Source organism: Mytilus edulis, chromosome 3, assembly GCF_963676685.1.
Source record: "Mytilus edulis chromosome 3, xbMytEdul2.2, whole genome shotgun sequence".
NCBI classification, from domain to species: domain Eukaryota; kingdom Metazoa; phylum Mollusca; class Bivalvia; order Mytilida; family Mytilidae; genus Mytilus; species Mytilus edulis.
The window spans coordinates 55,803,667-55,875,755 of record NC_092346.1 but is presented as its reverse complement, the minus strand read 5'-3'; the positions used below and the strand labels follow the sequence as shown (position 1 = coordinate 55,875,755).

At 31.7% G+C, this 72,089-nt stretch overlaps 1 protein-coding gene across 1 annotated transcript; it reads right to left on the bottom strand.

Annotated features, from left to right (window-relative positions):
• Nucleotides 1-16,635: 16,635 nt before the first annotated feature.
• On the bottom strand, nt 16,636-62,892 carry LOC139516898 (muscarinic acetylcholine receptor M1-like). Its single transcript, XM_071307320.1, has 4 exons — nt 62,832-62,892; nt 62,052-62,265; nt 32,796-34,884; nt 16,636-17,190 (listed from the first exon to the last, which is right to left on the bottom strand). The coding sequence occupies exons 3-4, from the start codon at nt 34,597-34,599 to the stop codon at nt 17,024-17,026; spliced, it is 1,971 nt and encodes a 656-aa protein (XP_071163421.1). The 5' UTR covers nt 34,600-34,884; nt 62,052-62,265; nt 62,832-62,892; the 3' UTR covers nt 16,636-17,023.
• Nucleotides 62,893-72,089: the final 9,197 nt, after the last annotated feature.

The window sequence follows — 72,089 nt, the reverse complement described above, 5'->3', positions numbered from 1 at the left end:
TTTTAACGAATAAAGTTACTCATTTGTCTTTAAGATTAGTATGACGAACGCGTGTTAAGGTTATGGAATTTTGTTATAATGTTACCCGTGGAAAACCGGTAAGGGGAATGGAAACATTTTTGTTCCTCTTTGGTTGCAATTCGAAAGAAATAAAACAATGGTATTATAAAAAAATTCCTAACTCCGAGGTCAATTAATACAAGGGGAGTCTATAAATATGACTTAAATCGAACGTTAGACTTTAACAACAAACGGATCAAAGCAAATCTACGGTCATATAAAACACCTTTGATTCTGCAGAATTTCTACTTTGAGTTGTCATTGGAATATAAATAAGGTTTTAAAGCCGATTGTCAGTATACAATTCCTTTATCAAGTAGTTCATGATAGTTTATATACTAGTAACGTGATTTACAAGCGATTAAGATATTGCATAGGGTTTTGTCTGGGAACAATAACATATGTGTTAGGGAGGCATATATTTTAAGCACTGATCGATATTTGGGTCTTTGAAGATAAATATAAAATAAAATTAAGAATGGAAATGGGGAATGTGCCAAAGAGACAACAACCCGACAATAGACTGAATGTTCAAAGACCCATTATGTTTTTTATTCTGATTTGCATCGTTCAAAATGTGTCTATAGCCTATGGTAATAGTTATCAAAGGTATCAGGCTTATAATGTAATACGTCTACACAAGACTCATCAGTGACGCTCAGATAAAAAGTTGAAGAGCATTGAGGACCAAAAGTTCCTTTACCGAAAGAGTAATTATGTCTTTTTGTATATTTTGTTTGATTGCAAGTCATTTCCAAATTTGCAAGGTTCTTTTTTCATCCCTTAAAGTTGTTGAATTGTGTTTTAACGTCAGAAATTTAAATGAAAATTGGTAAAATTACCTTATCACAGTTTGTTTAAGTTATAAATGTCAACTCGTAATTGTCTGGTAACCCAAGTTGTTCATGGGGTTCGTGTTTCTTAGCCTTTAGTTTTTTGTAAACATTGTCATTTTGTGTTAGCCATGGCATTTTCAGTTTCTCTCGACTTGTGAATATTGAATGTTCCCAGTGTATTCCCCGCATATATTTGTAATACAAAATTACTCATGTCTGAACTTCTTAATAACTTGTTTATTATTTGGTCATGAAAATCATTAAACTTTATTTGGCAAAAACATCCTGATTTACTTGATGTCAATATTTTTGTTGCACTTCAGTGTTTCTGTTGTTTTGTTGTTTCCTTCTTATAGTTAATGTGTTTCCATCGGTTTTAGATTGTTATCCGGATTTGTTTCCTCTCTATCGATTTGTGACTTTTGAAAAGTGGTATACTACTGTGTCCTTTATTTAACATATTTTATTAAATACTTATGCATATATCATTGTTATAAAGACCTATAGCAAATTTTAGGAAATGAAACCGATTCTTCTTAGATATTGACCCTTTTGCATAAATCACACAGCAATCATAACTTGAAACTAAGTCTATTGATAAAATATATTCTTTTTATTTATGTCTCTTTCACTGAAATGAACGGCCGCTTGAAACACCAAAAAACCTTTTAAATATTACAAAAGCACAGACAAAAATGAAAAATAAAGGCACCACAAGAACGAAAGTAAATTTTATCCGGAAGGAATTGAAACCACATTCTGTGAAAAAACGAGCATTAAACAATTATCAAAATGTACTACTTTTTCTAATAAGAGTAATATCTTTAACAGTTTTTCAGCAGCGATATTAATCTAAACAGGATCTTGCAGTTTTAGCAAATAAAAGTCACATAAAGCTCTAATCGCATTGTATTTACCAACTTCACACTTCTAATGTGCATCAAATGAGAACCGTTTAACACGTAGAAACTATAATTAAACATTATTATTAAGTTGAAATCTTTCAAAAAATAATAGACATTGTCAATTCTATCGCATCTAGTCTATTAAACTACATTAACACGAAGTTGTGTCAGACATAGCACTTTCTACATTTAGTTAAACGTTTTAATTGATGTTTGAATATAGTTAATTGAATTATCCAAATATTGATATTTCAGTTTTCAGTTTAGGAACTTATAATTGAATTTTAGTTTGACGTTTAACTGAAATACGAAAGAAAAAAATTAAAGTGGTAGGTCAGAGAGAAACTGATAAACATGTCAAACACGACGAAAAGACTAGCACCAGTCTACAAAACACCAAATATATATAAAAAACCCACCTGAGACTGAGCTACACGAACTCGACCAAAAAGCAGGGGGTTAGTCAGATGTTAATGAAATGTAGGCATATTTCCGAAGATCTAAAATGTTGTTAGAAATAACACATTAATCATTTATGCTCCTCTCATTTTGACTTTTAAAAGAAAAAAAAAACCATTTAACTAAACTGCGACCTGCATGGTATCATTGAAAAATTGACAAATATGCTATCTGCTTCGTAAAAACATACAAGAAAGAGTTGGTAATTTTATAACGGTTACACCATTTTTATTTGTGTTAAGTGTCTTAATAGGAGCAACATTTGTAATTATTCATTGAAGTGTCTGGTACCAACGTTTTTATTAGCTTATATATCTGCCATCAATTCCATAACACTATCAGAATCAATCAAACTTCTATTTATTATACCATTTCTCACATCAGATTGGCTATTGACGTATTTTTGTTATATATTAAGCATATATTTATCCGATACACAAGTTTAATTGGAAACTAACCACATAAACGAACAACATAGATTTTTGTCCCATAATTGGTAACATTCAATCATCATAACAAAAAGGGACATCAATTTATTAATGATTGTACGTTAATCAAATCAGAATACAGAATACCGATAAATTTCTTCAAATATGGGAATAAACATATTTTATCGTATGTTTTTCTTTGTTGTGATGTTATGCTATTATTTCAGAAAAAGGGAGAAGGTTTGGATCCATTAAAACGTTTAACCCCGCTGCAAATGTTTGCACCTGTCCTAAGTCAGGAATCTGATGTACAGTAGTTGTCGTTTGTTTATGTAATATATACGTGTTTCTCGTTTCTCGTTTTGTTTATATAGATTAGACCGTTGGTTTTCCCGTTTGAATGGTTTTACACTAGTAATTTTGGGGCCCTTTATAGCTTGTTGTTCGGTGTGAGCCAAGGCTCCGTGTTGAAGGCCGTACTTTAACCTATAATGGTTTACTTTTTAAATTGTTATTTGTATGGAGAGTTGTCTCATTGGCACTCACACCACATCTTCCTATATCTATTGAAAAAAAATTGACAATTGTCATTGAAAAGTATTATATAGATAGTTATTTATAAAATATTTATAAGATACCAGCAAACGATATAGGTTAGTGTTACCATATTTATATATGATAGATTTCTATTTAGGACATACTATTCCAATCCCATACTGCTTGTTGACATTAACAATAGTATTTGTTGAAATGCTTAAAGCCTTTCGTGTAAAATTACTTATCGCGCAAATGATTTTTTTAATGATAATCATCAAATGTCGTTTTTCTAGTTTTTCTAGTTTCATGTGCATAACATGTCATTACAAAGGGATGAGTAAACAAAATTAATACGTTAAAGACATAAAAATAATAATTGGAAAAAAGAGATAAAACATGGCAATTATAAAGATTTTTTTAAAAATCACGACGGAGTAAAACAACTTGCGTAATCATAAATTTTCATTTTAGTATTGCGGTTAAACCGGCATTTTCCGATGTGTTTTATTGTGATTGCAGTATATATATATGTATAGGAAACATAACCAACTATATTTTATAACATTCAAATGGTGCTCAAATGAATTGTTACGTGTTACACCCAAAAGATGTTCAAATAAAGTTGTTTGCAATCTAGGATTATTATTCATATACAGTGATTACATTTTCACTTTGAAAGCACAAACAAGAGCGTTAACAAAAAACAATCTCATGTCTTAATGCCATCGCGAACATAAGGCGAAATAGACGAGAACTAAACATCATTCTACTTTACACTACTTTGAAAAAATAAAAACTGAGCAACACATAAAACATAAACAAACAGAGGGTGATCTGTGGTTGCCCGGAAGAGTAAGCAGATCCTCTTCCAAATGTGATTCATATTCTATAAGAAGTGACCCTTTAAATGAAAACGAACATTTTGAACTATAATTGAGTGAGTTAAAAGCATGTTTTAGAACGGAAAAGGGAAAACGATACCACAAGGATAGTATAAAAGTTGAAGACAATATCATGAAAAATAAAATAAAACGACGAAACAACAGTGTACATTTATATGAAACACGTCATAGACAACCTAAAATAAAACAACAAGAACACAACCAAATACCCAGAAGCGCGGCTCTAGAAGTGCAATCAACTCCTGCTCCATTAGTGTCATCAAGGTGGTAAGCTGCATTCAATGCTTTCTCAATCAAGGAGAAGATAACGGGATTGTAGCTACAACAAATCGAAGATACAAATTGTCATGCATCACACAGATATTTAATAATATGAAGGATTATGTTACCCTTTGTAAAAGACTTTCTTGTGAACAAAATTAAAAAATGAAGCGTGTCTGACAACTTATTAATAAAATACTTTACACCGGAGGAACACATTCAACTGAGATTTATTGATAGAAGTAAGTTAATTCGAAACATCAGACGTCAACAGTTTCACATGAAAATGATAACTGGTATTACCAAGATTATTAAACATTACAACAGACCACCAACCACCAATACCCGATTTTTTTGACAAAATAGACGTGTAAAAAAATGCATCAAAGCCAAGAAAGAGAAGCAAAAGAATTGAAAACGTCATCCATAAATAGAGATGTACTTGAAAAAACAAAAGTTCTAATGGGCATCCACATATTGTTTTTCACTGCATCATTTACAACGCTGAACACAACTGGTACACTAAATTACGTATAAATATTCTAGTAATAAAAAGTCTATTAAAACAAGACGAAAATTGCCAAAAGACAATTAGGTTCATAAGTCAAAAAGAAACCATTAACAAAATGGAAATGTAAAAAAAAACCCAAACAAACAAGCAACAATCTACAATACACTAGAAAACGGAAGACTGAACAACACTAGGTTGGTCCCCTCCGTAAAACATTCAGTATGCCTTCGGAATATACAATATATTGTCAAGAATTTCAATAACGGCCGGGAAACAGACTAGAACAACACAGACCCCTCCAAAAACCGACAGTGATCTCATGTACCCTAGAAGGGAAGATAGATTCAACTTTATATAAACAACCCGACGTGTAGACCACGGTACTAAGTAAGTACAATTCGGTTATAAATCTTGTTCGGGTATGTCACAAGAAGGTGAAAAGAAGTCTGGATTGTGATTTCGACAGTAAGAACATATCAGTGGTATAATGTGACACATATATGTTGTAGCGGTTGACCGAATCTTGTTGGCGCTTGTAAGACATTTAAATAGATAGTTTTATTTTTATTACCAAGAATAAGTGGTTCATTAGTTTCCATGTAAGCAGCAACTCTTTGTAGAGTAAATCATGATAGGAAAAAAAATATTGAAAAATCGTAACAACCGGAGATATTTTCTCTGCTGGTAAGCAGCTAGACAGAAGCAAAAACCCACAGGGAAGCTGAAACCATCTCCTTTGTGATAAAGTTTTTATCTTAATTAACATACACTGTCAATTTCTATGTGATTCTATTATCTGTTATTTTGGTTTGAGCGGTCCTATTGGAAGAAAATCCAGAAGAGCGTTTGGGACGCCCGAAACCAATAAAGATAACCTTCAATCCTAGTTGGATAACTGAACTCTTCGCCTCTTGATTTACAAACAAACAGTAACATTAGTACTGGTCTATTGATACACAATATGTTTTTATAGTAATTTACGAGACGTTTATTTCATTTATTTTTAAATGAAGACATACTTAGGTGAATGGTACTATTTTCAGCCACAAATGAACTAAAAAAGTTATAAGATTCAAATCTATTCAGATGATCATTGCGCTATTTTTATGATAATTAACCTGTATTTTTGAGAGTAAGTACTAAAAAAACGAAGTTTAAGTTTAAGTTAACATTTCGAAAGCAGTTAACATAAGTCAATAAGACATGTGGCCTTTTTCATCAAACATTTATTTAACTGAGTGAAATCTGTATTATGATTTATTTTTGTATTCACTCACCTAACACTCTGTAATCTATAAAGATAAAGATAAAAGGTAGAATTGAAAGATTGCTAATTGTTCAAGGTGTCAGCACAATTTTTGACTTTTCACCAACTTAATTGTTTACAAAAAAAACGTGCAAAACGCAAAGAATATTGAGCAACAATTTCTTATAAAAAGTACTTGATATTTCAAAAAGATCCACTTCTGTGTGTAACGAATAACAAAAATTAAATAAATTACTAATAGTACAACTGAAAAATACGTGTATCTGTTCTCGCGTGTTCGTCCTTAATGTGATAGGCCAGATGCACTACGTCAGTTTAAATGTTGCAAATACCAGAAGAAGAGAAATCACCAGAGTTTTCATATCTTTGGTGATATTTTACCCTTAATTCATGATTTTTAACGTAACAAAAAAGAGAAGAAGTTAAAAACAAAATTGAATTAATAATTCAAACTTGCCAGTAATATGGTTGAACACACTTGTATCAAACTATACATTATAAATCAAATTTTTCGACAGCTATAAAGCTAATGAAAACCGATAATGTAGTTACCTCTATGTATATTTTTTGATCCTCTGAAAAAATGTCGGATCTTATGAAATTGTTGTGTGAGTCATCAATTAAACTATGAATCAAAATATTTTCATTATGTCATTATTGTTACTGGCATATTGGTTTTTATTTTTCATGAATTGAGATATAACAAAATTGATATTCGATACATTTAGATTTTGGCATCGCTTTAGATGATGCTTTTTTTTACTGTTTATAAAGTCTTTAGACTTAATCCGTTGGGTGTGTACTGATCGAATTTTCCGTCTATGTAAACATGGTTATTCAATAGTTGAAATCGGTTTTGAACCAGATTTCAGAAACTGAATTTACTTTAAGATCGGTAGTTTGTGTCTCTTGTTTTTTTGTTGGTTTTTTTGTGTGTGTCGACCTGATAATTAGTTAAACCCTTTTCAGCTAATTCAACAGGGAATTCTTGTATTGTGCTGTTACGTCACTGTTAAAGTTTTTGAAAAAATTATCGTTTATGAAAAAATGTGTATGCCAGTCACCTTCTCTATGTACTTGGCTAATGTATTTTGTTGATTCAAGATTTGTTATTATTTGTTTCGTTTCTATGCATTGATATATTTAATTCCCTACCTGAATCAATAAGAGTCACATTAAAGAAACAATAGAAGAGGATGTACTCACATTTAAATTACCACTGAAAGTCATTTCCTGAATTGACTGTAAAATTTTGTTGTTATGCCTTTTAAGTGGGATATTTAATTTTTTAGTACATGTTCGATACAATATTTGAGCCACAGTGATAAGTAATGATGGTCTGGTAATTAGAATATGGTATTTGGCTTGTATAACAATTTGATATTTAAACTTCGATAAAACTCGGATATAAAGTTGGAAATAATTTTTAAATTCAGTAAATGATGTGTACTTGCAATAAGTGCTGAACTATCGCCGCATAACACCAAACAAGCACTCATTCATACGAAAGAAAAGAAAATCACATAAGATTATAATTAAATTCAAATCAGAATTCAATCAACACGATAAAAACTACTGCATACACATTACATCTTTGCATTGTGATAAAAGAAGAAATATGTATAATGCGTACTAATTGCAAAACGTTAATTGAAAATACTTCTACAGACATAATGCTGAATTATTTGACCACAAAGTTTTCGACAAGATGAAAGAAAGGAAAAATACAAAAAAGCAACACACTTCCCAGGCTCTTGTATGTGCAACTGTTTCGAAGGTGCAATTAACTTTGTTTCAATAAAGAAATTATAGTTAAATAACATGTCTAATGTATGCTGCAAGTCCATTATATATTATAACGTATATTCGGGGTCAAAAAAATCAAATTAACAAATGCGTATTTAGCGATTAAAACATAGTATGACCATTGACGTCACTGACACGTTTATGTTAGGCTCTTAAAGGAATGGAGGAATCAAAGGAAGTCTTGTTCTTTAAGTACAAAATTATGAATCAGAATTGAAGCAGACGTATCTTAGATACCTTTTATGTCTTCCAAATGCACTCCTTAATACTCTTCAAAACTAAAATTTAAAATTAGTAATTGTACAATAGTTTCACTTCAAATGTAACATATCATCAAACAATTTGTTGTCCACCAAAATTCATTTATTCTGATGCGAGTGAGTTTAATTGAATATAAATGGTTGTTAAAAGTCCCGAAACAGTTTAAGAAGTCAGACACATAAACTACTTACTACGTTAAACGCTATCACATCCCAGAGGATACAACAAGGACACTTAAGTCGATATCATATCTTGGAAACAAGACAAAGAAATGATTTTTTATATCCCAGTTATGAACTTTTCAATTATAATAATAATCTTTATTTTGTCATATAAGTAACATTATACTTGTGACATAAACAAAAGTAACAACAACAATAAAATAACTGAGTTAAACACACACATATCTATATATATACAAGTAAAAGTAACTAAGAGTCCCCTGTCCTCAGCTCTAAAGACTGTTTTATAAAGGAACCTGTTTTTTTCACTTGGTTTATATTAGAAGGATTTAGTAGGACTACTAGTTTTTCAGTATCGGATAGATTTGGAAACATAGGATTATCTATTGCCATGTCATTAAAAAGTTTTATACGTAAAACATTATTAATTTGACAGTGGAGAAGAAAGTGATTTTCATCTTCTAATGTTTTACAAGTTGGACATGTTCTATTGTCTCGAGGTATTTTTTAGATATCTGCCCTTCTCAATGAGCAAATTATGGTCACTAATTCTAATTTTTGTAAATAAACGTCTAGTTTCAAAATTGTGAAATTTAAGATAAAATTCTTGGTCTTGTTTGACTTTAATATTTTTGTAAAGAAAAAGTTTGTTATTTTCGTTCAAACTATTAATTTTATTTTCCAGTAGTTCTGAATAAAATTTACTTGTAATATTCTTAATCCAAGTCTTTAGTTTGTTAACTTGTTTCATATTTTGACAGGACATTACTTTTTGTATATCAATATTCATTTCTTGTGTTGAATCTTTTATAAAAATGGACCAAGTATAAACTCCTTGTGAATCAAGGTGTTTACTTAATGTATAACTTTCTTTTAGCAATGGGTTTATGTTTTCAGTATTTAATCTAGCCCAATAAAGAATTGCTTGTGTTTTTATATATTTTTCTATTGGTTGTCTACCAAGTTCAGCTTTAACACCTAAATTAGCAGATGTTTTTTAGTACCTAAAATATATTTACAGAAATTAACATGAACCTTTTCGAAGGGAGTCTTATCCAAATATTGGAAATTATCTATATCTTTGTTTGGGGATTTTAATCTGCCTTTTGCTCTATAATAAGATTGATATGTATCCATGTATGATATTTCAGCATTATATGTTAAAATTGGTTTTATAAGAGAATCAAAAAGATTACAGGATACATTAACAGGAAAATTTCCCAAAAAGGCTGCATGTGTTTTTAATGAAAACAGAGCTTTCCTAGCTTTTTTGGCTAAATCTATTAAACTTGCATTTAGATTTCCATTATTTTTTATCAGAGTGCCTAGAAATTTATAATCTGTAACGTAATCATTTTTTTCATTATTGAACCTTACAATGTATGGTTCCAGTTTTGTAGTTCTTTGTTCAATGATCATTGTTTTTGTTTTTTTAGTATTTAGACATAATTATCAGCAGCACCATTAAAGTTGTCAGTTTATTTTCAATATATGAGTTTGACTGTCCCTCAGGTATATTTCGCCCCTCTTTTACAGCAGTAAGGATAATATATCTCCCAGTTGATACGATATTTCAGGGCTTGTATTTCCTATCATGTTATTCCCTGATAGAAGATTTTTGTTCACAAGCAGGGTATTAAACCAGTAGTTGTTAGTGGCGAGGTCGAAATCGTATTTTTTACGAACGATATCATGATGATTGACCGTTATGAAATATCTGTTTCACAGGTAACGACGGAAATGTTTCAATTGTCGTAACTGAAATACCGCCCTCTTCCACCGGTCGTATTTCTACCGAATAAGACTCAAAACAGCTAGTATCGTTACATGAGTAAAACGACGGGTGCCAAATGTGAAATAATACCTTCTTATCCTTCCGAAGCGTCTGAGATCACACTCAGTTTTTGATGGGGTTCATTTAGCTTAGATATTTACTCTTGTTAATGTTGTGTTTTGTGTGCTTTTGTTTATCTTTTAATCGATATCGTTTGCCATACCGTTGTCAGTTTATTCTTAGTTTATGAGTTTTACTGTCCCTTTGATATTTTTCGCCGTTCTTTCACTAGAAACGCCGAAAATACTTTATCTATTACATGACTTATACCAAAATGGTGAGCCATAGTTGATAAATTCGCTTCAATTGTGATTATTTTGAACAGTAGTCTCACTGCTTATCATATAACATATCTTCTCTTCATATATATTTAGTTGTAAATTATTAAAATGTAAGGGTTAATATCCGGCTGTCACTCGTACAGCTGATTTACAAGATTTAAGGAAAAAACCATAGGCAAAGGTAATTGAAGAACCATATAATTTCAAACAATACAAAAGCAGGTAATTGATTCTGCAGAAATGCTGTGGTTATGTGAAACGGGATCTTAGATACACGCTATGAAATTGAAAAGATTTAGAACTAATTAAAAAAAAACAGAATTCTAAATCTATTGGACAGTGACCAAGTGAGGAAAATCAATTAATTATAGGAATTTCAAAAACTTTTTGACTACATGAACAATTTAATACGAAACAACAATTAAAATGCAAATATTATGTAGGCAAAATTGAGGTCACATGCGTAAATATGGTGGCATACAGCTGCAATCGAAATGACCAGTTGCCCAGATAATTATTTCGGCAAATTGATATATTATCACGATAAGTCGACATATTATCTCGATATGTCGTCTTTATTATCTCAACAAGTCGACATTATGGAAGAATTAAATCGACTTGTCTAGATAGTTAACACAACATATCGACATACTTATCGCGACAAGTCGACGAAAGATTTCTCGACAACTCGTCTTGAGGTCGAGATGAATGCCCGTAACTGCCCTTATCTGGTTGAGTTGTCAAATTAATTATCACTAGTCAGCTTTATTTTCTTGAAAAGTCGACATGCAACAAGGGGTCGGTCCATCGAGACGAAAGAGGTTAAAAATTTCAATCGAAAATGGATGAATAATTCAAATTCTACGTACCATGTAAAGGTGTGAATTTTGGACCCCTTGACCCCTTTTATCCCGTAGAAGCATACGTAAGGAACAAACTTCCATCTTTTTAAAATGACGATACGCCATATTTGTTGTTTATTAAGAGTAAAATTCTCAGAAATAAATTATAACATCTTATTAAAATTATGAGAACACCTTTAAATCCTTTGCACATATCATATAAAAAAAATAATAAATCTTTTCTTTGTATGATATCAAATTATTGTGTCATACCAATATCTTTTGTAATTCATTAAAACATGACATATTACATGAAAAATTATTTTCGATAGAAATGAATTGATTTAAAATTCATAAGGACAGCAGAAAAGTGATCAGGGAATCGTACAAAAAAATTGGAGAGAAAATATTTGATTAGCGGTTCAAAGCCGTTTTTTGGAGGGAACTTTTTTCGTTAATAAGATAAATTCTAATCTATGAAAGATATCTTCTAAAGTTTATAAAATATCTTATGAAATATTAGAGCTATCTGAATTTGAGATCGTATATGTACATACTTTATTATTTTTCATTATACAGCGCCAATGATAATAATAAACTCGCCACAAGCTCATTTATTGTTAGCTCGCATTTGAGTTAGTCGGTGTTTACCAAAATTATGTACGTAAAATACGTGACGTTTTGCGCAGTGCATATGCTTTATCTGCAGGTGAATATGATAATTTTTTTAAAACCCCATGCATAAAGAAAAACCTACTAATCTTTTATCAATATGGAATAACAACTGATATTGAAATCTCACTCGTTATTTATTCTGTATAACATAACCTCCAAATCATACAAATTGACGTGTACAATGATAAAACAATAACCATATTAAAGACTGGTTACAACTTTTTCAATAGTATCCAATGCAAAAAAAGAGAGACGAAAGATACCAGAGGGACAGATAAACTGATTAATCTAAAATAAACTGACAACGCCATGTCTAAAAATAAAAACGACAACAGACAAATAATTGTACACAAGACACAACATATAAAACTAAATAATAAGCAACACGAACCCCACCAAAAACTTGGAGTGATCTCAGGTGCTCCGGAAGGGTAAGCAGATCCTGCTCCACACGTGGAACCCTACAAAGAGTTCATACAGGCAAAAATGGCCTTAGATGTATTTGGCTTTTATATATTTGGTAATTTTGGTCACATAGCTCTTCAATTATTTCGGTTCTTATAAAACCTTGGTTTTCAAATATTTGACTTCGAGCGATCCTGATGAAGGTAAATTCATAAAAGCGCGTCGGACGCCTGAAATTTTTATAACGTGTTGTTTTAATTTTTTTAAACACTTATTTGAACATATTTTTGCTAATAAACAGATTTATAGAGTCGGGATTTAAAACTCAAACGTCAAAACGTGCCAAAAGTATCGAAGTTGCAGATGTTATCACATAGTCTTTTTCTATGTATGCTGGCGTTTTTTGTAGCAGTTCAGTGTTTGTGCTTTTACGTTTTGTTTCTTCTCATAGTTAATGAGTGTTTCCTTCAGTTTTGGTTCGTGACCGGGATTTGCTGCAGATAAATCGATTTATGACTTTTGAATAGCGGTATACTATTGTTGCATTTATCAAGCTAGTTCAAACCCAACTACAACTCATAGATCGACCAAATAAATGTGAACCCTTTATCACATATTTGATTCTAAAGTATTTTGACCACACATTCATACAAGCTCACATGACAAGACACCACTTGAAAGTTGTCAAATGTTTGTTTTAATTTTTTTAATCAGTTGTGTTGCATGTCTGTGGTGTAGGTTTACAGTTTTGATAGCTCGATCGCTATAAAAGTTTAATTTACCAGTTATGTCTATGTTGGTTGTTCACCATATTTGTCAACATAACGGAACTATACACAACTGTCATACCATACCATTAAGATGACATAAAACCAGATTTTACCTTACAGTTACATCGGACATTGCCTGTAACATACAGTTATGATTATTATTTTCTGTTCGTTCAGTTTGTTGATATAGTACATCGTTTGATTTATTCAGTTATTCATGGATTTCTCTCTTTTTGTATTTACCTTGGATTTTGGTGTTTTTGTTAATCTTTTTAAACAATAAGTGCGGATATTGACTCGTCATATTCACTGAAAACAATCAAGAGGTTTCAAACCTACAAATTGAATATGTCTACTTTAACTTATCTTAATGTGATTCAACTTTAATATCAATCGTTGTCCTTTTATACCGTGATAAATGGAATAATTTGCTTTTCCGATTGTCAATTTTCCTTTTATTTTCGATCACATTCCAGTCGCTACCTCTTATGGATTGTACTTGTTACAACTTGTTCGATATGACAGTGTTTGCATTGGCGTTACATTTTTGAATTGGCGCAATGTTTATACAAGTATCAAGAGGAATACATATATAAGAACATTACCGAAATGTGTAATTAGTTTTATCATAAATATGCCGTGTAAGATTCTTCAAGCAGATATTAGATACAATTTGTATTTTACATTCAACTTTGTATGGTTACATTATATTAGGATTTGTACTTTATACTTTCTGTCTGGTTTAATATACTTATTTTTATATAAAGGCAACAGTTGTATACTGGTGATCAAAAATCATAAATCGATTGAGAGAAAACAAATCCGGGTTTCAAACTAAAACAGATGAATATAGTTATCAAAGGTACCAGGATTAAAATACATTGACTATAAGGAGAAAACAAAGGAACAATACGGCGACTGAAGTGTAACAACGACTACGCCAAAATATTCATAAACGAACTATTTGATAACAGCTGTCATAATTCTTACTTGGTACAGGACAATTTAAGAATAAATTGCGTGTTGAACCTTGTTTAATGGCTAACCAAACAGCCTGCTTTATGACATTGCTAAAAATATATCGCTAAAAGGACAAACACTACGTGACAGAAATACAGCACAAACGCGCGTAAGAACATTCATCACAGAGAAACGTACAATCAAATAACATAATACTAGTAGTCGACCAATATGCAAACTGCAGAATCAACAACGATTATATAATATAAACGACAAACACCAGAAAATATAAAAAAACAGTGAGGCATTTACGTAAATTATATGCAATCTCGTAAAATTTCTTTGTCTTGTGTTTTTCCCCTTGGTATGAAAAAACTAAATTGTAATAGGTCTTGTTTGAATCAAGACTAATTGAAATTTTTCACATGATGTCACCATTGCCATTATGTAGAAACGTATTTTGGGCATATCCCTACTATTCATGGCAAATCTTCTTCAAAGTACACCAACCAATTGCAGAGTGCAGGAAGACATATTAGAAGTTTGAGATTGATTTCAATAACTAAGTGTATTCTTATTATTATCTATTATTTTTGTTTGTTATTTTTATAGACATAAAACATCGTAAGTTGTTGTCTTTTGTTAATTGTTTATATTTTTCTACAATAGACAAGTGTCTGTTTGGTATTATATATTTTCAACAGTTTCTTTGAATTTGAGATAGTCTTTGTATTTTATGGTTGTTTCTTTGCTTGTCTATTGGTTTTTGGTATTAGTCTTTGTATTTTATGGTTGTTTCTTTGCTTGTCTATTGGTTTTTGGTATTAGTCTTTGTATTTTATGGTTGTTTCTTTGCTTGTCTATTGGTTTTTGGTATTAGTCTTTGTATTTTATGGTTGTTTCTTTGCTTGTCTATTGGTTTTTGGTATTAGTCTTTGTATTTTATGGTTGTTTCTTTGCTTGTCTATTGGTTTTTGGTATTAGTCTTTGTATTTTATGGTTGTTTATTTGCTTGTCTATTGGTTTTTGGTATTAGTCTTTGTATTTTATGGTTGTTTCCTTGCTTGTCTATTGGTTTTTGGTATTAGTCTTTGTATTTTATGGTTGTTTCCTTGCTTGTCTATTGGTTTTTGGTATTAGTCTTTGTATTTTATGGTTGTTTCCTTGCTTGTCTATTGGTTTTTGGTATTAGTCTTTGTATTTTATGGTTGTTTCTTTGCTTGTCTATTAGTTTTTGGTATTAGTCTTTGTATTTTATGGTTGTTTCTTTGATTGTCTATTGGTTTTTGGTATTAGTCTTTGTATTTTATGGTTGTTTCCTTGCTTGTCTATTGGTTTTTGGTATTAGTCTTTGTATTTTATGGTTGTTTCCTTGCTTGTCTATTAGTTTTTGGTATTAGTCTTTGTATTTTATGGTTGTTTCCTTGCTTGTCTATTGGTTTTTGGTATTAGTCTTTGTATTTTATGGTTGTTTCTTTGATTGTCTATTGGTTTTTGGTATTAGTCTTTGTATTTTATGGTTGTTTCCTTGCTTGTCTATTGGTTTTTGGTATTAGTCTTTGTATTTATGGTTGTTTCCTTGCTTGTCTATTGGTTTTTGGTATTAGTCTTTGTATTTTATGGTTGTTTCCTTGCTTGTCTATTGGTTTTTGGTATTAGTCTTTGTATTTTATGGTTGTTTCTTTGCTTGTCTATTGGTTTTTGTGATAGTTTTTGTATTTTATGGTTGTTTCCTTGCTTGTCTATTGGTTTTTGGTATTAGCTTTGTATTTTATGGTTGTTTCTTTGCTTGTCTATTGGTTTTTGGTATTAGTCTTTGTTTTTTGTCTCTCTGTAGTCTTTGATTTGAGTTATATCTCTGCTAGCCTCTTCTCTTTCCGCCTGCTATTAGCTCCTTTTGAATTTGCTGTGTTACAGTCTACGTGTGTACTTCTCATAACAGGTTAAGACTTTTTTGTTGTCCTCAATATAGTCTCTAAATTTAGTGTTTTTTTCGACATTTTGTACTTTGTTCCTAACACATGATTGTGATGCCTCAGAATCCTAACTTTCTTATCCCAAAGCCATTTATCGGGTGTGTTCCGAAGTTTTAATTCTAATCAACACTTATTCTAACTATTCCGTATAAACAGATGTTTCAATTTGTCGTCGGATCTGGATTCTATAAAGAATATATATCCAAAGGAATGTGAATGTTAAATTAAATCTGAATTAATTTCAAGAGATATGATAATGTGAAATATATATCCAAAACCAAGCGAGAAACAGATTTTTCTGGCCTCACTAGTCTCAAGTACGAAGTGGCTTTTTATGTTTGACTAAAAATAAAATGGAAAATCTAAAGATATGACAAGGACTGCTGCTATTATGTTGTTTGAGTCTTTGTTTTTCCTTAATTGTTAGTAATAATTCGGTGGATGTTTTACAGTAACTAGGCATGCAATCAACACAAGAATAGTTTACTTTTATTTCGTGACAACACATTCAAATATTGATGTACGTCATAGTAATTCACACAAATGGAAACACAATAAATATTCTCCTGCTGTTGACGTTAATATTGGCAATATTATTACGTCTGCTAATGTTTTATGTTGATGATGACTCAAAGATTAGAATTATGTGTTTTTTATTTGAAATGTGTTAAAATAACGATCACTTATCCATGTTATCTGTAATCTTTTTCTTTCATCTCTAGCATACGTCAGCTTCAATATATAATAAGAAAGAAATGACTGTCGTTTCCTTAAAACTCCTTGCATATGCATTTCTTGCACCAGCTTTAAATCTAAGCCGCTAAATGCAAATAAGTTGACGTCATCAATCAGACTTGACTTCCTTTCATCGATGTCCACAATTAAACGAGTACGATGACACCATATGGTTCTTTCGGTTTCTTTTGTTGGAACTACACTTTAGTATCCTTAAAAACGTTTGTCTGAAGTTGGCGTTACAAAGTGCATAACACATAGGGTTTACAGTGCTGTTGATGTAACAAAACCAGTAAGCTGGAAAAGAAATTATTAATTTTAAATATATTTAAAAAAAAAAAGATAAATCGAATGTAGTTTGAATACCATATAATATTCTCGAAAAGTCCAAGATTTATTTTATTGACTGTCATACAAGTGAGAGATTTTGTCTAATGTTTAGTCCGTTTCTGTGTGTGTTACATTTTAATGTTTTGTCGTTGTTCTCCTCTTATTTGTTACCCCGATTTTGGTTTTTGTCCATGGATTTACGAGCTTTGAACAGCGGTATACTACTGTTGCCTTTATTTAGCTACCTACAAAACCACATTTTCTTCATAAATAAATGCATGTACCAAGTCAGGAATATGACAGTTGTTATCCTTTCGTTGGATGTGTTTGAGTTTTTTATATGATTTTTGGCCATTTGATTAGGGACTTTCTGTTTTGATTTTTTCTCGGCGTTCAGTATTTTTGTGATTTTACTTTTTATTCTAGGCATCAATTGAGCATGAATCATGATCTAAATATACGAGAAAATTTCTTTACAACCACACACGCATTACCAGATTTTGTTTTCCTGTCTGTGAATATTGTCGGTTGTTTTTTAAGAAAGATTATAAAATATTCTTAAAATAAACGTTAGAAAAAGATAAGGTGTTAGTCAAAAATAACAAACAATTACAAATATCAGTCATTGAAATACTGATAGAAAACTGAATATTTTACAAACATTTGGACAACTCATCTCAGCAAACATGATAACAGGTAAGGTCCCAGTAATCAAGATATATGCATAAGTCTGCAAATTGATACAAATCATATATTGATTCCAAACCGGATGACCCATGACTAAAGTAACTTTTCTAGTTTGCAAAACACTGTAAATTAAGAATTCAGATTGATTATATCATATTTTGTCAATCAAAAATGATAAGAACCATATCGTTAATATAATGTCAAGTTTAGCTCAAATAATCTAAGAGCAAGTCATATTTCAATCGGTTATTAAATTCCGTACTGACATAAATAAATTTGGAAGACAGCAAGTTTTGATTGAAAGACGGCAGGATCAAAAGTTCTTGTGGTTTATTGAGAAATCAACTGGATGTAAAAGTAGAAAATTGTAAAATATGAGCAACAGTATAATTCAACGGAAAACAGATCACAAACAAACATAAAGTATTATAGATTTAATAAGGGCTGACTTGCACTATATGACATTCCGTGGATGAGAGCCCAAGACAATCAATGATTTATGTATGCAAAGTTTTGTCCCTGTTATGTAATCACAATTATAATAACTATTTTGCAGTGCATAATGGACAAATTTAACCGAATTAATTGTATGATGGTGCTCTCGAGAATATTCAAATGTTTATTTTATACAGCAAAAAGATATATAGCTATGTTAGAGTTTAATTTTGTTGGAATCATTGAGAACAAATAGCAGTAGGCATGTCCCTACAGAATCCTACATTATGCCATTATATTCCAGGTATTATTGTATTGTCTTTTGAGTTAATAAATCTTGTATATGAAGGCAAATCCGTATTCATTTCATGAAGTGGACAAATGAAACATTGACAAAAACCTATTTACTTTTACATGATAAGAATCCTCTTATAATGTATATGCATCTGTTTTGTAAGAGAGTCTTGGAAAAACTATAAAATGTTTTCTTTGTTTACAGAACGATGAGTTCTGACATAAACCAGCGGATCTTAAATACAGTAAAAATAACAAATACGAAGTGATGTTTTAGCAACACTTGAGTTGATATACAAATCAAAACATTTCATAATTAATTCGGAGATTATACTGAAATAAATATCATGGTTGGTCGCAGAAAATGTAAATATTTTTGAAAAGTTTGCGAAAAGTATGTCGAAGTTTTATTTTCAATTTGCCTTATGTTACATTTCTTTAAAAAGTCATGAACCTAATCGTGGCAATACTACATTTCATTTTGCGTTACAGAGGGACCTGCATTTTAGTTTTAACACAATTACATACCTTTAAGAAATGAAACATGAAACAATCAAAACGTTATTAAATAAACCGACAGTGCTCTCGTATTCTAATAATCCAGTAAGAGCGGTACCGACCAAGTTCGAAAAAAGGGTATATGAATTTCATATACACAATACACGTTTTAGAATTATCTTAATTGGATGTCTAGAAAAAAAAGTTTCGAAAGCCACTACTTGGTAGTTTTAATCGACCTTGACTGGCTGATAAGCCCTCGCACGGTTAACTTGGTTCCCTAAGGCGTTTGGTGAGCATTAAAATGTTTTTGTTGTTGTCGTCAAGTTGGAAAAGGTGCAAGTTTGGTTTGACGTATCTCGATTTGGTTAGTTGACTATTGTAGTTTGGTTTGAAGTATGCTGTTTTCACAACGGTTGTTTCCGGTGCCTTGTTGATCAGCTGGGTGTCCTTTTAACAATTCGATGTTTTACAAACACCACAGAGACAGGGCATTGGACGTCTGCGTGACATAACACTTCCCAAGCGTGGAAATATTTGAAAGTGTCTCACATCCCTTGAGCTTTTGATTTTGCCATTTGATTAGGGACTTTCAATGTTGAATTATCCGTGCAGTTCGGTATTTTTGCTTTTTTAAATTTTCACACATTGTCTAAACTGTCGCCATCAAAAAGATCAGCTCAGATTTAGAACTGTGTCAGACCAACGAAGTCTTAAGTGGTAGTAAATTTATCACCTGTAGTTACAAAATAAAATATTTTCTATCAAATAAGAATAAAGATAAAAACACTTTTTCAAAGGGGCAGTTTTATCGAATTTTGTTAAAATTTCCATAATTCATAATATTTTATTACATTATGATTATAAAATGGATTACATAAAAGTAATTGATGATTAATGTTCCAGCTTGATTTAGTTGTACAAAGTAAATCACTGTTTGTTGATTCAGTTGATTAGCTTATGCTGTAAGCAATTCCAAATTACCACATGCTTACAATGATGAATGCATGATACAGCAAAACTATTTTTTTTAACTTACAATCGGAAATGCAAGATACAAAGAAATACATATTTTGACGAATGTTTGTATAAACACTGCGATGATTGGATTTTCGCTTGTTGCAATATCTCTTTCTCTCGTCGTATAATTTTCCTTTATATTTGTTATACATTTTTGTTGGTAAAATGTTCTGACATCTAGCACCTGCTTTCTAGGTAAATGAAAGCAAAGTACAAATTTGTTTTGCTTCATTTCCATCCTGAGCATGATTTGGTATTTTGAAAAAAACTTGTTTTATGAGTTTGCATTGAATTAACTATTTAAAGATGTCCTATTCAATTTCAGCGATTGTTTCATGACTCAAATATCTGTAAAGTTGTTGATAAGTACAAAGTTTAAAGGATAGATCTAACTAACATTAGCCACAACTTGACGTCGAGTGCTATATTTTCTAACCTTATCGTGTTAGCTGGGGAGTTTCATTCTCGATTGTTGCAACGTTTCCGTATCGTCGGTACTTATGCAGTTTAGAAGATTTCAGTTATCACTTACACTTTCTTCTTTAACATTCATCGTCTCCTTTTTTAAAAAATTTCAAAAGTTTTTTTATTTCTCTGCTACAGTTTTTTAATGAAAATTTCAAAAAACGAAATTGTGAACACAAAAATGTATTTGTTATCACTTGTCGGTGACTTGTTTTGCTTTATTATTTTCGCCATGGTAACCAGAAATATTTGAGGGATGATATCGTATTTTTCAAATTTAATTATGATACGTTGATTTTCCCCTATGATATTTAAATTAATGCTGCTTTTAGAGGCCAACTATAAGCCGAGTATCTTTGATCACTTTATCAACCTTTGGGTGAATGTCACTGTTGGTGAACATATATTCCCCGAGGGTATCACTCGTCCAGAAATCATCATGCACTTTTGTGTGGACGTGGAATATGATTGAAACATTCATTCTCCGTAATTTTACTGTTTATTAGATGTTAAATAATTCGAAACTCTAAGGTTTTCCTATCCCTATGCATTGATTGCACGTACTTAACGCAAATTTTCTGAATTTCCTTTTTTTAATGCTCATAAGCTCATTTGATTCGAGTGCAACTGATGGATCTTATGAGACGAAAGTTTCGTTTGACGAGGCAAGTTATAAACCTGTAATGTTTAATGAGTGGTTACAACCATTGGGTCGATACTTACCCAATGCTAGTGATCGTTTTGTCTTCCAGGGATATCACTAGCCCTATTTTCAGCACGATTGTGATGCATCGTACGTAGACGACACGTGCGTCTGGTGAACAAAAAAGCTAAATCACCAAAAAACTGAACTACAAGGAAAATTAAAAAAGGAAATTCCCTAATCAAGTGGAAAAATCAAAGGCTCAATCATATCAAAAGTATCAAAACCACTGTCATATTCATGACTTGATACAAAATTGTAATTCAGGTACCTTCAATGAGTTTGCAATACTACATGAACTGTGGTTAGCTGCTTTAAACAACTAAAACAGTTAAATTATTGTGTTACATACGTCATAATTCTCTAATAGCCTTGTTATCGTACGTTTATTGTAAATAACATATAATTTATATCTTATTATAATAACGTTAAATTTACGCAAATTCAATATTTTCCGACAACTCTGTAGAATGAAAGACAAATATAACTGGGAGTGTGCACTATAGATTTAAAGCGATTAACTAATACTCTTATCAACCTATCTTAATGTTCAAAGGTTAATATATTACCGATTCAGTTTATCGAATTAATTTTCTATTTATCTGTTTTTATATAGAGATGGCACAAATTAGTTCCATGTAACTATACAATTTGATAAACATAAAGCACATGCAAAAAAACACGTTTAAGATGTACATTGTAGGAAAAGTTTTAGTACTCAAGTCTCAATTCCTGGATATTTCCGTGACACAAATTTAGTGCATAATGACTAAACGTATATGTTTTACATTTTATTATAGGATTAAACACATTTTTCTAGAGGTTATTGATGTGTAAACCGGGGCGATTAACTCACAAACTGAAAAAAACGTCCGACGGAGGACTTTTATGTTAAGTTTGTGAGTAAGAGCCCCGGTTTACACCGGGGCTCTTACAATATAATTGCACCTACCTCCAAAACTTCATTTTAATGAGATGATATCCGATTTTGAAGCGTACACGTAACGAAATAATCTTTCCCTATAAATTTATGACGTCGTGTTTTGTCATGACGTAAATTCGCCAAATTATTCATGAAATTTCGCGGATTTTATTTAAACTTTATTTTTATACATTTTTCGAAGCTTTAGTGCATTTATTTTATTTCTTTTTTGTTATATATGCATTAGAATAGAAACAACTGTTATGCATTTCTTTTTTAATCTTAATTTACTAATAATCTCAGTATCCTGCAAGAATGTTTATCGCGCATGAATAGATTAAGGAAGTAGTTTCGGAAACATGGTTTATCGAAGTGAAAACCAAGAGAAAACTTCTTATTGACCAATCCAATTCAAGTATTTACAGATATGCAAATCATATAAGAATTATTGTCTAATATAGACTTAAAATATAAAATAAATATTTAGTTATTTCAATATTTATGTTTTTAATTTTTTGAAGTATATGCTTTATATATTATAATTTTACCACGTTGTCTAAAATTTAATCAAAACATGCTGCTCCGTGTTGAAGGCCGTACTTTAACCTATAATGGTTTACTTTTTTAAATTGTTATTTGGATGGAGAGTTGTCTCATTGGCACTCACACCACATCTGCCTTTATCTATGAATGTTAAATTATAACTCTGTAGACTCATGTGTTACTGCATCCATAATCTATATTTACACTCAATATGTATTTTGATTTCTTAAAAAAAAAAAGAAGGTATATTTGAATATCTAAGTAAAGCTTATTTTCAAATGAGAAAGTTTTATGCTTTTGAGCTATTTCTTTAGTACATATATTGAGTACAGTTTCGACATAATACAATTTTGCCATCAGAAAAGATAAACATCAAAGTTGTTAATCCGAAGGAGATCTATTATTCATCGGTCCTTGAACTAATGAAAAAAATCAATTAGACGAGCTCAACAATTTTCCGTGTGCATAAATGGAACATTTTCTTTGTGAATCATATGGCTATTTTCGTTCCTTATGAAGCTTAACCTAGAAAAGTGCTTCCGAACAAATTATAAAATGTTACTGTTATTTACTAACTCTGGTTCAATACCACTGCGGTCGGACTGTTTGCCTCCGAGGGTATCATCAGCTCAAAATTCAATACTTCGGTATTGATATGATTTTATAAGTTTATTTGAAAATTATCCGTTGTTAAATTATAAAATTCACTCAAAGTTGACCACGGCCGACGTTGACCAGTAGTTTAAGTCCATATTTGGTCATATGACTCGAACCATTTCTTCCTTACTTACTACAATGTAGGTTATTCATCTTGGACTTTTGAATGCTCCAGTTTAAGCACGACTAATAAAAATAAATACGGAAAGCGCTTAGGACTAACAAAATGAAGTGTGGTTTTCATTTGTTGAAAACTTATACTTTATTATATTTTTTGTTTTATTGGGAGTCTTTAGAGTTTTAAAAGAGGGACGAAAGATACCAAAGGGACAGTCAAACTCATAAATCTAAAACAAACTGACAACGCCATGGCTAAAAATAAAAAAGACAAACAGAAAAACAATAGTACACACGACACTGGTAACTGGTAAATTAAACTTTTATAGCGATCGAGCTATCAAAACTGTAAACCTACACCACAGACATGCAACACAACTGATTAAAAAAATTAAAACAAACATTAGACAACTTTCAAGTGGTGTCTTGTCATGTGAGCCTGTATGAATGTGTGGTCAAAATACTTTAGAATCAAATATGTGATAAAGGGTTCACATTTATTTGGTCGATCTATGAGTTGTAGTTGGGTTTGAACTAGCTTGATAAATGCAACAATAGTATACCGCTATTCAAAAGTCATAAATCGATTTATCTGCAGCAAATCCCGGTCACGAACCAAAACTGAAGGAAACACTCATTAACTATGAGAGGAAACAAAACGTAAAAGCACAAACACTGAACTGCTACAAAAAAAAACCGCCAGCATACATAGAAAAAGACTATGTGATAACATCTGCAACTTCGATACTTTTGGCACGTTGAGTTTTAAATCCCGACTCTATAAAAGAGGGACGAAAGATACCAAAGGGACAGTCAAACTCATAAATCTAAAACAAACTGATAACGCCATGGCTAAAAATAAAAAAGACAAACAGAAAAACAATAGTACACACGACACAACATAGAAAACTAAAGAATAAACAACACGAACCCCACCAAAAACTAGGGGTGATCTCAGGTGCTCCGGAAGGGTAAGCAGATCCTGCTCCACATGTGGCACCCGTCGTGTTGCTTAAGTGATTACAAATCCGGTAAATAGTCTAATTCGGTAGGTCATATTCATGAAAGGGAAGGGGATTGTAGTTACGACGTAAGGAACATATCCGATATCATTTGTGAAACGGTTATTCCATAACGGTCAACCAACTCGTGATGGCGTCCGTAAAATTTACGAAGGGATGATTTCAACTTCACCATTTGGAACTCTTGGTTTAATAGCTTCCTTGTGAGCAGCAAACCTCTATCAAGAAAATCATGATAGGAAATGCAAGCACGGGAATATCGTATCAATTGGGAGATATATACCCCGTATGCAGGTGCTGCTGGAATGTTGCTACTTAGAAATGGAAAGTTCACAATTGGAAAGCTGAAATCATCTCTTTTGTCGTAAAGTTTTGTTTTCAACCGACCCTCATTGTCAATTTCTAGATGTAAGTCAAGATATGAAGCCGACTTAACTGTATCTGTAGTATCCTTTATCTTTAGTTCGATTGGATAGATGCGTTCCACATAGTCACCAAATTTTGAATTGTTTAGTGAAAGAACATCATCTATATAGCGGAAAGTAGAGTTAAAGGATATTGCTAACTTCTTATCTTTCTTCCTAAGAAGTTCCTGCATGAAGTCAGCCTCATAATAATAAAGAAACAAGTCGGCGAGTAGAGGGGCACAGTTTGTTCCCATTGGAATGCCGACAGTCTGTTGAAAAACACGTCCTCCGAACGTAACAAATATGTTGTCAATCAAGAAATCAAGCATCTTGATAATATCAGTTTCAGAGAATTTTTTGTATGAATCAGAGTGATTCTTTACAAAGTTGGATTTATCCCTCCCTAAGACAAGATACTTGTATCTACGTTGGCCATTATTTTTTATGAAGCAAAGTAATATCAACTCTTTCAATTTGTCTTTTAGTTTGGAATGTGGAATACTTGTGTACAGGGTAGAAAAGTCAAATGTTTTAATACTGTTACAAGATGAAAGAGAGTTAGATTGTATGTACTCTAAAAAAGATCTTTTGAATTTTTAAGTATCCACATCTGATTCACGCCACCTCTAGAATAGGCAGTTTCACAATAACTTTGAAGCGATTGCTGATAAAATAGATGTTAATAATTTAGAAAGAGGTTTCGTGGAGCACTTGGAAGACCCAGCAATATACCGTTGTTTGTAAGGACACTTATGTAGTTTAGGTATCCAATACAGTGATGGAAAATCCAGTTCTTCATCTTTGGTTGAAATTCCAAAGGAACATAGAACAGACCTATGATTATCCAGGATTTCCTCTTTGGTAAGTTTCGTGAGGGTATATGTTGAGTTACCAAGTGAATTGTCAATACCTAATTCGTTTAACAAGCAGTTGATGTAGTGACTTTTACACACAAAAACGATGTTATTTGGGGCTTTATCTGCAGGGACAACAACATATTTGTCATGGAGGTCGGATAGGTGTTTTGTAAGCCCCGATAGCACTTTATTTTGAAAAATGGCTGGGAATGCATTAGAAAATATGCGGTAAAAATTACAAAGAAAGTGCATTTCCCACTCTGATGCAAAGTTTGCATCTTTACTCAAATGCACCCATTACTGAACAAAAATAGTGTAAGGTGGTTTTGTTTTCAATTAACTCCGATGCAGCGTGGTAGAGTAATTATAAGCCTTACAAAATCATGACATATCAATCTAAAACAATAAACATACAAGACAAATTGGTTCCTTTGGGCATACAAACAATCAATTGATGTATTAGGTAATTTCAATACACACAAAACGAGCATCAAAGCTATTCTCTAAAGATTTATGCAGCTGAAAAGGAAATAATGAACGATATTTTATTGTTGAACGATACATTTTGCAGCTCATTAAAGTATTTGTATTTAATAAAGGTCGCAATGAAAATAATATTAAATTAAACTGCTAATACTGTAATGTATCTCCTTTGATAGGAAATAGTGGAATTCATCCATTGTTTTTGTACAGTAACCGTGCGTTAATCATTTTCTATTAGAATTGTTCTGTAAAAATTTAACTGTGGTCATCAGATTTAAAAAAAAAGAGTTGTGGTATTCTTATAAATGCAATTGGGGGACAAATGATATAAGAATAAATCACATATTTCCGCAACACGGACTTGAACGATGAGCATAACCCATAGTGCATAGAAAGCTTTTAAACGGGTTCGTGGATAAGAAAACGGAAAGCAATTAGATTAAGAAAACTAGCGGCCGGATTCAAGATAATACCATTTAACGAAATGCAATTACGACAGACAATAACTAACGACAACCACAACAGTATCTTGCGAATAACATGTTTAAATTATGAACAAAATATGTATACTCTAGTTGACCATTTACTATATCTATCTAAATTATTGATGTTTCCTTAGACGTCAATTTTGTACTAAACTCGAGAAAAAAAATTGCATGACGGTTGTTGTGTCTATAGCTCTTTTGCCCAGGGACTTTCTATACTAGTAGTTAGTATAGAATGTCCCTGTTTGGCCTTACTAAAAATGAGAATAAAAAATTGCATGACGGACGTTGCATCTACAGCTCTTGTATGCCCTTCGAAAAACGAGAACAAAAACATCGCATGATTGTTGTTGTATAAATGAATGTGCTCTTGTCAGTCTGCAATCATTTGGAAGTATCTGATTTAATTTCTATTGGAGGTCATGCAATTATTATCATCATCTTTGAAATTATAATGTAATATATAAATGAGAAAACAGCAGCCATGGGGTACTTTCTTTATGTTTTAACGATGCGATTTTGTCTTTAAGCATCATTGGTATCAAGTTTAAAGGTTCAGAATTCATACATTCGTGTTGTTAGCAACCTGTACTAAGTCACGGAAAGTGCGATGATGTCTCAAGGTAACAAACTTTTGACTTGCTATTATAATTAATGGAGATGTAAGGTATGCATTAAATAATAGGAATGGAATTAATCAAGAATGTGACAGTGGTTGTCCATTCGTTTGATTTGTTTGAGCTTTTGATTTTGCCATTTGATAGGGGACTTTCCGTTTCAGTGGTTTTTTTTTAAATTTTACTTTATAACAACCTCACGATACAAAAATTCAAGTGACATCATAGTGTCTTACAAAACAAAACATAAATACAATATGTTAAGCTAAAAACATAAAAACATTGTAATTAAATTTAACGGAAGAAGTAAAGATCGTCCATCAATACTTTATTATTTAATTAAAAAAAAACAACAAAAAAACGAAAAAAAAATAAAGAAAAAAAATAAAGAAAAAAAAACCAAAAAAAAAAAAACAGACAAAAAAAAAAAAAGAAAAACAACTAATAAAACAAAAAAAAAATAAAAAAAATAATGAAATGAGAAAATAAACCATTGACAAAGTCTATAACTCGCGAGATCTTAACCGCTTTTGATCTCAATCAGAGGAGTAAATAGTTATCAAAAGTACCAGGATTATAATTTAGTACGCCATACGCGCGTTTCGTCTTCATAAGACTCATCAGTGACGCTCATATCAAAATATTTATAAAGCCAAACATGTACAAAGTTGAAGAGCATTAAGAATCCAAAATTTCAAAAAAGTTGTGCCAAATACGGCTAAGGTAATCTATGCCTGGGATAAGAAATTCCTTAGTTTTTCGAAAAATTAAAAGTTTTGTTAACAGGAAATTTATAAAAATGACCACATTATTGATATTCATGTCAACACCGAAGTGTTGACTACTGGGCTGGTGATACCCTCGGGGACGAAACGTCATAACATAAATCATAAGTAAAATAAACGAACACATTTAATAACTATTGGTGTAGTACAGCAAATAAACAATTTCAATCCTCGTATCTTTGATAAGTTTATTCATTAGCACATACTGGTGTTTATTTACATATTAAGTGAGATTAAAGATTAGAAATTACTTTTAAACTTATCCTTTCTGTGGATATAACTGTCTTCTGTGTGTTTTTCTTTCCCCCACACATTTGTACCTGCTTTATGATGTCTATTGGTAACATACTATTATATTTAACCTCATTAACAGTGATATTCATATTCACTGATACGGCGTTTCTGTAGTTTGATCCTTGTTTTTACATGAATTATAGGTAAGGGAATCAACTCTTGGGTGATTGGTATATATGTCGTGTACAAGTTGCGATTTTGTACAGGTTATAACATGTACAAAAATATTGTACATGTTATAACTTGTATAATGCAAAAATACAAGTTATAACATGTACAAAAGTACCTCATACATGTTATAACCTGTACAAAATATTGCTTAAAAATGGTTTTAACTTGTACAAAATCGAAAAATAAGGATATTTTTCTATTATCGCAACATGCAGATGATATTGACCTCAATAACATTTTCATAACTTTTGTATTATGCCTTCATGTTAGTGTGTTTTGTCCTTTTTTGATACAGTAAATGTCCAGGGGTCGGTATTACAAAGCATTCCTAAGACCTGTCATAAGATATATATCTTAGGACATGTCTTATGATCCTCTTAAATGACTATCTATGGACATATCTTTATTTGATGAATTATAATTGTGAGTGTCCACTTTAAAAGCAATAGTAAACTACTTTCTTTCTAGTTGACACTAAAGACATAAGAGGATAGCCAGGATAGATGTGTCTACAAATAAAATTGGGAATTGAAATGGGGTATGTGTCTAAAAGACAACAACCCGCCCATGGAGCAGACAACATCCAAAGGCCACAAATACATATTTTCAAAGTAGAGGATACATTTAAAACATCAAAACGACATTCGCCTCATTCAATGATCTTATAGTTTATAAACAAAAATTGAGTTATAAATTTACATAAGTCATGCTGAAGGCCAAAAATGTTGAAGAGTAGATCAAAAGATATTGATAATGAAGCATGGTCCAATGAAAACTATTTCAGCTCTCTCTTGCTTTTACAGAGTAAGCATATAAGATATTGTTTTAGTCTATGCATGCTATAATACAAGAGGGAGGAGTATTTCCCAAAATTATTAGGAATCGTTCTTAATTTTTTTTGAAGAATTTAGTTACTAGTATCTAATGTAATTGTCATTGAGGAATGCAAGCTTTTAGTAAACAGTTTCACACTTATTTATGACATGATGGACTGCATAAAACATACAATTACATGAAAACACATTTAGCCAACATAAGTCATGAAACATATATTTCTGAAACTTTGTGAGCATTTTCCTCTACAGAAAAAGACACGTTCTGGCCTATTTATTGTTGTTCTTTATGCATTGGTGAATTTAAATGTATATTTTACTTCATTAAGATTTATTTTAAATTTTGTACAAGTTAAAACCATTTTTAAGCAATATTTTGTACAGGTTATAACATGTATGAGGTACTTTTGTACATGTTATAACTTGTATTTTTGCATTATACAAGTTATAACATGTACAATATTTTTGTACATGTTATAACCTGTACAAAATCGCAACTTGTACACGACATATATATATAGAAATCCTACAACTAGGTTTACACATATTTTTTTTCCTTCCGTATTCTGTCATTTAACCAAGAGGCCAGCGTTCTATTAATTATAACTGTAAAAATACGTCATACGTGTACTAGTTTGCTATTAAATCATACAATTATAGCATTATATTATTAAATTGTACATCTTTTCTAAATCATTTTCTCTTATCAAATATAAACCGATTTTTATGGAGTAGAGTTTCATTATCAAAGCTGAATGAAAGGGATACGATAAAAAAAAGATTCAGAAACAAATGGAAATCAATTATTAAAACTCGGGTAATGAGTCAAAATTCATTTACATGTCTCTGGGCGCAACTTACAATGAACAAAAAGACGTAAGCACTTAGGGTTTTGTAATAAATGTTGCTATATATAAGCAAGTTTAATGATCTCTAAAAAAGAAGTTAAACATAAAATGTATATTAGATGTACTGCAGGAGAAGCATAAAATTAACGGTACCAATTTTCTTGCACCAGATGCGCATTTCGACAATAAATGATAGATTATGAATGGCACAAAAATCTGGAGTCGATTTAAAAAAAAACTTACGACTAAGTTTCATCTTAAGTATACTGAATTGTTCATGACTTACGATCAATCTTAGTCGTAAGTTTTTTTTTGTGAAATCGACTCCTGGTATTTCTAATATAAGACAAATAAACAAAACTAATAATAATTATGTGAATATAGAATTTTGTATTAATCATTGTTTCAGTTTAATTTTCCGCTGCACTTCATAGTCACTTAGATGATGAATGAATTTGTCATTTCCCATCATGTAATTATTCGCTTAACAATCCTATTGATATGGTAGGACATAGTCAATTGGATAAAATGATTAACTGGACCTTGGTGCACGTCATTGACGTAATAAACGACGTTTTCATCACTTTTTACAGATACTAATGAAAAAATATTGCAATTAAACCAACGCGCTGAATAAATGAGTTGATTCTATTTGATAACAAGCAATTTCCCGCAATATCCTTTAATATTTTTTCCAACTAAAATTTATTTGCAGTATTTCTTAAACTTGTGGTTGCAAAAAATATTTGTTTGATAACATAGTGGATTATCTAAAATCAAAAGAAATTACCAAAAAAAATAAAAAAATTATAAGATTAAAAAGAAACAAACGTGGGAAAACAAGGAAAAAAACCCAGAAAGTTTTAAGCAGCAGATAAGACTTTAATAAACAAGAACTAAAAGGCTGTGGGTCTCGTTGTCGATTTAGACAATATATTTCGAATATGAATACATTGTATGAAAAGTATGGGCGATGTGATATATGTTTTTTTTCCAAGATATTCTGCAAAGATTGTTTGTCATCGTGGCTTGCCATTCAACTAATTTCTATGACAATTGAAAGAAGAAATAATAATAAATCATCAAACGGGTTATTTACCTGCACATTCAATATGCATGCGAATGATAGATATAGTACCATTTTCACTTATGGTCATTATTATAAATTAACTGTTTACCAAACTTAAAATCTTTGAAATACTTAGGCTTTTCTTCCTCAGGAATAGATTGCTTTAGCTGTATTTGGCAAAACTTTGAGGAATTTTTGGTCCTCAATGCGCTTGAACTTCCTATTTTATTTGACCTTTTGCACTTTGTTTGATATGAGCGTCACTAATGGCTTTTTTAGACGAAACGCGCGTCTGGCGCAAAACAAAATTTCAACCCTGGTATCTATGATGAGTTAATTTACAACCACTGCGTCGATGTCACTGCTAGTGGAGGCATTAATTTCCGAGGGTATCACAATCTCAGTAATCAGCACTGTGTTGACATAAATTATCATTGATATGGTCATAATTATTAATTAAGTGTAAACAAAACTTTTAATTTTTGAAAAACTAAGACTTTTCTACACGACGCTAGTTTACATATGATGAAATCTCGTAAATCGATCAAGACAAAACAAATCAACGTAACAAACAGAATCTGAGAAAATCGCATGCAATCCAAAAGTAGCGAGACCGGGTACGTCAACAAGAAAAGCGTCTCATGCTATGTAATGACCAAATTGGATATTTTACAGTGTTTAAAATTGATCAAAAAAGTAAAATCACAATACTGAACTCCGAGGAAAACTCAAAACGGAAAGTCTCTAATCAAATGGCAATATCAAATGATAAAACAAACCAAACGAATGGACAACAACTGTCATATTCCTGATTTGGTACAGGCATTTTCAAATGAACTTTTGAAACCAAGAATTTTACAAATGTAGAAAATGGTGGATTGAAACTAGTATGATAATCTATGCTAGATGAAATCATTCAGATGTTCAAAAGACAGTCTTTTTAACATCTGAATTATTTCATCTGATATAGATTATCAAACTTTGAACAAAAATATCATAATAAAATTTCACAATTGTAAAAACAGGTTCAATTCACCATTTTCTACATTTGTAAAATTCTTGGTGCATGGACTATCAACGACAGATGTGCAGAGTACAAACTACAACCGCAATCACGCCCACCAATAAAACACTCATTAAGGGCGTAAGAATATATAATGTATGTTTACCTAATATGAACTATTAGGTTTTTTGATCCATTTCTGCTTGATATTTGTAACTTTTTCATCATAAACTGATATGTAAGTTTCAGATGAAACTTTACGATGTGATACCGGATGAGAACTATTTATAAGCTTACCACATATATGATCACCTAATTTAGATTGAAAAAAAAAATATTCATCTTTAAATTACTTACAAAATTGGTAAAATAGTCCCGGAACACATCCACTGCAAAAACTTTCGATGATTGTGGCAATTTGATAAGGTAGCCAAGTTACTACGAACGCCAGCAAAATTGCACTTAGAGTCTTGGCTGCTTTTTGGTCCTGCTTTTTCTCTGAACGTTTCCGTTTTGACTTTTCTAGTTTATATGCTGCATGTGTAGCTATTTTAACATTTTGTGCATTTTTGTTTGCGTCATTGGAACGTGTGCGCCGCCCAAGAGCGGGAGTACCAACAATTTGTGTTAAAGCAGATCTCTTAAACTTACGGTCACTGTTTTCGCTAAATGAAGATTCTTCGAAGTTAATTCCATTATGTGTTCCATTGGCTTTACTTGTAACAGGACTTGCTGGAACTATTTTTTCATCGCTAATTTCTTCGTTGTCGTCGATCATCCGTATTGTTGGATGAACTTCGGAATTTCCATTTTTGCTTTTTGGAATGTCGATCACAATTGTATATAAAGTATTAGCTTCGTCTTTAGCAACTTTTTTCAAAGCCTTTTCTATACACGGCGAAGAATTTTCTTCTTGAATTGTACCAGTTGAATCTGGTGACACTAGTGTTTTTGCCGTTTCGGCTGCCATTAAAGGAATTACTAGATTGGAAGAATCGCTACGCTTAGAATATCGTCCAAAACTATATCGGGATATGTGTCTAAATTTATAAGAACCGGAACGATAGCTTTTGAAAGATTGCTGACTGGAATCTGGAAAAGAATTAGCGACCGGAGAAAGTGGTTCACTTGAACTTGATTCTTCAATTTCGTAATCCCTATCTATTTTACAACAAATCATTCTTTGCCAACATGATCTATCCTCCGGCGGTAATTCCATTTCAGGAATATACAGTCCTTCTATATCTCCATCAGATTCACGATATTTCGGGTGATAAGCTATATCCTCCTCAATTGAACATGCAAGTTTCTTCTCTTTGAAACTTTTGTAAGCTTGAAGCATTGGCATGCGTTTTTGTCTCTTTTTTGTTTCTCTATATATTTTTAAATATAAAGTTGTCATTATGATGACGGGTAACCAAAAAGCAATGATATGTGTTCCAATAGTTACAAAAGCATTTGTGTATAAAAATTGTATGTAACAGTCATCATCTGGTACTGTCCGTTCTCCTTCGATATGTGGCCAAGCAAATATCCACGGTGTCCAAAGGAGAGTAGAAATAACCCACACAAGTACAATCATTAGAACAGCTTTTCGTCCTGTTCGGTTTGCTCTATACGTTAGTGGACGTGTAACAGATAAGTATCGGTCAAAACTTATAACTAAGAGATTAGCAGCGGAAGCGTTGCTCATAACGTAATCCAATGAAAGCCACATGTCACATAGTAAAGTACCCAGCGGCCAATGCCCCATTAACAGGTAAACAGTATACAGTGGCATTGAGATGACGCCAATCGCCATATCAGCCACAGCCAAACTTAGTAAGAAATAATTTGTGATAGTTTGAAGCTGCTTGTCAATCCTAAATGCAATTATTACTAACAAATTGCCACCTATAGTCAACGCAGACAATATAGCAACAACAATCGACACAGAAATAATTTCTAGTAATGACTTTTCAACATGGCTGTTATTAAATCCCTCTGAAAAGTTGCTTGTAACATTTAAAATGTTGGCGGTTGAAAATTCTGTGAATGCTAAGAACGAATTGCTTGAAAACTGAGAAAAATTATCGATGTTTGAATCATCTAAAGTTGGAATAACAGATGCAAAGGTTTTACTTGTGTTCCATTTCTCCGTGGTGACATTATCTACACCCATGATACACAACTTCCCATGACTTTGTTAAACTTTTTACTATTTAACAGAGATTGTGGACTTGACCTTTATTTCAACGGCGATTTTCAACTTACCGACAAGTGACTTTGGATGTAGTGAATGAAAATGTCACATTAAAAAATAGTTTGCTTCCTATTAATCCATATAAAATTCAAAAGAATTTTTGTCATGATTGAATCCATGCATCATAAAGTGTAATTCTCCAGGGCTTATTTTCATCCTTCTAATTAAAGTTTGTTAAACAGATTCAAGTTGTGGACTTCAAACCTAGAAGTAAAAAATCAAATGATTAGTGATCAATAATGACTGCAATATCAGGTAATATCATTCCAAGATTTGACGTTAGGAATAACATCAAGTCAAGATAACAAACTCAACAAATACAAATTTTATGATTGGTTTGGCAGAAATGTTTCTTAGAAATTAATTGAAATCATAACAACCGCTGCACGTTATTTTAATTTCTCAATTGCATTCTGTTATTGTTGATGTAATACTGCACATACTTTTTAACTAAATGCTTCCTTATTTTTTTCTTTCTAAACCAATAGAATTATGTCATCTACTGAACTGTTTATACATTTGTACCCAGCATAGAAAGTATTAGTATGAATTATTATAGCTTGAAAACAGAATTTCAATTGATAAATGACATAACAATTGACTGAAATCCACCACATCCAAAGTTTACCCAGTATCAAATTGTCCATGACAATATATATTTGTTTCAAAAGATTGTGTTATCAAAACTTTTACTTACATTTCCCAACAAGCTCAAATCGTCCCATGAATTTGATTTTCTATCTTAAAAGAAAGATGTTACAAAGTCTTTGAAAGAAAAATTAGTAACCCAATTAGCACTCGTCAAAAGCAAAAGAAATTCAGATGTAGCTGACCGTTCAAATACGAAGAACATCCAAGTTTTAGGAATAATAGAAAGATGCTATTAAATCTCGAATGAAAACAGAACAAATATTACCATAGAAAAGAAAGTCACGTATATCCGATAAATGAAAACAGGTTGGTACTAAGAATAATCTGACATTTCGTGCAGGTAATTAAAGCTTGATAAATTGTCTTTTATTTCTAATAATGGTCTATCAAATTGAAAACTATACTGCTTAACTGACATTGATCTGACGTTTTGAATGGTAACAGTTTTAGAAAAAACTGCTTAGTATAGCAATTTGCTCCAATAACGCATTAAAAACATTTACTGAAAGATCTAATGGATTTGACCAATCATATATTCCCCAAAGCTTTTTCTGATACACAGGACCAAAACAATATTCAGATAAAATCATTTCTACAAATATTTGGTAAAACGATTGATCGTATCTTATAGACATATCAGAATCTTAACTTTTGAAATGACTATAATTCATATATACATATAAAACAGCCTTATTTAGCCGTCGGCAATGCCAGCTTTGTCTATGGCGCCATACTTTAGAATTTACAATGACATGGACTAGAACAACCTTATAGTTATACTCGGAGAATATTTAAACCTGATATACCCATTTCAATGAATATTAAATACATTTTATACTAAGAATCACTAAGAAAAAGATCTGATCATCAAAACAATCTCAATTCAGTCTTATAAACGATTGCAACAAATGCCATTCAGCTCTTTGACAACAATTTACCATCATAAATAGCAATACTAAACGAGCACTATCATATGACATTAGTTTTGTTTAATTTGACATACATAAAGAAAACGGTACAAAAGTATCCATTGAGTGAGTGCAATACTAAAAGAACACTTGTTCATATGAAATTGTAGTTTTGTTTAATTTTATAAGCATAAAGAAAGGTACAACAGTATCCATTGAGTGAGTGGAGAGTTCGTATTCACATCATCCTTAATAACAAAATTTATCATAAAATATAAGAGACTTACACATCATTGGTTTCTTAAATATAAATTATGACACCCTTGACTAACTCTGAAGTAAATTCAGGTCTGAGAACCAGGGAAGATGTAGTACAACTGTGTGGGATGTAGAAACACATATGTAGTCATCCCAGAGTATGAATGTGGCGTTAAATTCAAGGCACATGATGCATCAAAACTATATGAAAAAAATATCCTTACAGAAGGTATAGCAATTAAAATAACACCTGTACAACGTTCTTATTAAACTCTTTTGCGAAGGTGTTGTTGAGAGATATACATTTATAATTTTGGGTAAAGATATCGTGTTCCACCAAAAATCGGTCGTAAATTGGAAAACTTTTTGTTTTTGTTTTTAATACTCAAATAATGACATGAATTTCATTTCATCCAAATCATTAGATTATTTTTGATATATGAAGAAGAATTTCTTAATGTAAATAACATAGATAGGAATTTACAGATAGCATTTTGGGGTTGAAAAAAAAATGTAAGGAACTGGGAACAATTTAAAAGTTTAATCGTTGTGATGAGTGATACTGAGTTAGTCAATGTGTTTGGAATGTTATCTGACTATTGTTAAAAAAAGAAATACCACTAGCTTAATACATCAATTTTACAAAAGTTAGATTGCAATAACTAAAAAGGTACAAATTAAGTTCATTTTCATAAATTGCTGTCAATTCAACGGTGTATAGATTGAGGAGACATTTCACACATAGTTTAAATTAAGTCCGTCGACTTATCCAGATTCATGTTCACCAGGGACTATCACTGTGACAGTTAACATATTCGGATCAACTCATTGTTTGGTCTTAAAGTTTCTTGTCTTGATTATGCACGAAATATATGTCACTGCACTTTAAAGAAACTTAAGATAAATCAATCAGTACGATTTATGAATAATATAAATATTTAAAAGCAATTGTCGAAGCTACAAGGAAGTCAAACTGTCGTATTTGAACTGAAGATTTAAAAAGACGGGTGTAGGATTTTTATGCATAAAAACACAGTACACATCTATTTTCAAAAATATATCGTGTAAAAGCTTACATCTTTCAATAACTAAGCATGGCACACGTTTTGCTTTAAATCACAACGACTATAAAATAGACGTTTTAATTCATTGACAAAACTTAATACTATTTAACATGCCATATCACTCATGTAATTACGAGCATCTAAAGTCAATCAATGCAAGGACAATTTATCTTACGTAACTATCAATAGTAACTATATAGCATTAGATATGGCTAATACCAAGTATTGTAAACATCAAAAGTATAATTTTAATACCAGTAAAGACAAGATGAGAAGATAATTCACAAGAACTAGTTATTTCCTAGAAATGTCAATTGGCAGATGGTACCAAGAGCTAGAAATCAACAGCACTAAAGAATTCTTGAGAGCTAATCGTAAATTCTAGTGCACTGTATTATTAACTCGCAGACAATTGGAACTAACTAATTCAAAACCCATTAATTCAGATGCTATCATCGAAAAAAAATAAACGAATCAGAAATTTTTTCAATCATCCTGATGTATCAACATCTTGACAACTACCTCTTCACGAACAATTAGAGGAAAGAACTTTCGTTCTAATTAGCTTTAGAATACAGAGACGCAAAAAGTACTTTACAAACAATGATCTTGAAAATCTTATCTGTAGTGGAATCAGAAATGGAACTCAATTGACCTTCAAAAACATATATCTACTCTTTATGTCAATGCATTTACATAATCGTTATCTTCGTTGTAGTTAGACTTCGTGTTGCCAAAGAGATTTAGTAGTCAGTACCATTACAATATACACAATATAAACACTATGTAGATGTGGTATGATTGCCAGTGACCCAACTACCAATCAAAGCCTATTTCCATTCGTTGTGGTAACTAAATAAAAGAACGTTATCACTAAAGAAAAATCTTTGGTGGATTTTGTAAAATTCGTCAAAATATGAACAGCTTTACGACAGCTTAAGTCTTAAAATAAAGAGACTTTCGCTGCTCGAACGACTACAGCTTGCCACGCGTGCCTTAACATTTAACAGTTATCAAAGGTACCAGGCTTATAATTTAACACGCCAGACGCGCGTTTCGTCTAAACTAGACTCATCAGTGACGCTCGGATAAAAATAGTTATAAAGCAAAACAAGTACAAAGTTGTGAATAGCATTGACGACCCAATATTCCAAAAAGTGGTGCCAAATACGGCTAAAGTTATTTATGCCTGGGTTAAGACAATCTAAAGTAGTGTGACAAGTTTTTAAACACTTTGCATACTTTTTTTTTTTTTATAAAAGATTATTTTAAGCAAAAGTTTACGCAATCTGTTCAAAAGCTCACAAATTAATTCGCTTGTCTGTAACATCTGAGCATTGATAAGACAACTAAATATTCCCTGTTGTAGACATCAATATTTTTCTATGATAGCATCATCCGATAGTGTAAACAATGAACACTACAATAGCAATTAACATCATCGTTGTGTATATTCTTTTGATTATAGGAGAATATGTTCCTATACTCATTCAGCTTCATATTATGTATACATTCATTGAAATAACTGTTTAGAGGGCAATGATAGTGTATGTTACAGTCCAGCAGAGCCGTCATTGACAATGAGACTACTGTTCACTAAACCAAAGACGAGGAGTGTATACCTGCAAGTAGATATTCCGGAGCTTGCATTTCCTGTAATAATTTCATTTAAGCGGGACGCTGACTACAATGAAACAATTGAATTAAGGATTCCAATTGGTTAAGTTGGAGACATTTCTTCGTAATTTTAAAGGACACCATCATGACTTGGTTGACAGTTATAGTATAGATGTCACAGAAGACCATGAATATGTTCCAATTTTTGCACCACAATTCAACCTTTTCCTTGATTATGACATCACCAAATGCGACTTATATCCAAAGTTCTTGTTTGTATTATCAACACGACGGGTGCCGCTAGTGGGGCAGAATATGCTTATTCTTCCTTAGCAACTGCAGAGTTCAGTTTCAATTGTTGGCGGGTCTCGTGTTCCTCAGTCTTTACTTTGTGTCTTTTTGTAATTTTTCAATCTGTCCGTTGTTTTGTTTGTTTATCTGTAACTTGTGATTTATATTGTCCCCTTTGGGATCTTATTACTTATTCTAAACATTGGCAATGATTTACGATAAGATCGTGAAACAAAAACCACCAAACTTCATTATGGTCGGATAACTTAATCCTATCATGTTCCATATATAAAGGTGAAGAAAAAAATATCAAATCATAAATATACAATATGAAACGGGTCAAATGCGAAGAGAACTTTTTCCAAGGTAACAAAGATAATAAACAATCGAGAGAACTAACGCGTTACTCGTTCTACTCTAATGTAGCCGATAAAAACGTCTTCGTCTTTTCGCAGAAAACCCAAACTATCATTATATTGCTCAAGTGAACCCTTCAATTCGTGTTAGGTTCATTAACAGACATCGTCTTTATTCTCAAGGTAATGTAGCTTATCTTAATTAATACACATCTAAATGTCGAATTGTTTAATCTTCTTTGTCTGCACAGATTCGTGTAAAGGCCAAAGATCGATCGAAATATCGAATTCGTGATCTAATAACAGTTACTCATAATATCTACAACGTGTTAACATTATTAAGTATATTGATGTACTTTTAAATATATATCAATCTCTAACAATATATATCAATCTCCACCTTGATCAAAGACATCGACAGGGTACAGCGTAAAGCAGCACGATTTGTTTACAACCAGTACACAGACACTTCCCCAGGATGCGTCACTGGACTATTAGACCAACTCCAGTGGGATCCACTACAGTATAGACGAATTAAACAACGACTCGTCCTATGCTACAAGATACAAAACAAACTAGTGGAGATACAACCAGCTATCTACTACACATCTGGGGACAACAGAACAAGGGGTGGCCACAGACTTAGACAGATAAGAGCTACTAAGGAAGTATACAACAACTCCTTCTTCCCACGCTCTATAAGAGACTGGAACCTTCTGACAGACACAGTAGCAGCTGCACCAACACTCGAGGAGTTCAGGGCCAGATTATCCAGTGTGCCCTGGACCCAGATGCAGCCTAACTAGACATCAGCCTGCCAAATTGTACAGTGTATATAGTTTTAATTATCTTGTTAATATTTACTTTTAATCAATGGAGAAGCCTCCTGTTTTACCGAGCGGAGTTAGTAAATCACTCAAATATGAGGTCAACTCCTTAACGGAAGAAGAAGAAGAATATTTGATTTGGATACGAACAAGTTTTAAATATCATTAATTTTTTTACCATTTCAAAATAAACAATTTTGCAAAAATATTTTACAAATTCCTCGGAAAACATTACAAATTCCTCAGGAAACATAGCATAATCGGGAGTTCTGTTGAAAACATAGTTCATAGTAAGGCAAATTACTTTCTCTCTGACCCCGCAACATGTGATTTTGCTTTGTTTTATGAGCAATGGAACGGGAATAATACTTTAAAGGGTGCGTGTGTTTGAAACGGCATTTTTTTTTGTTACAACCAACTAATTTTCAGGACTTTTTTCTTAAACAGCCTTTGCTTCATATGCCCATATAAAACAAATGAAATAAAATTTAGAGTCCATTTTACATACCAGTTTATAAGCAATATTCCGAGCTTAAATGGTCCGGGACCCCCATTTGTTTTCGACCAATTTGACTCACTCTCTTTAAAATTTGAAATAACAAAAAATACGACGCTTCTGACAGAAACTTCAAATAGGGCCGAGCCATCTTAACCGAACGTGAAATAACATTTGATAATCAAGTTGTTCATTTGTTGCCGCATACATTTTCTTGTCTCCCTTCCGTCTTATCTGCTCTATATGGACAGTATTGTAAAAACTGGTGTGGAATTATCGATTTAACCTTATATTGGTATTTTGCACTATGTATTATAGAAAATAAATATATGCAGTATTATAATAGGAATGTATTATTTTGTATTTATTTCAAAACAATCATCGATTTCATTAACATTTCTGTAATAAAAAGGGCTAATGGGCATCCTTATGAACAAGGGCAAGAATATTTCCTTATTATATGTGTATTTAGATTTTAAGCATCTTAATTTTCAAAGGCCAGTTATTATTCAGTGCATTGAAGTTCTTTCCGGGAGTTCATTAAATTTCTTTCCGGGAGTTCATTAAAGTTGCATGATCTCATGAATTATACTTTCCTGTCACAAATTCATTCTTCGATCAAATAATTCTTATCAGATCAATTAACTAGTCAAGTAATATATTATTAACAATATTTCCGTAGAATTGATTCCTCATTTAAAAATTTCTTAATGAGCATATTTACTCTTAAATATTAATGAACAATGAGAGCATAACGCAAGCATTCCGATACGTGTACTTATTGTCATTGAGACGAATAACCAACAACGAAACACATGTATAAGCATAGATCAATTTACATACTGTTCAAAACTACAATAAATTTCTTAATCGTAAGTTGATGAATAAAAATATAGACTACCAAATATCTACGGGGCGCCGAATGGGACTCTTGTGGTTTTGTACAAAATTCAATTCTGTCATAACAAAATCATTTTTGTCTTACAAAACTATGTGCTACAGACTTGTTTTGTGAGAACCTCAATTTTGTGATGACAAAATTCATTTGTGTAGACAAAATTAATTTTTGTCATGACAAAATTCATTTTTGTAGACAAAATTCATATTTGTCATGACAAAAGTCAATTTTGTCTAAAAGGTATGCAAATATAAACATATTTGCATACAAAATTGACTTTTGTTACCTGATATGGAAATTAAATCACAAAAGTCAATTGTGTGAGGTAAGATTCAATTTTGTGAGACAAAATTTACTTTTGTGAGACAAAATTAACTTTTGTGAGACAAAATTGACTTTTGTGAGACAAAATTGACTTTTGTGAGACAAAATTGATTTTTGTGAGACAAAATTCAATTTTGTCAATTTTGTTGAGACAAAAGTCAATTCTGTCAATTTTGTTGAGACAAAAATCAATTTTGTTGAGACAAAAGTCAATTTTGTTAATTTTGTTGAGACAAAAGTCAATTTTGTTAATTTTGTTGAGACAAAAGTCAATTTTGTCAATTTTGTTGAGACAAAAGTCAATTTTGTGACGACAAAATTCATTTTTGTGACGACAAAATTCAATTTTGTAACAACAAAATTGACTTTTATGAGACAAAATTGACTTTCGTGAGACAAAATTGACTTTCGTGAGACAAAAATCAATTTTGTTGAGACAAAATTCAATTTTGTCAATTTTGTTGAGACAAAAGTCAATTTTGTCAATTTTGTTGAGACAAAAGTCAATTTTGTCAATTTTGTTGAGACAAAAGTCAATTTTGTCAATTTTGTTGAGACAAAATTCAATTTTGTCAATTTTGTTGAGACAAAAGTCAATTTTGTCAATTTTGTTGAGACAAAAGTCAATTTTGTCAATTTTGTTGAGACAAAATTCATTTTTGTCAATTTTGTGTAACAAAAGTCGATTTTGTATGCAAATTAGTTCACAGAAACCAAACTAAACTAATTTGAATACAAAATTGACTTTTGTCGCCCAATTTTCAAATTAGGTAACAAAATTCAAGTCTGTGTAACAAAAATGAATTTTGTCATGACAAAAGTGACTTTTGTCCGCTGATAGATAATTTTGTATGACAAAATTTTAAATTTGTAGTATGATACAAATTTTGTTAAACTGAACTTATTTTTGTTGAACAAAAGTCACTTTTGTCCGTACAAAATTGAATTTTGAGTACAAAACCACAAGAGTCCCATTCGGCGCCCCGTAATATCTGCCACAAAAACTTACTTCTTCTAAAGATGGAAAAATCACTACGCTATTACCGAACATTCTTGTCATTTTTATGGCCCTTTATAACTTGCTGGTCGTTGTGAGCCAATGCTCCGTGTTACAAGCCGGACTTTGACCTATAATGTTTTACTTTTACAAATTGTGACTTGGATGGAGAGTTGTCTCATAGGCACGTATACCACATCTTCATATATTTATTTATGTTTGCATGCGGTAGTGGAAAAATAGGGTTTGAGAAGATTACTATCCTGCTTTTTATTTTTTTAAGTGAAATACCAAAAGATATATTGAATACATTTTTCAAAAATGGACTGGCTAGCGCTGCAGTTTTATTCCGAAGAAATGTGAAAATCATCGTTCAGCCTGATCAGAATTGATCATACCTTTAATAAACTATGCACACTCTCCAGGAAGTTGTATATAGCTCTAAAATATTTCGGGATAAATATAAATGGTGAAAGACAAAAATATACTGAAGCAAATATAGTCCCAATAAACTATAAACTGTAAATCAATCGACGTACATGAAAGAAAGGGTGTGCTACTTGACATTAAATCTTCTTTAAAGTGGTGCATAAAATAACTCACTCGAAATGAATACATCGCAAAATAGCAGTAGCTAAAATAACTTACTTACAAAGAAAGGAAATTATTAACGGTAAAGTCGTTTTTCATATATTTTGATTTGAAGATTTCCCCCGAAAAAAAAATCGTATAGCAAAGGCATAAAATGAAAAATCGGTCATTTTCAACATTGAAAAAGTAAAAGTAAGATGAGACAATACTTTTTATGTGATTTAATACCTTTGTTTGAACTTGATGAAGTTTTGCCATTAGCTGCAATTCATAACTGATAATGAGATATTTTCGTATGTGACCTTATTGGAATACGCAGTAGTTTATCTCAAATACGAACTTAACAGTAACCAACAAAAACTAGTGGCCTTAATCTTTATTCCTGAAAAAGATAACGGGTATTCGGAATCAGAAATACTTTTAAATCCTTCAGCCTTATTCAATATTTTCTGGTTTATAACACTCTGTACATTAATTTAACAAATCCGATATTATAGAGAGGAGAGTTAAATTAGTACTGTTTAACGAACAGTTGTTAATGTTAGAAAGGCTAAGAACAACAGCCTGTAGAATATTTAAACAATTTATACCACCAATCCTATATCTCACGCTTTGTAAACCTTCTGATTCTAGTCGGAGCAATCTGACAGCATATTATTGTATTTGTATTCAAGCATGTGATCAGAAGTTATTCGAATGTCTTCTGATGACATCGAGCAGACAATTAACTCATGTCTTATTTAAACATATGTTTCAGCTACAATAAAAAGAAAAAAAGCTGCTTTTCTCTTTAATTGTTGCATTTTATGTGTGTTTTTGTGATAAAGAATTAAGAGTTTTTTTTAGTATGCATGGTGTTCCTCGCGATAAAACCAAGCATTTGATTTTGGTCGAACGCCCTCAACCTAATAGATAAAAATATTGATACAAACGATGTAATTGTCAACCATCTCAGTTGATTTTCCAATGGTGACAAATCTGAGTTTTGTTTGTCATAAAACAACATAGTAAAAAATTTCCAGTGACTAAGAAATGAAACTAAATAGATAAGCTTCTCATTGCATCTACAGCTCACATAGCGGGTAATTTCCATGTATTGGTGTCAACTAATCCAATAGTGTCAGGCTTTCCTGTAATACATTCTTTACAAGAATAGAGAAAGACTAGATAGGAAGTTACTGCTCTGGTCTATAATACGATACATCAACAAAGTAAACATCAACAATTATTGAGTAAGATCAAGCAGGAAGATATAATAAGTATCTCATATATCGGACAGAATAATATGCTGTTTTCATTAGACAGTAGACAGAAAAATCGTGTCAACATAAACTTGGTTTCAACTGAAAAAGGTAAGATTATATCTTCTTCTATGGAAACAGATATAATGTGTCAACAGATTCAGCACCACTCATAATTAATTTGAATTTGCTCAACTGTCCAGTTACGAATTGCAAAGATCGACAGGTTGAGTATCTCTTTGCACGATTTTTCTAAAGGTAGATCAACAAAAAAGATTCCAGAAAAAGATTAGATTAGTCATCATAGTATGCGTGTAATAATAATATGTTGATTTTATACCATAGATTTTTAAGAAAGGGAAACAACAAATATAGCAGTCTGCTTCCTTCTTTGACTTCCAACTAGCAATTGCATTGGTTCAATGGAAAATGGACCGAACAGAGAATTTAATTTTTCCCATTGTAAACTTTCCATTAAGAACGTTGCTTACAACAACATCACTGAATCGTGCATCAATAAAAAGACAAACGATCCTCCTTTGAGAGTAGACTAGTCCGAAAGATAATCAATCTATCTGTCTGTAAGACTAAATTTCTCCGAAAGAGGGGATAGTATAATTAATTCATATTGACTTCACAGTTCAGCTAACAAGCAAGCTAACCAAAGATTATACCTTTACCTACGCACTCAATGCATTCTGCTGTAAATCAATATGAAAATAACCCCTGCTTGGTTAACTAGACCATCACAAAACAACAGTCTGCAGAAAAAGACGACCTTGATACATTATTTAGCTTTTACTCCTTCATGTCGGATTATTAGCTCAGAAGAAACAGCTACAAGCTTTATGGTTTTTGGATAGATCTGGTCGGGGACCCAAACCCATATCCCTCTTATCAATATCAAAATTTGCCTGTTCAGACGCTCACAGAATTGAAAGATCATCAAATGAACTGGTAGAACGCAAGACGTATTGAATATCACAGGCTATTTATACACAAAGTAGCATACGAAATAAAACCTACTCAAACGTTTATCATGAGAAACGTTCAGAGTATTGGCTATTATGAATAAAACCCAAAGACAGTATTCTTTTTGAAGCTTAGTCCTGTTTATTCGCAGCTGCTTTTAAAATGATACTATCAAAAAGTATTCTTCATAGGTAGAAATAACGCGAAGTTGCCGAAGTTAAACGCTGTCTTGTGTGAGGGGGAAATAACTTAACTGACACACGTATGATTTTAATAGGCTTATAATTATATTGCTTCTTTACTTGTTTGATCTTACTCCCCTATAGATTTTCTTCAATTTTATTGTGATATTAACCAAACATCAGCTGGAAGAAAAGACAAGACAATCTAATTTAATTTAAATTAACATATTCTTTGAAAATAATTAGTTTCTGTGAGATTGTGTTTTTGCGTCGTCTCTCTTGGAAGCCTATCAGCAATTGCACTTTTATTGGAACCGTAATTAAAGATGGATTTTTTGTCATAATACATTCCGCAGCTGTTTTTGGTCAACCAAATGAGAAAAAAAGAGTATATGGAGCAATATTTATTAGGTTAAGGTCGTTTTCACGTGAGAACTTTTTACGTTATCAGGAAGTTAAGGCAGAATATCTTATCAATTGGATTAACTCGAGGTTCGAGAAGACTAAGCAAACTCCAGTCTTAGTTCACAGTTATCTGAATCCTTTGATACATATCACGAATTTGCAATCTTCTTAACAAAAAAATATGTTTTATAATATCAGTATGACTGAAACCGATGCAAAATATGGTACATCTGAAAAGATTTTATTTTATTTTGACTAAATCCCAATCATTACAATATAACTGATGTTGATGTAAAACAACAGCGAATAAGATGATTGATAAATGCATTGAGAATGCCAGAAACTAGATAAGAATATAAATGTAATAACAGTCTAACGACTTTAATAGAAACGGCGATCATTAGAATAAAGTACATGCGTGAAGACAAAATAATCAGAGTGGGACTAAGTGCTTCAGCAGGGTATATAGAACATATGCAGATTTCATGACTTCAATGAATGGTAATTCACAGTGTCCTCTCTTTGATCAAAAGCATAAGCTTACAGGCAAGGTTCAAATGACCGTCTTTCAATGATCGCTTTGTAAACTTTATAGATTATGATTTAAATGATGATATAGGCCTTAAATACAAAGCAACCCTCTGCCAAGAAAACCTATTGGGTTTCTACCATAGAAAACTTTTAATGTTCACATCATTTGGCACAGATGATGTATTTCATGACTAATCTTAATTCAAATACAGCACCACAACAAAAGGTTAACATATGATATATACTACTAAAAATGAAAAGGCTATAAGTCTATAGATGAAGATCATTATAAGTTATAATTATCCGCCTACACCTGATAGACGAACAGATTAATTTTTAGAAGAACAACAAGTACCATATGTGCTATCCATGTTCACAGTTAAATTGAAAGTCTTATCTACATTGCTCAAATGTCAAATTGCGAGGCAATTTCATCAGGTAAAAATCAATATCTAAATGTTTACACAAATCCTACCAGGACCCTGACGTGTTTCTTCTCGAGTATCTTTAGTCACAAATAATTTAATTCAAACAGATGCAAAAATGACTAATTTCTCTGTTATGGCCTTTTGTTCATTCAAGTTACAATTTGTCCATTGAGGCCGTTAATACAGACCAAAACTCCTAACGCACTCAAAAGATTATTTGGTCCCTACACTTGCACTGCTTTAATTTGTACTGAGTTGGTTCTTTGATAGATTTACACTACATTATTGTGATAGATTTACACTACATTATTGTGATAGATTTACACTACATTATTGTGATAGATTTACACTACATTATTGCAATAAAGTACTCAAATGGAGTGTAACTCTTTTAAAATTTGTCTTTAATTAACTTGTACAAATTACAAAAAGAGAAACTACATTTTTTCCAAAGTCATATATAGTATGAGTATAACATAATTTAACCGAGAAACTGAAATTGTTTCTTAACAACAAATTCAGCTGTAATTAAATCTACACAATTTGTCAGGCTTTTGTCAATATGGTTTAGAATAATTAGCTCCAGAAAAGGAAGTTAACTAATGCACTTGTAAACCTTTGATCTTTTAATACGTTCTTAAATTGTCCAAACCAATTATGTGAAAATTCATAAATCGAAATGCAAATGTAAATGTCATTGAATACATTTGAATGTAACACAAAACGAGTCATTTTAGAGAGACACTCATTTGAAAAAAAAAGATTAATTGATTAATTGCTGATTGCATCGGCGCAAAAGGCTATATCGCGGCGAGAGTTCCTTTTCGAACGATATCCTAGCGATATCAAGAAATTGACATACCAAATAATAAACACTTTTTAAAAATACTACAGAGGAAAATAAACCAGTGAAATAAATATTTTCGAACCAATTATTTCAGCAGAGATTATTAAAGACCTGAGCATAAACACCATACACCATATATTGACAAACAAGAAGATGGAAAATCAGCCGCTGTATTATTTGGTCATTAACTTGTATGATTTTTAACACATCCAATAAAGGTGTGAATGTATCATTTGCCTCTGGATATTTACCCGCAATCTTATTAAAAGAGAATAACAAATTAACAAACCAGGATTATCAGCTATGATTATATTGTTCAATTAGTTCTGTAGTTTGTTATAAATATGCAGAATGACAGTTAAACTTTGTTCGACCCTATAAGAATGTGTTATCTTCCAAAAAGAAGTCAGAGAATACGACCTTTTTCGGTACAATTCATTTACCTATAATGTCTTCTTTCATTTTCGATCCAAAGAGAGTAAGATCTAATGCTCACCCCACGTCAGAACGAGAGCATTGCCATCCATCAACATTTTGTTATTGATTAGGTCGAATGCAAAAGAAATCACTATCTAATAACGTCAACATTGATAAATTAAATCTGTAATGCAATAATATCTAATGAATAAAAAACGCCATCGCTGCAGGATACCTTTAAGATATGCTATATGTTCCTTATTTACTATTTTAATTTCATGCGAAAAACAGCTATTTAGTTGCTAAACAAATTTCAAATTATACGATATTAATAAAGATCTAGATTTAAAATGTATCAATGACGACTGAGAATTTTCCACTTATTGAATTTAGAATAAAACCAGCATTCAATGACTACAGAGAAGTTATTAGTATCTGAAACCATTGAATATGTGGGGAGTAATATTAATTAAGGTTGTTAATGCATAAAATATTGGAATAAGTTCTATGGATCGCCTGCAAATTGTTGATCCATGTATTGACGTGTCAAAATACGTCAGTTTTGATCTTTGGACTGTAAAATTACAGTTCGGTTTATATATAAATACCACTTTCAATGCATGTACGCACGCACGCACATCCGAACAAACAAAACAAATTAATGTTATTAATCGTTGATGAAGTTGATTTGCAATATCTGATTTATTTGATAAAAAAATGTATAAAGAAAAGGTCAATGTTTTCTGTTGATGACTATAATCAAATATACATGTGTTTTGGCTTATGATACTCATTCTTTGATTTTAAACGCACACATATATATTTGGTTTGAATGATCTTTAAACAAATGTATCATAAAAAGCCTAGTACTCCAGGATCGGTTCGATCTCAATTTGTTGGAGAAAAAGAGAAAAAAAATATATAAAAGCTAACATTCATTCAGACGAATATTTTTGTGAAAGATATATTATAGTCTGATATAGTCTGATATACTTCAAAATATACTCCAACATGGCAATAAAGTACAAGTACAGGAATCATTACTTCATAAGTTCTAAGATCACATGACGGTTTTGTTGTTAGATGCACATGTTACAGTGTCTCAACTCACAAAAGACATGTCGACTGTGTCATACATCCGACAAATGTACTGATATTGTGAAACGTTTTGTCGTATTCTTGGTATTTACACAGGTTCTAGATTGGCATATGATACAGGCACATTAGAAGATGATTTCAAAAGTTTTGTTTTCGCCGGAAGTATAATAAAAACTATTTAAAAGTTTGTTGCATTGTACTTGAACTTATGATATATTATAACTTATACATCGGGTTACTATACATTTCAAAATGTCATAATATACGTCAATCTTCTGCCATATAATTTGACAGAAGGCTGCATGTTAATATTCGTTTTACATGCAGCCAAACTGATTATTGTAAATACGCCACAGATTTAAAGAGCAATTCGAAGAACCAGCTACAAGTTCCATTAATATGCTCCGCGTCATAACTTTAACACAGAATAAAAAAAAATTGAAGGAGACATTCTGTAAAAAATTTGAAGATTTCTGCTTGTTATTGCGAATGTCACGGTGTGTCACGTATCATTCAGATGATGCAGAGAAAAGTTATTATAACTTGAGTATCTTTTTACAGATACAAATTACAAAATATTACAAAATCTCGGAATATTCACCCTATCAGACAAATAAAAAGTATTAGGCGAAAATATTTTGATATAAGTAAGTTAACTGAATTAAAATCAGTACTGTAATATAAGTTATTGTATTTTGAGGTATTATCTCGGTCATTCTTACAAAGCAATGGCTAACTATAGTGATCAGATACACCGCCTTCATTCATTCATAAGTAATATAAGTAAATGCTTCTATCTTGATTAAAGATAAACCAAAGAACAATACAGATAAACTCCAAGTTTATCATTACACGATGTTTTTTTGTCATAATATAAAGAATTATATAGCTCTTATCATCTTCTTCGTTTAACGGACAACTTCAGTAAAAAAATTCACATTGACTGCATGCAAATCTATATTTTGAATTGAATTTATACAGAGTTTACCTTGAGAAATTAGAAGCTTTCATATTTCTTTCAAGTACAAATGCAGCCCCATTTTTCGCAAGTATCAAAGCATATAGGGTTATGCGGCTTTTTTTGGGCCATTCACAAGGCCTTGTCAATAAATCAATAAATATTTACTTTTTTTTTATTATTTAAGTAAACCCTTAGTTTTTATCCATCTATCATAAATAGTTATTAAAACCTTAAACCTACCAGCCAATTGAAGCACATGACTTCAGTGTCCAATTATTAGACGATCCTTGATGAATATAATTATTTACAATATTAGTCCCCTAAAGAGCAAATTAAAAGAGTTAAAGTAGCTCAAATACTTTTAACATTTTTCTAAGCTGGTACAGTGTATATATAAAAGAAATCTCGACCGCTGCCTGTCTACATAAATCTAAAAAAAAATGCCAACTACAAACAATAGGAAGACAATGAACACACTATATCACAAATTTACTTTGTGGGTCTAATTCGACACGCGTGTATACTATATAGAACGAGTCGACATGTCTGCACTTTTTGTGATGTCAACACCTGATACAAAAGGTTTCCTTATCACGGACAGTCCAGAATACATCACAAGTCAATCTCCAGTATAGATTTCGTGTGTGTGTGTTCTACTGATAATCCAGATAAAGATAGCTATGTCTATGATCTGTTTGATATGTTATAAGATCACGACTTCATCTGTGTGCATTAATAGAAAATCTTGACGTCCGTTAACTAATTATACTACCTATCGTATATTACAAGAACACTTATGAAGTGCTCAGTAGCACTTTCAATGAGTTTCTTTCACACAAGATTAGTAACAATGCAATTTTTAGCAAAACTATGAATTCATTCATTTTTAGTGGTTTGAAATGATTGCAATAATGGTACTGTACTAATAGTAAATTTACAAAAATCTGAGGGTCGTCATAACAGAACATAACACATCAATGTCGGATTTCTGCTTTCGTACAAGCACTTTATACGAAAGGATTTTAGGTCCACTTTAAATACCCCTTGCATAAGAACTCAGTAGCAGGAAGTGTTATTGCTTGACGGATTTTTACACCCATTCTCTCTTTAAAGGACTTTAAGTCAACTTTATCTAATAGTTCATAAGTGTTTCTCGTTGCTTGTTTTTATATAGATTATATCGTTGATTTTCCCGTTTGAATGGGTTTTCGCTAACAAGTATGTTTTAGGGCCCTTTATAGCTTGCTGTTCGGTGTGAGCCGTGTTGAAGACCGTAATTTGACCTATAATGGTTTACTTTTATAAATTGTGACTTGGATGAAGAGTTGTTTGATTGGCACTCATACCATATCTTCCTTTATCTAATGACCGGAAGTGAATATGTACTTATACATCTCAAACAGACAATAGGTTGTGAAATTGGTTGTAAAGACAGATTTGTTGTTATGGTTTAATTTTCCATTCAATGACATTGACAGTATTCGGTATACGTCAGAATAGAGGTTTTATAAAAAATGATTTATAAAAATAAAAATCTTACCAAATAGGCCAACTTTTGGTAAATAATTTCCATAGCACATACAACAATGAATTAAAAGTTAAAAAAAAACACCACTTGATGCATCAAGCATTATGAAATGTAAATTTTCTGCAATGTATCAAATCAAATATACATTAAGTCATCTCCCCAGATGCAACTTATAATTATTAATTGAATTAATACAAAACTGTTTACTATTTAGTATTTGAATCTTAAGTATTGATTTGCTAATTTAAAGTTCTGAATATTTAAAATATATAATCAAAAAAAGTATAGTTGTGCACAAACTGTATATATCACCGACTTCGTATGGTGTATTACTGATTACTTATATAAGACAATCATATAATGCGTTTACAAACTCGGTGAGAGTATATGTCTGATATCCAGCCAGGTCAGATTTTTTTTCATGAGTTTCATGTGATAAGATATATAGAGCAATTTCTTTTTATAAAATCCAAATATATCAATTTTACTGCACCAGATGTACAAATCGATTAATTATTACATCGGTATTGGCCGGGCCAATATTTTCCTTATACAAACAATACAAACAACGATGAAGAGTTGAATTTACACAATAAAGGAACCAAAAGTATAGCCAAACTAGGACAAGGAATCAAAATACATAAGGGAGATAATCCTTAATTTCAACTGACTTCTCATGTTCTGGATAGAAGTTAGACTTGCTACATGTCCCTTCCTAATTATGTTTTTTCTTTTTTTTCAATTTTGCCCCTTTAATAATTTTACTGCTATAACTAGGAGATTACAATTATACTGACATCTGCAGGAGGAACAATTAGTAGGCTGGCACTTATCAGTAAACATATAAATTAGTAAGAGAGAAATAATAGAAAGGGAATTGTAGCAAGTCTGGGCGATGGATAAATTAAGGGCGAAAAAACATTTTGCATCTAGAAACACCAAAATACTTTCAACTATCAAAATTCAATGCATGGATCACTAGGATAGATAAGAGGAAGGTTGTGTATAAACCAATGCTAATTAATGAGATATAACTTTGTCTATACAATGCGGGAGATATTATTACAACACTGCACAAAAAATAAAATGGAACAGTAAATGATTGCAATCGATTGTATGTTTTCTTGTCTATCACTGAGAACCGGGGACTGACCTCTGGGCTTCTATTTTGGTGAACTTGTGTTGTTAGGGTTGTTATCTCATCGACGTTTATCTTGTTACAAATTTTATTGAATAGAATATATAGCATTTGTATCTACACATATAGACTGTTTACAAAAACGACCTATTTTAGATAGACAGATGATAATATGTATCATGAGTGGATGCAATTATTGCAAATCATCTGGGTCATAAGATAAAAATCATGAACGCCAGAATGACCATCAACATAATAATTCTAATTTGTTAATCAGTCTAGCAAAGAGCTCTATGTATGAAAAGATGTTTCTACTTAAGCATTTCGATGTTTTGATAGAACGATAAACCATGGTAAGGAGCACAATAATGATTATAAGATCGTGTGTTTTACAGATGTTCTGTGGGTTAAGTTGCTCGTACTTTCCATCCTACAGAATAAGCGATAATCCATGTATTATTAAAAATGATACAAAAACTAAAATAATGGGGGAAACGTACTTGTATAAACCTAAATTGAATTTCATAGAAACAGACGTCCTGAACTGAACTTAAAAAACCTTTTACTGCTTATCAAAATACATAATAACTTCAAATTGAGTATAGCTTAAGCACAGAAGTAATTTATACTTGGTTTATGGTATCAAAACGTCCAAGAGCCTCTTCGGCGCACTAATATTCTCCAAATAAAAACGTGAACATTGCTTTACTTCGCATAGTCTGTATCCAAAGACTTTATTTACTTCTCCAAATAAATAGCCTTATGAGAACGATTTCCCTGTATTGAGCTTCTGTCTTATTATGCAGGATGTATAAATACTCAGCCACGTTTTGTCGAAATGGGGACATTAAATCAGAAACCTCGTTTAGGGAAAGTGCATAGGTATCTACAGGTTAAATATTACTTTCATCTAAATATCTAGACACAACCAACACAGTCTAGTATTCAAGTGGGAGTAAAAAAAAATCCCGCAATTCTTCGTCGAGTGAACCTATTTGATTTATTACTCTTTTGTTCTCGTACAGCATAAAGAATGAAATATTAGCATATGTAGGTTAATCAAACAACAAACAATCAATTCAATCAATCAATCAATCAATCAATCAATCAATCAATCAATCAATCAATCAAACTAGATAAATGATAAAAGTATGATACCTGATTTAAGAGTTTTTGGGAAACCCATCAGGGTACAATCGAAACAAAAAACTTTTAAAAGCCAAAAATGTAAAATATTTAAGAGCATGCAAATCACAAAAAAGTCAGTACAGCCTATACATTTTTTAGTGGTGACCCCTCCACCTACACCACGCACATACTTGGAGTCTTAGTTCTAAGTTGGAATCTACTTGTTATTGAATTACAAAAGAAGTCAATATATTTTTATAAACATTTATCTAAAACACAAATATTTAAATCAAACGTTTATTTATATATATATATCGCATACATAGATATATATATATATAAGAAGATATGGTATGAGTGCCAAAGAAACAACTCTCAATCCAAGTCACAATGTGTAAAAGTAAACCATTATAGGTCAAAGTACGATCTTCAACACAGAGCCTTATCTCACACCGAACAGCAAGTTAAAAAGGGCCCCAAAAATTTACTAGTGTAAAACCATTCAAACGGAAAACCAACGGTCAAGTATGTTCAGTTAGACAGTATATTGGATAGTATAGTATCACTAAAAGTATTTCGTACAGTACCAGCACTAATATTTAGTTTTATAGCATTCATGAAGATGTATTTTAAACCTGAAGTAGCAAGTTGTAACTCATATGATAGAGCTGCTATGTTAGACGGCATATAAGGCTGATTGACTCTCTTCACACTTTAAAATTGTTGGATGTGTATCTGATTTTGCCTCTTGTAATGATTATTTTCTCAAAATCTTACATTACATAGATAAGTTGAACAAAAAACCTACAGTAAAACTGTTTAGAAAAACAAATAAACAAAACATTATACTGACATTCATCTTCATAAAGCTTGTGAATGTCAATTTGCAATCCATAAGTGTAACTGTGCTAATTTCTTCCTGTCAGAATAGCGCGGTATCTGATCAATGGAGTAACCCTACCATCAGAGATGAATTAAAGAACAAGTAACTGTAGATGGGTATTTATTAATTTGTTTTGTTAGCTTTAGACCATTTGTTTTTCATTCAAGAAAATTTCATTCATTAGTTATTATATTCATGAAAGTTTCAAATTAAAGTAATATTTGAATCTGTTTTTCCAACTGTTATCAATACAAGAACTTATGTCTTACATTAATGTTATAAGACGTTCGTTATTATAAGTTTTAAAATAACAAGATTTTTTATAAACTGTAAGTAATTTATAGCATATGAATAACGAAACTTAAAGAGCAAAACGAAACTATAGGTCATTGTCCTCATTTTTCAGATATAAGCCATCGAAGATCATCGAAAATTTGTCGGGAAATGATTTTCTATAGATTTTTCATAATTTAACATTGGGACATTTTTTCTTTCAAAATCCATTAAAAAAATAACAAGGATTTGATGAAATGTTCAAAAATGTTTTTTTTAACTTTATGATAATAAATTTATATGAAACGAAATGAAGGGGTTAGCATTCAAAATTTTAAATGACACAACATAAAACCAGAGAATTCTGAATACCTAACAAAAAATCAAAACCAATAGCATGAAACATCCTTAAACAAACTTGAAGCATTGTTTGTTAATGATCTCTTTGTGGTTTCAATGCCAGTAAAAAGACCGTTGAAAAGATGAAACGTGTAACACAAAAGTAATTTTTGTATAGGATATAGCTTTAGTTTAAAATTTTGGTCTAATTGATTTTACGTATAGTTGCACTTTAGAAGGCGTTAAGTAAATGAGAAATTTAAGAACTGTGCTTTTGGTCGATTGTATGTCCCTATAAAGGCAACAGTAGTATACCGATGTTCAAAACTCATAAATCGATAGAGATAAAACAAATCCGGGTCACAAACTAAAGATTCACAGATCTTAATTTGCCAACAAAGTCTCCTTGAAATTCTGAAATATATTTTTAGCTAAATGTACTGAGTATAAGACATATATGCATACAAAATGTTATGTAACTAAACTACTTTAAAATAAATAAAAGATTTTAACACTTGTTTAAGCCAATATTAAATTATCCTTTTTTATGGATAATTTACCGGAGTTGGAACAATTTACCCCCTGAATCGCAGTTTCGTGCACTACATTTTTCCGAGTGAGAAATTTAAGAGTGCCTACTTATAATAGTTTAAGGTTGTAGTTTTTTTTTTATATTCTTCAGAATAAAAGAATAGATTTATGTTTTGTTTACCATGATTGTTCAAAACGAAAAATGTTTATTAACATATGTTAGTGTTATCTTTACCAAAAACATACATTCCCGTTGGAAAACGCAATATGACCCCTAAAATAATCTGCTTCATATATCATCGACCATAATCATATTCATGGTAATTTGTTTTCACATGGACATTTGTCATGAATCCACACAGTCTACGAACAATAGCAACAATAGATGTGCAATTATTTCCTGTAAATAATGCAATCATTCATATTATGCTCAAAATAACGCGTCATTCGTTCTTTTGTAATGGTATGTAGGAAGGAAGTGAAAACTAATTCATTTCATGTCTCCTATATTATGACATTTTCTTTCAGTGTTGTTTGGCTCTGTACAGGGACAAAAAGCTGTTCCTGGTGGTTAACCGTAGACCTTATCACAAGTACTGGATTATAACTATGTAGATTAAATTAACAAAGCCATAGTAAAACAGCCGACTATACGGTATGGGTTTTCTCGATGTTGAAGGCCGTATAGTTACTTACATCCACTTCATTTGAACTGTGATGGATTGTCTCATTGATAATCATAACACATCTCCTTATTTTTATCTTGACAAGTTGATAACTTTGGCCCCATCGCAATAAAAAAGCACACTTAAGATTTACGCTATGATTTATAATGAATACATTTTCTACAGTATTTATCATGTATACATGTACAACAATGTCATTAATGTGCATACGTACTACAGTCATAAGCAATGATAATTTTCTCTGTCAAGTCTTCAAAATGCAAGATTTTCACAAGAGTATAGGAATAATTAGTAATACCAGGTTATATTGTTATTCTAATTTCCAATCTCATTTTGGACTTATCCCTGTGTTATTGTTACGCAATATGTATACAATAGATTTACTACGCAATGTTTTTAAATAAAAGTTAGACTGTATCGAAAATTTAGGATAACATATTTAATGAAAAGAGATCTTTATAAAAGAGGAACGAAAGATACCAGAGGGACTGTCTTTAGATCTAAAATAAACTGACAACGCCATGGCTAACATCAGTTTCGACGTCATAAGTGCTTTTCTGGAATTACCTTCATTATGAACGGTCAAACCTATTCATTTGAAAGCCAGACTCGTTAGAAGCTGTATGACCAGAAGAAAAATAAAAAAAAATAGCCAAATTCCTATTATGTCAACATTGTATTAGGAAGTTGGAAAGTTATTTTTTTTCATTTGCAATGAGGAATTTTAGAAACAACTATTATAAATCATGTAAGTACCAAAACACAGACCACAGAGCTGATAATACCGCTGGGAACTTACAGTCCACCAGCCATGGTGAACAAATCCTTGAATATTACTTCATCAAATTGCATAAATCTTAGAATGCAAAGGTTTGCTTCATATGAATTTTTTAATCCATTTTCATTTACACTCACATTTACATTACAACCGGGTTAAGCCGTTTTGATGTATATATAGGTCGAGTTCAATAACAGTGTTGTTTTACAGATTGTCTTTATATAAGCAAAGCTGCCATGTATATATGATAAATAAGTTAGAGAACCAAACAGTTGAGTTGATTACATCCTTTGTATTATTTTTAAATCTTAAAGACCAGGGGTGGTGTTCTCGAAGCTATCTTAGGATTAGGACGTGTCCTAAGACCATCTTATGACAAGTCTTTGTCCTAAGTCGTGTTCTCGAAGCTCTCTTAACTTGGGATATATCACATTTCGTCCTAACTTTAGGACACCTAATTAGGTGTCTTAAGATCATCATATCTTCATCCTAACTTTGTGCATGCTTTTTTCTCATTTGTTTACGTGAAGATGAACGTGAAAAGAGACGCATCATCGGTTATTAACTCGTATAAAGAAAGTGTGCATGATTTTAAACTTTGAACTTCGTGTTTTTACGATACGATGACACTACGAATTCAATATTCTCATTTCAAAATAAATTGTTTTACAGTTTATATCAAATCCTATTTTGATATTGTTTTATAACTACATTTGAAATCATGCATTTCATTAAATACTTGTTATTACAAAATTTTGTAAACAATTGTATTCATTGGTTTCGTCTCTAATAAATGTTTTATCAAACAATTACTTTAACTATTTAGGATTTCGCACATAGGATATGTTTAGGACGTCCTAACACAAGATGCGTCTGAGATAGCTTTGAGACGCAACTTAAGAGTGTCCCAAGTCGATCCTAAGTCCATCCTAAAATCGGTCTTATCTATGACTTACGACGAATCTTAGGATACTTTCGAGAACACCACCCCTGGGGCCTGATTATCGAAGCTCTCTTAGGATTAGAACGTGTCCTAAGACCAACTTAAGACATATCTTGGTCCTAAGTGAGTTTATCAAACATTTTGCAACTTAGGAAAATCCTAGGAATTGTCCTAACTTTAGGATACCAATTTAGGTGTCTTAGGATGGTCTTAGGATGTTCCTAACTTTAGGATAAATTTAGGATGGTTATTTTATAAACAAATATGGAATGTACAGGTTCCATTACATTTCTATGGAGGGGTGGGGTTGGGGTTAGCATGACAAATATTGCTATGCTTTCTTTTGGTTGTAATCTCTGTACTTCCTTTTTATTTTTCACCCTATTCGGTCCTGACTTTTTTTACATAAATTGTCAACTTCTTTTTTTTTGGCAAAGTTGTTCTTCCTGGTTTTTTTTCTATTCCAAACTCATGTGCTGCCTTTTTTACAATTTCATCCTAGCCCTAAATAGTAGCTCCTTAGCATGATGCATATTCGATCACAATCCCTCTTTGCAGCACCATTGATTGCAACATTTGACAATTTACGAAAAAAGCAAAGTTTTACTTTTTTCAACGTCGTCCAGGAGAGTCTGTAGTTTTATATCGGTAAAATTCGAATTTCGTCTCTTGTTCATATACACACTTAATGGATGTAAGTAAATAGACTTAAATTCAGTTATCGCTTGTGCTTCTGACGGATTGTGTTTTATGTTTTAGATTTACCTAACATGAGTGACGTTATATTCTGTGACGTAATTTAGTCCTTTTTAGAATTTCATCGCAGCAAGCAAGCTGTTTAAATTTCGTAAGCAGAAAAATTGAAAACCCGCCCTTCCACTCCTTTTTTTGTACGAGATACTGCTCTTTTATATTTATTTTTCAGGTTTGGGTCGGTGACAGTGGTGATACAGATTTGACTGATGATGTTAACTTGTTTGCGGTTGAGAAAAGAGACTTTTATTTGAACTTTGAGCATCATAAATAGATTCCCAGTAAATGGCAGAATTCGCTGAATAGAATCTAATGTTAACTATGAAATTTTAGGTTTTTGGATAATACAGACTACATTTATGTATCCCATGGTGTTTTCTAAATTTAAAGCACCAGTGTATCCCACGGTGCATCTTTACATTTTCATATATATCTATCTATCTAACTGGTTGCCATATTATCTTCGGGTAACCGTTCGTATATCTATCTACATATACATCTATGGTCTATCTATCGATATATATATATTATATATCATATGAATCTATCATATTATGAATAAAAGCTGTGGCCAGATATCGCCAAACCATATATGTATTTTGTTTAAATGGCACCATCTGAGATAATAAAATATTTGATGTACTCGGCATTTATATGAAAGATGCACGAGCTTTGCCTTTGAACTTTCAAGTTCGAAACCGTGACACTTCGAATTTAGCTCACTCAATGCATATAGTGATTTTACCGATTACATATTTAGTTTAAACTATTTACAATTAGTTTGTTCAATTCTTATATAAAACATCATTATATTTTTTGTCATAAGTTTTGTTTCGTAATGTTTTAAATGTACAATTATAATATTTATTACCTTTACTTTTAAACTAATAATTATTTTATAATCGTTAATCTTCTTTTTAAATTATAGTAATTGGTGATTTTTTAAAAATTAAAAAAAAAAAATTATTTGCTATTTTCCTTTACGCCAATACTTAGGACAGCGGTTAGGACATCCTAGCTAAGATAATTCTAAGATAGCTTCGATGTGCATGCTGAGACGTGTCGTAAGTCGGTCCTAACTTTATCCCAACTTCTGTCCTAAGAAATTCTTAGGGCCGATCTTAGGACATTTTCTGGGTACAATTGGAGGAGAAAAAGTCCTTGGTCAGTAAAGGAAAATAAGGAAATATGATTGATATTTTCTGAAAAAAGAAAATCTAATACTGTCGTAGAAGTGAGAGGTTTAGCGCTATAAAACCAGGTTTTATGAACCATTTTCTACATAAGAAAATGCTACACAAAGTTGGGAATAAGACAGTTGTTATCCGTTTATTTGATGTGTTTGAGCTTTGGATTTTGTCATTTGATTAGAGACTTTCCGTTTTAAATTTTCCTCGGAATCCGTATTTTTGTGACTTTACTTTATACTATAAAAAGAACGGAAATGATATTCTCTTATTTGCTTGATTCTTAATAGAATTCTGACTTTTTCAAATAATTAGATACATTCAATTTCTTTTTAATTCAAGACATTTTGATAGATTTTTGACATTAAAATTTTGCAACACTCAAATTATGCAGTTTGCAAGGTTTCTTCAACGTAAAAACTCTAATCGGCAATATATTACAGCGATAACAAATACAAAATAACATTTTTTCCAATTGTAGAAAAATATGTAAATCTTTTTTTTCTTTTGCTGTTATCTAAATAACAATACACTTTAAAACGTGGACCGCTGTCGTCAAACTTAAAGAGTGAGATAATTTATTATGCTATCAATCATACTATTAAAACAGATGTCATGTTATTTCCATATTATGTCAACGATTTGTTTTAAAGAAAAGCAAATTTTAACAAATAATGAATAATTAAAAAATCATTACTAAGGTACAGAACGAAATAAGGGCAAATGTTTGAAATAATGCTAAAATTGATAAGTAAAAAATCATTACAAAGGTACATAACAAGGTAAGGGGAAATGTCTAAAATAATGCTAACATTGATAAGTAATAAAAGAAAAATAATCTTACCTGTAGTAATGAATAACAGCTAAATAATACTATTGTATGATTGAGAGTAGCCAGATAGATGGTTCCAATATGTGATAATTGTTCATCACTGCACAACAACAACTGATCGCCAATACTCTCACATTGATTTTACGTCTTAGTTCATCAGTGTATTACAGCTCAAAAATGTTAATTAAAACTAAATACCTGGACTTGAAAATACTCGCATCCTAATCTGTAAAAATCGAAATAAAAAACGCGTGAAAAATCTCAACTTCAAAATTATTGTGACTATAATTGTTATCTAAATGAAATCTAAAAACACTTTCAAGTTATAATCACATGTAATTTATCATAGTTTTTCTCAATGGTATAAACCTGCGTTTTTGGTCTGACCGTAACGGTTAATTATAGTTTATCTCAAACATACAAATACTAATGGGATTAAAGGTGAAAAGAAAGTGATTCTAAAATAAACTTTCTATACCTAAATTAAATTTTAAGCAAATAAATGTTATGGACAATTAGTAAGCACAAAGTACTTTGAAAAGTATTGAATAAAAGTTTATTTAATCAGAAAGCAAATAAAAATTGTGAAGAGTTATAAAATACCTAATGTTCTTGTACATGTAGATATAAACAATACTTAAACGTTAAATTATTTTGTAAATAATGAAATAATTCTGTGCGTGACTTGAAAGAATGACAAATTGTTTTAGTGAATTATCTATATTCTTGTAAGCACGTAGAATTGTATCAACATTATGATTTATGACATAAGAGCATTATATAAATACATACCAATACTACATTACAGTGATTTCGATCATACACTACTAAAATTTTACACTTTTTTTAAAACAGAGAGAAGGGATTAAGGTGAGGGGTCGAAATCTGGAACGCAATTTAACCGCGTCACCATTTGGTGATTAGCAACCTTATATTTTTTTACTATGTTATTTCAGAGTAGAGGTATTAATGGATTAGTTTTAAAATGAATTAATTGTTAAATTTTAGATGCTATTTATTTTTAGAACTTGTTTGATATGAAATTAAAAAAAAAATCACGAAACCAAAGACTGACTTGAGACCTTTTATAATATCCTATACCTGACTTAAAATAAGGATCTTTGACAAACGAGATGATTTCGTTGTTCCCATTGTCAACAACCCATCGTAAGTAATATCAAACCCACAGGGGCACTGTCAATGGTTTGCCGTTTACATGTCTCAATTTGTATGTACTTCTTACACAAAACCTTCTCCAGTTGGGCTATGAGAAGAACGACTGAAATCGACACTATTAAGGATTTGCGACCACCAAAATCGGTATTGTTTTACTGATACGATGTGTCTGCAGGGATGGATCCAGCAATTTTCAAAAGGGGGAGGATGGTTCACAAACCAGGTTAAAGGAAGGGGGGGTTCCAACCATATGTCCCCATTCAGATGCTTTGATCGTCAAAAAAAGGGCGGTTCTAACACCCGGACTCCCTTCTGGATCTGCAGATTAAACAATTCTGTCCTTTTTCCTATCGCGAGTCTAGCATGGCGGATTATGTTTGCAAAGAAGTAGACACTTACTCTGTCGACGCACCATGATCGCTCTGTTTGGAGTTAATATTCCTTTGATTTCATTTTGATTTGTTTATTAAAAAAAACCAAAGTAAAATCACAAAAATATTGAACTCCGAGGAAAATTCAAAACGAAAATTCCCTAATCAAATGGCAAAATCAAAAGCTCAAACACATCAAACGAATGGATAACAAAATAGTTTTACTAGATTTAAACATCGATAAAGTACTGTTGCCACTGTGACTGTTGCCAATATGATAGTTGCCACTGTGACTTGACTGTTGCCTCTGATACACATAGATAAAGGCAACAATTATATACTTGTTTAATAGTCATTAATCGATTATGTGTTACATATTTGTTTTCGTTCAATTTTTGTACATAATTTAAGCAAGTAGTTTTCTCGTTTGAATTGTTTTACATTGTTATTTCGGGGCGTTTTATAGCTGACTATGCGGTATAGGCTTTGCTCATTGTCGAAGTACTAACAACAAATCCAACAAGCATTGAAAGTATATCAGTCCAAGATGGAATAAGTGACCATAGCATAGTCATCACTGACATAAATTTAAAAACAAAAACAAAAAAGCAAGTACCAAGGAAAGTATATATTTACAAAAAGGGCAACATGAACGGAATAAATGAACAACTAGATAAAGAGCTGAATAATTTTATAACAAAAGCAAATACAAGTACCATACAAGAATGCTTGAATGATTTTAAAGATATATTATCCCAGGCTATAATATCAAATATCCCAACTAAAATATTGTCAACCAGATGGCATGTACCTTGGATCAATCGAGAGATTAAAACAATGCTAAGAAAAAAACAAAGGGTTTACAACAAGGCAAAACGTACCAATAATGAGAAACACTGGGAAGAATTTAAGCTCCTAAGAAAAACAGTAAAAACTAAATTAGAAGAAGCACATCAAAACTACATATCTAAACTATTGGAAGTAGACGAAGAGGGTGAGAGAAAAACACCTGTTGTTGGAAAAAAGTTTTGGCAATATGTTAAATCAAAGAAAAGAGACTCATGTGGAGTAGCACCACTTATTTCAAACGGAAAACTTATGAAAGACAGCAAAGGGAAAGCAGAAGCACTTAACCATCAATTTGTATTTGTTTTTACTGATGAAAATACATCAAGTCAACCAAAATTAAATGGCAGCCCATCGCCTGGTATAGACCATCTAGAGATAACAGTAGAAGGAGTAAGAAAGCTACTTAGTAATGTCAATCCGAAAAAAACAAATGGACCAGATAACATACCGAACAGAGTCCTAAAGGAATGTGCTACAAGTATATCCCCATACATAACAACATTATTCAAGAAAACATATGATGAAGGGGCTGTCCCAAACGATTGGATTACAGCTATCATCACAGCACTTTTTAAAAAGGGAGACAAAAGCTTGCCAGTAAATTATAGACCTGTTTCATTGACGTCAGTTACATGCAAAATCACGGAACACATCATTTTCAAACACATTATGCAACATGCATCTTGAAAACTATGACATATTAGTCGATTACCAACACGGCTTCAGACAGAAAAGATCATGCGAATCCCAATTAGTAACAACAATTGAAGATATCGCAAAACATCTAGATAAAAAAGAGCAAGTGGATATGCTAATATTAGATTTCAGCAAAGCATTTGATGTAGTGCCTCACATACGGCTTCTGCGGAAACTAGAGCACTATGGAATAAATGACAAAATAATAGAGTGGGTAAAGGCCTGGCTCACACAACGACAGCAGTGTGTAGCAGTTTAAGGCGAAACATCTACAAATGCCTTTGTAAAATCAGGAGTACCCCAAGGTACAGTTTTAGGTCCATTGATGTTTCTTTTGTACATCAATGATATTGGGGATGACATCAAGTCAAAGTTGCGTCTCTTTGCAGATGACAGCCTATTATACCTAGCAATAGACTGCAAAGATGACTGTAACCAACTACAAAAAGATCTTGATAAATTTATTGACTGGGCATCTAAATGGCAGATGAAATCTAATGCTTCAAAATGTTATGTTCTAAGAATAACCAACAAGAAAAAACCTATATTACATAACTATCATATGCATGGCCAAGTTTTAGAAAATGTAAGCCAAAACCCATATTTAGGAGTTCAGTTTACCAACAATCTGAAATGAGATATACACATCAATAACATCACGGCAAAGGCAAATAAATCATTAGGCTTTCTGAGGAGAAACATCGGCAAATTCCCAGAAGAAATTAAGAAAAGAGCATATCAAGCCATTGTCAGACCAAACGTTGAATATGCAAGTAGTGCATGGGATCCATATCAAGAAAACCACACCAAACAGATAAAAATGGTGCAAAGAAGATCAGCACGTTTCATCAAACATCAATACAGCAGAGAACCGGGGTCAGTTACTAGTCTACTGAAGGAGCTAAAACTACCATCATTAGAAATAAGACGGAAAATAAAAAGGCTTTGCTTGTTTCACAAAGCTTTACATAAAAAGATAGCCATAAATATACCAGATTATGTAGAACAACAAGGCAGGACAACACGGCAATACCACCGAAGCAAATTTAGAAACCTTCAAACTTCAACAAACACCTACAAATACAGCTTCTTTCCACGTACCATCAAAGACTGGAATACTCTACCAATAAGACTGTTAAATATAGAAGATGCAGAGGCATTCAAGAACAGCCTCACATCTTATTTAACAGAGTAGTCACGCAACAAACATTTGATTTTAATTTCATATGTAAATACGTTTTTAATGAGCACCATATTGAATGACCAAATTAGTACTTGCGTGATGGGTCTTAGACCCTTTGCATTTCAACGACATAGATGTAGATGTAGATGTAGAAGGCCGCCGTACGGTTGTTAATTTCTGTGTTATCTTGGTCTCTTGTGGAGATTTGTTTCATTGGCAAACTACCACATCTTTTTTTTATAAGCAAAATCAAATCCGGGTTACAAACTAAAACGCAAATATACAAAATAAAATGTATACATAATACGGTTTACCTCATTTATAATGATTACTGCATCATTCGGATCCGATTCTCGTTTCCCGCGAATCCACGTCACATGCCTCGTCGACATTACTTGAACAAGCCACTCTTTTAGATATGTAAAAGTTTCAAAAAATGTAATCGTAAAAAATCATTGACATCCCCACGCCATATTTTAATATTTTGATATGAAACTATTCAAGTGACAAGGTAATTCTCCAAGAAAGGATTTTCATTTTCCAGGGCCAGCAAATAACGAAATTAAAAGGTAAACCGACCATACGATCCGATGCCATCAACATGAGGAACACCTCCAGCTTGTTTCGACATGTATGGATGTGTAAAGATCATAGAACAATTTAATTAACATATCTTCGCCATCAAAGTTATACAATGCACCAATAACAGGGACAAGTTCCAATTCGTCAGTGGCTCATGATCCGGTGATCAATTTAATGGTAGAACAAAATCTTCACACCAGGAGCACCATTTACAATTCCACACGGCACAAGGAAAACACGATTCTAAAAGAATAGGAGAACCACTGATCCAAAGAATTCATAACCTGGTTCCAGCGGTTTGCAGATTTCGTCATACATTAATCTTGGTATGTTGAATTTATAAAAAGTTGATGTTTTGTGGCATATAATTATTCTGATCGATATTTATCTCATAATGATTAAGGTGTGCAATCATTATAGAAAAAAAACCAATAGTCAATCTTTCACCAAATATTGGCACTCTTTTACTCAAAATTCTAAAACCTTGATGCGTAGATTGTAAAGCAGTATGAAACAACCACGAAACAAACGAAATGACATTTTTTTAACATAACTTCTTTCCATGACAATGCAAAGAAAGTGATCAACTCATCATGGTTAAGCCACAAAATAGACATTCTCACTCAATGTTTCGATAAAGTTAGTGAAATTAATTGATGGATTGCGTTTTGCCTAACGTCTTCATTGTGTAAATGTCCCGCATGCAACAAAATGTTGAAAATCGCCCTGCTTCTATTATTCTAATAACTTAATGATGAAATTTTATGTACAAATTGAGTCCGGCAGTCAATGCTAAAACATTACAGAAAAATTAACAAAATATTACCTGTAATTGATTATTTTTGGTTTGAAATTTGATATCCTTAACGTCTATCCAATTGTACTTGAAATAAGAGACACAACCAATACTGTTAGTTCTGATTCATATCTTGACATTTTAAAAATTAACCGTAAAGGTCGTTCCAAAACTACACTAAAAGCAAAAGAGAGAAATTTAATTTTCGCATTGTGAAGCTTTTATTTCTATGTAGCAACTTTCCGGTAGCACCTGTGTAATATTGTATAGCTGATAACGATATTGATTGGCTTGCGTTTCATTTCATATTTATTTATATGAAGTTTTTAAAACGGGGTTCCCATTTCAAATGTCAACATTCGGCCATAGATAGGATTAGATAATATAAATGTATATAAAACACTGATTACTTCTTTGTCTTTATAAGTATTTTGATCTGAGCATCACTGATGAGTCTTATGCAGACAAAACGCGCGTCTGGGGTATAAATTTATAAGCCTGGTACCTTTGATAACTATTATCTCTTAAATTGAGACAAGAGTCATTCATCAATCTTCTCTTATTGAATTCCTTATCACTAGTTATGACTCATTACAGAATTTCAACAGGATTAACTAAGGTATCACTTATAAAGCAGGAACTGCTGACCCTTTCGAAAAACCGGTGTTCCTCCCCAGTTTCAATAGTAAGGTTCATCTTTCATCATCTTGTTTTCTGTGTAATATATCTGGTCTGTTACTAACTATTTTATCTTTTTCGTTTGACCATGGTTTGATTCGTTTCAACTTGTGGTTTTTATTGCAGTTTTGGTATCACGCCCCCTCTTATTAAACCAAATTGCAAATTCTTAAACCTTATTTGAATATTTCTAAAAAGGAATTAAGCTCCAAAACCAAAGTGCAAGTATCGTCAGTGAAATCTTCAATAAACAACAAGCGTATCCAATGATTATTTCTTATAGTATGAAAATATATGAGCCTACATTTTGCAATTTTTATCTTGTGTAAGTTTAAAAGTGTTTTTTTCTCTCCACAAGACAACATTGCAATGGCTTGCGCCAACACATTTACAACGATTGGCATCACTGGTTGCAAGGAAATTCGTTTTGTTAAGTTTAAAGAAAGCAAAATTTAAGGTGTCTAGGAGAGTACAATGTTAGAAAAAAACAAACCGATTAACTAGTAATATCAATTATCGTGAAAAGGATCGATGATACACAAACGAATTGACAGTTTTCAATGGCTATCAGAAATTGCTAACTGAAATGAAATAGTTAATCAAATCGTTTACGATTATACCCACTACTACATTGAATTGAATAACATGCTTTATTCTATATCCCTCGAACAAGACATAATTCTATATGGCAAATATAGGAGAGTGAAATACATTTTCCTAAGACAGACATCAGGTTCATTGGACATCTACGAAGCACATTACGAGGCACTTAAAGCAATAAACCTCGTCATTCATCAATAACACTATATAATATAAATAAAACGTATTTATTGCTTATGTTTTTACTGAATGTCTTAGTTAGATAAAAAGACAAACCGATATAATTCATTAAATTATCGGAGGTCGTATTATTGTGTGCTTTACATGATGAACAAATGGTCAATACTAAATCAATATAGTCCAATTTTCAATACAGTGGACACAATATAACTAGTTGTTTTTCTATTCCAATTCCCATATTTATCTGTCACATATAATGATTTTTTGTCAGGAAAAATTATAAAATGAAATCAAAAATATTAAAAATGTAGGGAGGGGGACTTTGATACCCCTTCTCGATTTAGATAAAGGGTCACTTAACTATAGGGCGCAATTTAGTCAAAATCATTGTATTCTAGAAACTCCGGAAAATTTCAGGACCTCCATAAATCGAATTCATGATCAGATTTATAAATCATTTTTAACTTCCATAATTCAATTTCGCTTCATACTAGACGTTATCCGAAATGGCATTTTAGCACCAAAAAAAAAAAAAGAAGAAAAAAAGGGATTTTTATATGAACAGACAAAGATTATAACTTCAAAAGAAACATAAATGTCATAACATAAATGGTTGGATTTATATCACATCATATATGTAGACATTACAAATAACGGGTTCTTATCTTTAGTTTTGAAGTAGATCTGGTTCAACACGAAAGTACCAAAAGCGCTGGCTTTTATACATAAGCTAAAGGCCGGTGTTTTGCTTTTGCGCCAATTGGCATTTCATTTGCGCCAAAAAAATCTTTCATTTGCGCCACAAACAATATTTCATTTGCGCCAAATAAAACCTTTCCATTGCGCCAATATTACAGGTAAATATAGGTAAATAGTATAAAACATATATTTAAAAAAAAAAGACTTTTGATAATAGAAGTTTTTGTTTGCAAAATTAAATATATTCCTCAGAAATCAGTCGACACAATGTTTAAACCTTAATGAAACACAGTTCTGTTATAAATAAACGTGAACACCACCTAATATGAAGCATGAAAGAAAACAGTTTACACTAGAGTTATTCTATATGGAATGAAACACTATTGTAAATTATACCCTTCCACAAAACTTGTAAGCGACGGCCCTGGTGTATTCATGTCTGGAAAATTCTTCCTCTCAAGTGCATACCATATTGATAAAAAAGATAGTCCGTTTTTTTCATGAACTGCAATCCATTTCAGTTGTTATACAAATGTACCGGCTTTGCAAGGTTTTATTTATTCGGGGTACCAATAAACGACTTGGTCTCAATTTTTCAGAACGTATGATATGATAATGAACTAAAAGTGTGGTCATCAAATATTACACACTTAATTCTCCTGTTTTATGTCTAAATTGTGAATGTCCAACTTGACACCTCGAATATGAAAACACTACAGTATATATGATTATAAACCTTAGTGACTCTCAGCTTCAAAATGAGTATGGCACTGCACTCACTCCATTATCCAGGGTGGAATACTGTAGAGAAAAACCTTTTAGAGCAACGAATATTTAACGCTTCCGTTATTGCTTACCTGAATTACCTGTAAAATGGCGCAAATGAAGTTTTAATTTTTTGGCGCAAATGAAATATAACTTTGTGGCTAGCCGGACAAATAGTGAAAAAATATCTATTCATCCGGTAAGCCGGACAAATAGCATTTTTACGGAATTTTGCTATTTGTCCGGCCAAAAATATAATGGTGAAGATATAACATCGTGATTAAGGAGATAAACGCTGAGTATAGTCATGAGAACTTTTGTTTAAAATCGTTTATCAATATCTATGCAGCAAATACACTTTTGAATAACTTAAAAAAAAATGTGCAAATAATTTCCTTTTATTCACTAAAACAAGTTAAAATGCAAATGTATATACTACAAAGTATATATTTTATTCGGATATTTTTATTCTTCAGGAGTTTGGGGGAGGACAAAAACGACTCATCTTTTTATTTGTTCTACCTATGAATTTCATGTAAGGTAAAGAGTCTGACCAATGATTATTGTCTTCAATAGACATCTATGATTGCGAAAGAAGATTCTGAATTTATTGTTTCCTTGAATATAAAAAAGAAGATGTAGTTTGATTGCAAATGAGACAACTCTCCACAAGAGAAGTTTGTTTCAAATCTGGTCGTTTAAAATATTTGGGGATTTTTAACTCATAGGAAATAAGAGAGAACGGTAGGCACGTGTAACCTTCCCCAAAAGTACGATTGAGTTCAATAACTGTGATAGCGATAATATGTGTAAATTATGCATCTTCATTTGGAACTATTTAAAAAGTGAATTCTTCATAAATTTGATACTTTTGAACTTTCACTGACAAACTGTTCGGTCACAAATTGTCATTTATTTAATTTATATTGTTAAACTATTCATTATTTTATCGTAATCATTTTATTTGCAATATTTGTCCGTCAAAGTAATTTCATTATGATGTAACGATTTTTCTTTATAAAGCTTTTTGTATTAGTATGAAATTCAAAACAGTGTAGCTGTGGTCATTGATTGACCCATCAAAATCATCCATTGACTGGGATAATTTACGTGAACGTTTGTCTGTAACAACCACTGTTCATGACGTACCTACTATAGACATTTAAACTGTGGGGTCAACAAAGGTTTCTTAACGCCTTTAATTATAAAATAATTCGAAAAATTAATCAGGAATAACCTTTGTGTTTTGATTTATATAATTGATATAAATCAAAATATCGTGTTATTTCTGATTAATTTTTCGAATTACTTTATTTAGGTGTTGAGAACCTTTGGTGACCCCATAGTTTAAGTGTCTTTAAAAAGTACATAGTGAGCATTGGTCGTTACATACAAACGTTCACCTAAATTGTCCCAGTCAATGAATGATTTTAATGTGTCAATCAATGGCCACAGCTACACTGTTTTGAATTTCA

Bases quoted from the DNA above. Each gene is read 5' to 3' on its own strand.
- LOC139516898 (XM_071307320.1), bottom strand. From the start codon at position 34,599: ATGGGTGTAGATAATGTCACCACGGAGAAATGGAACACAAGTAAAACC. The intron at 17,191-32,795 runs GTAAGTAATTTA...TTTCTTTTCCAG, and splicing joins GGGACTATTTTACCAATTTT to CTTACTGGTTTTGTTACATC.